At 37.6% G+C, this 72,089-nt stretch overlaps 5 protein-coding genes and 3 pseudogenes across 5 annotated transcripts; all 8 read left to right on the forward strand.

Moving 5' to 3' along the window:
* Nucleotides 1-12,811: 12,811 nt before the first annotated feature.
* LOC129490331 (interferon alpha-14) lies at nt 12,812-13,815 on the forward strand. Its single transcript, XM_055294093.1, has one exon. It carries the CDS (start codon nt 12,881-12,883, stop codon nt 13,448-13,450), a length of 570 nt encoding a protein of 189 aa, XP_055150068.1. The 5' UTR covers nt 12,812-12,880; the 3' UTR covers nt 13,451-13,815.
* Nucleotides 13,816-20,554: 6,739 nt separating this feature from the next.
* LOC129490766 (interferon omega-1-like) lies at nt 20,555-21,580 on the forward strand (annotated as a pseudogene).
* Nucleotides 21,581-24,925: 3,345 nt separating this feature from the next.
* On the forward strand, nt 24,926-25,867 carry LOC129490333 (interferon alpha-17-like). The gene has a single exon (XM_055294094.1). The coding sequence runs from the start codon at nt 24,932-24,934 to the stop codon at nt 25,499-25,501; it is 570 nt and encodes a 189-aa protein (XP_055150069.1). The 5' UTR covers nt 24,926-24,931; the 3' UTR covers nt 25,502-25,867.
* Nucleotides 25,868-26,261: 394 nt separating this feature from the next.
* LOC129490767 (interferon omega-1-like) lies at nt 26,262-29,578 on the forward strand (annotated as a pseudogene).
* An 11,839-nt stretch (nt 29,579-41,417) lies between these two features.
* On the forward strand, nt 41,418-41,987 carry LOC129490337 (interferon alpha-4-like). Its single transcript, XM_055294099.1, has one exon. The coding sequence runs from the start codon at nt 41,418-41,420 to the stop codon at nt 41,985-41,987; it is 570 nt and encodes a 189-aa protein (XP_055150074.1).
* A 7,496-nt stretch (nt 41,988-49,483) lies between these two features.
* On the forward strand, nt 49,484-51,121 carry LOC129490768 (interferon omega-1-like; annotated as a pseudogene).
* Nucleotides 51,122-53,101: 1,980 nt separating this feature from the next.
* Nucleotides 53,102-54,128, forward strand: LOC129490336 (interferon alpha-10-like). Its single transcript, XM_055294098.1, has one exon. It carries the CDS (start codon nt 53,158-53,160, stop codon nt 53,725-53,727), a length of 570 nt encoding a protein of 189 aa, XP_055150073.1. The 5' UTR covers nt 53,102-53,157; the 3' UTR covers nt 53,728-54,128.
* Nucleotides 54,129-58,048: 3,920 nt separating this feature from the next.
* On the forward strand, nt 58,049-59,033 carry LOC129490338 (interferon alpha-10). Its single transcript, XM_055294100.1, has one exon. The coding sequence runs from the start codon at nt 58,098-58,100 to the stop codon at nt 58,665-58,667; it is 570 nt and encodes a 189-aa protein (XP_055150075.1). The 5' UTR covers nt 58,049-58,097; the 3' UTR covers nt 58,668-59,033.
* Nucleotides 59,034-72,089: the final 13,056 nt, after the last annotated feature.

The following is a 72,089-nucleotide window of genomic DNA, read 5'->3' on the forward strand; positions in this document are numbered from 1 at the left end:
TTGATGGACATTCTACAAAACAGCTGATCAATTTTATTTAAAAGCCTCAAGATAATGAAAGACTAGGAAAGACTGAGCATGTGTTATTGATTGGAGGAGACTAAAGAAATAAAACAAATAAATGCAGTGTGGGATCCTGGATTGATTCTTGAAACAGAAAAATAATGTTAATGAAAAAAACGGATGAAATCTAAAGTTTAGATAGTAATATTATATCAATGTTAATTTCTTTGTTTGAATAATCGTACCATGCTTATGTTGTCTATATTACTGGGATGAACAAATTATTTTTCAAATGTATTTGAATTTATAAAGATAAATTCTCAAGGAGACAAAACTAGGATAGAACATGTGTAAGTAAAATAGGGCCCAATATATTCATTATGAAACACATCTGGCATAAGCAAATGGGACTTTACAGTGAAGAAGAAGCATAACAGCTGAAGAGAATGACTTTTTTATTCCTTAGGCAGGACTCTACTGGAAAAGCATTGATCAGTCTAGAAATCACCTCTGGTTCTTTTGACCAAAACATTTCCCAAGAGCATGTAAGAGCTGAGGATTCAGTGTCAGATTTTCTGCATTCCAACGGTGGCTCCACAATTCAATAACTCCTTATACTTTTGTATTTTCTTCTGTAAATGGGAATAATAATATAACTTACCACTGTCTGCTTTGGTCACTGTGCTTACTCACGGTTCCCCAGCAAGACAAAATAAGTATATATGTATATAGATGTAATAAATATATATAATAATTACATATAATAAATATGGAGACCCTGGGATGCTGGTAGTGTGGCTCAGTTCAAGTCTGAAGGCCTCAGAATAAGGGAAGTGGATAATGAAATTCTCAGTCCCAGGCCAAAGTCCTGAGAACCTAAGGGCTTCTGATTTAAGCCCTGGAGTCCAAAGATTGGGGAGCTTGGACTTGTTGTTGAAGCACAGGGGAGAAAGAGTGCGTCATGGTTTCAGCAGATAGATCCACACATCTCTCTTCTATCAGTTTTGTTCTCTCTAGATTCCTAGCAGATCGCATGGTGCCCACCCACATTGAAGGTGGATCTTCTCCACTTAGCCCATTAAGACTCATATGCTAATCTCCTCTGGAAACACCCTGGGATACACCCCAAAATAATGCTTGACCAACATTGCTAGATATTCCTAATGCAATCAAGTTTACACCTAAAATTAACCATCAGAGACATTGATATCTATGGTGACTAAATGGAATTGGCCACTGGTACACATTCAATAAATATGAAAAATGCAGGTATTCCTCATGAGGTGAAATGAGGATTAATTTTAAGTGTTAACAATGTGCGACTGACAATAAATATTTTCTAGAATTTAGCTATTTCATTCTTCTTATTAACACTATTCTCGTTATTTGACTCAAGTTAAACAATGTGGGAGAAGCATTGTTTGAAATCACGTATTTCCTTGCTTTCTGTGACAGCCACAACAAGGAAATTATTGATCTTCTGGATATATTAATCCACCAGGAAAGAAGTTAGTGCAATTAACACTTACCCATTATCCACAGAGAATATTGTACTTTCAAAAATTTACCTTTTTGTATGTAAACTCTTGTGACTTGGTTATGTCCTTCTTAACTCTGAAGCCTAGAATAATCAAATCTGAAAGCCAGCCCCTAGACCAGGAATGATGACTTTTCCTTGAGCCCATGCCCATCTGCTGCTTTTGGTCTACATCCCTTCTCCAATTTTGATTCCCCTCTACCTCATCCTTTAATCACTGCTTGGCTGAGTTGAATTTAGCTAAGTTATATTTTGTCATTGTTTTCCAGGGAATAATGTTGCCCTTGTTACCTATTTTTAAAATTAAGATAAAGTACAGTTAGCAGAAAATTTACCATCTTAACGATTTTTGGTATACAGTTCAGTAGTATTAACTTCATTCACACCATTATGGAACTAATCTCTAGACTTTTCCATCTTGCAAAACTGAAATTCTATGCTCCTTAAATAACATCTCTCCACTCCTTCCAGCTCCTGCCATCCCTAAGCCTCTGGCAACCACTATTCTACAATCTGTTTTTATGAATTTGACTACTCTAGATACTTCATATAGGTGGAATCATACAGTATTTGCTATTTTGTGACTGGCTTATTTCACTTAGCATAATGTACTCAGGGTTCACCCATGTTGCAGCGTGTGTCAGGATAAGATTGAATAACATTTCATTATATGTATATACTACATTTTACTGAATAATATCATGAAAAATAATACTCCATTGTAAAAGGCTGAATAATATTCCATGATATGTTTAATGGAATGCATATAAGGCTGAATAATGTTCCATGATATGTATACACTACATTTTATTTATCTATTCATCCATCCATTGATGAGCACTTGGGTTCCTTCTACCTTTTGGCTACAGTGAAGAAAGCTTTTATAAACATGGCATATAAATATTTCTTCAAACCCTGCTTTTAAAAATTGTTTTGGATATATACCCACAAGTGAAATTTTTGGATTATATAGTAATTCTATTTTTAAGTTTTTGAGGAACATCACACTGTTTTCCATTACAGCTATGCTACATCATTTTATATTCCCACAAACAGGGCACAAGGCTTTCCATTTCTCTACATCATGCCAACTCTTGTTATTTGGGGTGTTTTTTAAAGTACTAACCACCCTGACGGATGTGAAGTGATGTCTCATTGTGATTTTGATTTGTATTCCCTAACAGTTAGTGAGGTTGAGCATCTTTCCATATGTGCCTTAGTCTGTTAGAGCTGCTATAACAAGTACCATCAACTTGGTAATTCACAAATAAGAGAAATATATTTCTCATCATTTTGGAAGCTGGAATGTCCAACATCCAGGCCCCTGAAGATTCTGAGTCCACTGAGGGCTCATTTCTTGGCTCAAATGATGATGTCTTCTTGTGGTATCCTCACATGCTGGAAGGAAAGTTGGCTCTCTGGGGTCCCTTTTATAAGGGCGCTAATCCCATTAATGAGGGATCTGCCCTTATGGCTTAATCTGCTGCCAAAATGCCCACCTTCTAATACCATCACCTCAGTGTTAGGATTTCTGCATAAGAATTTAGGAGGAACATTCAGACCATAGAAATATACTAGTTGAACATTTGTATGTCTTCTTTAAATAAATGCCTGTTCAAATCTTTTCCCTTTTAAAATTAAGTTAAATGCTTTTTGTTGTTGATTATAGAAGTTCCTTATAGATTCTGGCCATTACCCCTTATTAGATACATTATTTGCAAATATTTTCTTCCATTTTTAAGATTGTCCTTTTAACTCTTTTGATCGTATCTTTGAGACACTGAAGTTTTTAATTTTGATGTAGTTTCACTTATCCATGTTCAGAAGATAATTTTTCAAGTTTTAAAAAAGGTTTTGAATGACTTTTAAGTCTACCATTGTATCGGTGTTATAAATACATATTTATACATTTTTAATTTGTGATTATGAGGATGTGGAAAAAAGGGAAATCTCATACACTGTTGATTGGAATTTAAATTAGTACAACCACTATGGGGAACAATTTGAACATTCCTCAGAAAACTAAAAATCGAGCTACCTTATGATCCAGCAATCCCATGGCTGTATATGCACACAAAAGAAAGGATATCAGCATGTCCAAGAGATATCTACACTACTATGTTGCAGCACTGGTTACAACAGCTAAGATTTGGAAACAACCTAAGTGTCCATTAACAGATGAATGGTAAAGGAAATGTAGTTCATACACACAATGCAGTACTACTCAGCCATAAAAAATAATGAGACCCTGTCATCTGAAAAATGCAGATATCCCTCATCAGATGAAATGAGGATTAATTTGTAAGTGTTAACAATGTGTGACTAACAAACACCTTCAATCTTCATTGAATCCCCTGTGACCAGCTCAGCAACTTGAAGCATAAGAAATGTTCAACGGTTTAATGAATTAATCTCAACATAGACATCAACATTTGGCAAAATAAAGTTACTTTTATTCTTTATAACAAGAAGGGAAAAAATTACTGATAATGTGTACTAAGGTATATAAAAATTAGGAGTTTCAGGATGAGCATGATGGTTCATACCTGTAATCCCAGCACTTTGGGAGACTGAGGTGGTCATACCACTCGAGGTCAGAAATTTGAGACCAGCCTGGCAAACATGGTGAAACCCATTCTCTGCTAAAAAAGTACAATAACAACAAAAAATTAGCTGGGTGTGGTGACATACGCCTGTAGTCCCAGCTACTTGGGAGGCTGATGTGGAATAATCACTTGAACCCAGGAGGCAGAGATTGCAGTGAGCCGAGATCGCACCACTGCCCTCCAGCCTGGGTGACAGAGTAAGACTCTATCTCAAAAAAAAAAAAAAAAAAGGATTAGGAGTTTTACATAATTTTGGAACACACACCAATAGCACATTGATAAAGAACAGATTAATGCTTTATTAAAACTGTTGTGCTTTCATTTCAATGCTCAATTTAAATGAACATTGAATAATGCCCCTTTAACTTTAGCCAATATGATTACACACAGAATTTCTTTTCCAAGATTAATATTTCACAAACCTTCCACAACTTGGTTAAACCTTTAGCTTTATCCTATCTAAACTAAAACAATCCTTAAATCCTCTAAACAAGACAATATATTAGCATAATATTCTCCAGTTCCATCCATGTTGCCACGAGTGACAGGATTTTATTTTTTTTATGGCTGAATAGTATGTCATTGTGTATGTATACCACATTTTGTTTATCCAGTCATCTGTTGTTGGAGAACTCAGCTGATTCCGTATCTTGGCTATCGTGAATAATGTTACAATAAATACGGGCATACAGATGTCTCTTAGATATAATAATTCTCTTTCCTTTGGATAAATGCCCACTACGGGGATTGCTGGATCATATGGTTGTTCTATTTCTCGCTTTTTGAGAAACCTCCATACTGTTCTCCACATTGGCTGAGGTAGTTTAGAGTTCTCTTTTCTCTACATCCACACCAGCATTTTTAACGTTGTCTTTTGAATAATGGGCATTCTAACTAAGATGCAATGATAACTCAGTGTGGTTTTGATTTCCATTTCCCTGATGATAGTGATGTTGAGCAGTTTTTCTTGTATTTGTTGGCCATACCTATATCTTTTTTTGAGAAATGTCTGTTCAGATCATTTGTCCATTTTCTAATCATATTATTATTACTTTTTTGCTCTTGAGATGTTTGAGTTCCTTGTATATTCTGTATACTAATTCCCTGTTGGTTGAGTAGTTTCAAATATTCTCTCTCATTTTATAGATTGTTTTCACTCTATTATTTCTTTTGTTGTTAAAAAAAATGGAGAATGGCATGAACCCGGGAGGCGGAGCTTGCAGTGAGCCAAGATCGCACCACTGCACTCCAGCCTGGGCAACAGAGCGAGACTCCGTCTCAAAAAAAAAAAAAAAAAAAAAAAAAAAAAATTTAGTTTGATATAATCCAATTTGTTTATTTTTGTTTTTGTTGCAATTTGTTTAGTTTTGTTTCTGTTTCCTGTACTATTGTGGTCTTATTCATAAAACTTTTTCCCAGACTTCTCTTATGTTTTCTTCTAATACTTTTAAACTTTCAGGTATTGGGCCCAGCACGGTGGCTCATGCCTGTAATCCCAGCACTTTGGCAGGCCGAGGTGGGCGGATCACAAGGTCAGGAGATCAAGACCACCCTGGCTAAAAAGGTGAAACCCCGTCTCTACTAAAAATACAAAAATTAGCCAGGCATGGTGGCGGGCGCCTGTAGTCCCAGCTACTCGGGAGGCTGAGGCAGGAGAATGGCGTGAACCCAGGAGGTGGAGCTTGCAGTGAGCCGAGATTGTGCCACTGCACTCCAGCTTGGCAACAGAGCGAGACTCCGTCTCTAAATAAATAAATAAATAAATAAAGTTTCAGGTATTGGATTTATGTCTCTGTTCTATTTTGAGTTGATTTTTGTATAGGGTGAGAAGCAGGGGCCTAGTTTCATTCTTTTGCATATGGATATCCAGTTTTCCCAGCACCATTTATTGAAAATACCATCTTTTCCCTAATGAATGTTTCTGGCACCTTAGTTAGAAATTAGTTGTTGTAGATGCGTGAATTAATTTATGTTTTCTTGATTCTGTTCCATTGGTTCATGTGTCAGTTCTTAATGCTAGTACCATGCTGCTTTGGTTACTACAGCTTTTTAGTCTATTTTGAGGCCCAGTAGTGTGTGATAGTGTGATAGTTCCAGCTTGGTTTTTTTTTCTTTTTTTTTTTTTGGATTGTTTTGGCTATTTGGGGTCTTTTATGGTTCCATACAAATTTTAGAACTTTTTTTCTGTTTCTGTAAAGATGTCATTGGTATTTGGGTAGGGATTACACTGAATCTGTCGATTGCTTTGTGTAGTATTCTCATTTTAACAATATTAATTATTTCAATCCATGAGCATGGGATGTATTTCTATTTGTTTGTATCCTCTTCTATTTTTTTTTGTTTGTATTTGGTAGTTTTCCTTGTAGAGGTCTTTCACCTCCTTGGTAAATTTATTCCTAGCCATTTTATTACTTTTTTTTTGTAGCTACTGAAAATGGAATGGCTTCTTGATTTCTCTTTCAACTAGTTTTTCATGTGTAGAAACACTACTGATTTTTGTACATTAATTTTATATCTTGCAAACGTACTTAATTTATCAGTTCTAAGGATTCTTTGGTACAATCTTCAGGTTTTGCTATATATAAGATCATGCAGTCTGCAAACAGAGGCAATTTGACTTCCTCCACACCAGGATGAATGCCCTGCACCTGGGCCCTGCGCCTGAAAAACAGCCCCTTGGGCTGCCTCTCTCAGGCTCATCCCCAGGCTGGCAAAGCAGCTTTGTGCCCATGCCCTAGGCCTGAGTTAGTATTTCTAAAGACCTTACAACAGTGGATGATCCACGCTAAGCATGCAATAAAACTAAATGTCATATTTTCAAATCATGATTATTATTACAATCCAGATTAAGTGCAGAATATTTTGGGTGCATCTAATTCCCTCTCTTTTAATTCTGCATTTCCACAAGCAATCTTTGCATTGCCTGAGTAGATTTATTAACTAGGTAGAGTGCTCAGGCAAGACTAATATCCATTATCCTGCCAAAGAGGATTGGTGTTGCAGCAACTGGGGTCTTGTTGCCCATCTCTTAGGAGGTAGTTGGTGTCACTCTTCCCTTTTCTCCTCAGAGCTGATTATATGTGGACACATAGAGGAAAAGAACAAGTTCTAGCATTCAATGGTACAGTATTTAAAGTTAACAACAATGTATTATACATTTCTAAATAGCTAGAAGAGAGGATTTGAAATGTTCCCAACACACAAAAAATGATAAATTCTCAAGGTGATGGATATCCTAAACACCCTGACTTAATCATTGTACATCCTATGCATTATCGTAACAGCACATGTACCCCATATATATGTACAACTATTATGTATCAATAAAAATTTTAAATGTGTACTATAATACAATGCAAGAAATGTTTTTAAATGTGTATTAATTCACAGAAAAGTCAGGTGGCTGGTCTTGCAAAGCTGAGAGCAGTTCATGGCTTCAGAAGTTGCTCTTCTCTGAGCCTCTTGGAGAAGCAGCCATTTCCCTGCCTTTGTGGACCTCAGTATGGGCTTTCATTCCTGCGCTCTACCAGAACCCCAGTCTCCAATTTTGCTGCGTTATATTTTGCTAACTTACACTTGGTGATTGTGTCATTAGAAAGTCACTTCTTCCACTTTCATGACATTGTACTTTTTTGTAAAACACAAACTACTGTCAAGTTTTGCTTTCTAGGAAAGTGGAAATGAGAAAAAACAAAATATGAAATCATGGAAATTATAGAAAAAAAAACAATGTGGCCCCTTTGCCTGACTTTTACTTCTCTTAATTTTTGTCACTATGACATGAATTAGAATGTAATGCAGAAACAGCAAGACAAACCTTGTCCAGAAAATCACTATGTGCAAAGAAGCAAATTTAAAATGAAAAACCACAAACCAATAAAGGAAAGAAGCCTATTTCTTCCTGACAGAATAGTCTGGAGCCTAACTTGCCCTGCACTGTCAGAGTAAGGCGGAGATCCAGGTAAAGAACTCCAAGAAAACCACTAACTGGATGAACAACTGAAAGTCCCAGTTTCTGTCATATTAGTTGCCAAAAAGAGACAACATTATCATCATTATTAACGCCCCTGTGGTCAGCTCAGAAAGGTCAAATCGAGCAAGCGTTCAATAGTTTTAAGTATTGAAGAATGAAAGTAAGAGTTGACCAATAAAATCTATAATTTTCAAAATAAAAATTATTTGCTTACTAAAGTTAAAATTATGGCAATTGAATACTTCCTCCACCTACATAGACAGAACAAACTTTTGCTATATTATTTATATTTATTTACTCTTGCAACTTGTCATATTTCTAATATTTGTGTATTTCCTATAATAGATATTCACTTTTATATTGCATTAAAGTGTGTATTACATGTTCAGCTTTTTATTTGATTAAAAATGTATTATTTAATACATTCTTAGTAAAGAAAACTTTTTGGATTTTTTGTTCTAAAAATAAATTCCAAATTCTGGTTTTCTAAACCCAAATGAAGAATGAATGACAATATTCATTTACTTTTTATTTCATTCCCTTCATATCATATGTAAAAATTTGTCAGCAAAGTGATATATTATGGAATTGCTGTCAGGAAACACAGGTGAATAAAGGTAATACACTTCCTTCTTTGTGGAAACTTGAATTATTACAGAGAAAGAAATATAAAAGCTGTACTAATATTTACTTAATTTCACTTACATGAAATACTACAAAAAGAAGTAAAGGAGAATGATGTTTATATAGCAAAAATTTTAGGTATGAATCATGCTGGAAAAAAATAATAAATTTCCTTTCTAAGGTGCCTGGAAAATATGAAAGTACAGAAATCACATTGACAGTTGGATATGTGGGTCAAGATTTAATGATAAATGCCATGGGTAGGGGTATAAATTGAGATTCTTTATTGCATATCTAGTAATGGGAGCATGGGAATACAGAAAATGTTTGTTTGCTGGAATCACGTGTAGGCTGTCAGACTGTTTGACACCTGGGTCAGGAGGAGAGAAGGTTACATCTCGCTACTTTCTCAGTTAGCTACTTTCTCAGTTCTATTCACACTTGGTAGATATGGGGTAGTGTTTAGGCAATGAGAAGAATGCTGGGGGATCATTTTGGGGACACTTGAAACTACCCAATAAAGGAATATCTTACTGACAGAAGTAACCCATGCCCTACCAAAGGGGGTTGAGTCAGGGAGAGTTGGAGGTCAGGACACATGGCTATACGCATATTAATCAAGCTACACTTTGTCACTTCAGAACAGAGGGTGTCACTAGAGATGTGAAACCTCAGGATTTTGAGGTGAGATGGTACTGTGAAAAGGATGAAGATAATATTGGTTTTGTAATTTAAATTCTCACACCCATTATACCTGAATATAACTAGGATTTGCATTACCAATATTGGCACCAACTGAAAGAGTCATACCTAGTAAGAAAAGAAGACATGTTTTTCAAAAATGTGTCCTTTTGAAAACATGAAAATCTAGATGACCTAGTGTTGGGTGATAACTTTGGATAAAATACCAAAAGCATGATTCATTCAAAAAATGATACATTGGATTTTATTACAATCAAAACTTCTGCTTTGCAAAAGACACTGTCATGAGAATTTGAAAACCCACATACTGGGAGAATATATTTGCAAAGACATCTGATAAATGGCTGTCATCCAAAATATACAAATAATACATACACATGTACAATGGAGTACAGTTGACACATTAAAAAAATGAGATCCTGTCATTTGCAATAACATGGGTGGAACTGGAAGTCATTGTGTTAAGTGAAATAAGCCAGGCATAGAAAGACAAACTTCTCATGTTCTCACTTACTTGTAGGAGCTAAAAATTAAAACAGTTGAACTCATGGAGACAGTGAGTAGAAGGATAGTTACCAGATTCTGAGAAGGGTAGCGGAGGAGGAAAGAGGGAAAGGCTAAGGGATACAAAAATACCATTATATAGAATGAATAAGATCTAGTTTGATAACATAACATTGTGACTATAGTCAACAATAATTTATTGCACATTTAAAAATAACTAAAAGAGTGTAATTGGATTATTTGTAACACAAAGAAAAGATAAAAGCTTCAGGTGATGGGTACTCCATTTACCCTGAAGAAATTATTACTCATTGTATGCCTGTACCAAAATATCTCATGTACCCCTTAATATACATCTACTATATACCCACAAAAAATAAAAATTAAAAAACATACATATATATTCAAAGAATACTTAAAACTCAGCAATAAGAAAACAAACAACCCAATTAGAAATTAGGCAAAACCTCTGAATATACTCATAATCAAATTAGATATAAAGATGGCAAATAACATATGAAAATATGCTCAGCATCATACATTATTAGGGAATTGCACTTTAAAACAATAATGAGATGCCACTACATACATATTAGAATGGCTAAAATCCAAAACATTGATAACACATACGTTATTAAGTTGGGAGAAGTGTCCTTTGAAATTATCAATTCCCTTGTTTCTTCTAAGAGACATGATAAGAAAAACATTGACCTCTTGAGTTCATGTATACATTAAGGGAGAGCTTTGGAAATAACACTTACCTGTTATGTGGAGAATATACTGTAGTCTTTAAAATTTGCCTTTTTTATGTATAAACTCTTGCGGTTGGTGTGTGTCCCATGACTCTCTGTGAAGGCTGGATTCGGCAAAGCAGAAAACACACCCTTGATCAGGCATGATTACTTTTCTTCTAGCCCATGCCCATTTGCTGCCTTCCATCTACACCCGTTCTACTTTCCTGCTTCTGTCCTTCTCCATTCCTTAATCTCCATCTTGGCTAGGCTGAATGTAGGTAAGTTGCTTTTTGTCCTTGTTTTTTTCTCATTAATATGTTGCTTCCTTTTTATATTTTTATCACATTTAGATATACATTTGTTTTGGGGTTTCTTTTGTCCCAGTTCTTTAGGATGCAAAAAGTGACAACCTTTGTTTTCAATGAAAATGAAAACGAAAATGAGAAATAAAGGTTTCTGGTGTCCTGCATGTAAAACAATTGTACAACACATTTATGTTATCACATTTACATCCCATTATGGACATTTAGGCAAAAAGGGTTTCCTTTACTTTGATAAAAATCAACTAGAATTGGAACATCTGCAGGTCCTTTGGAAATTTGAATTTTAGTGCCAAAAATTTGTTTAATCAAATTAATGGCTTTTTCCTAACTACATATACTCATTCAGTATGATATTGCTCCCAAAAGTGTAAAAGTTATTTCTGAGTGTGGTAACAAATCTTACGTATTTCAGTGATTGGTAGCACTCTAAAACTCAACTCTATCTGACAAAACCTTATTCCTTAGTACTTTTTTTTCCATTGGGTTTTCTTGTGTATCACATGAAAAGCACTGACACTGAGTTCATGGAAGATACACACAAGGTATATAAGATCAGCGTTACAAACCTATGTCAAATGGGTGCTGTGATGGGAGAAATTTCTAAGGTTTACTAGATGTCAAAGTCATAACATCTGAGGTGGCCTCTGTATACATATGGGCTGTCATCAGCCATCTTGTGAATGTTGCTTATGTTTAATCCTTAGCATTTCTGACTGTGTTGTGGGCTTTCAGAATTAAATGCAAATACTTTGTATTTTATTACTTAATTCTACTAAAGGTGTTCAATACATCAATAATTACGTCAAGCACTGAAGAGAAAAAATCTAGACAGTATCTGGATGAATATCTAGCAGCTAGTGAAGTTAAACATTTTCTAACGTGACAGAAAATTAAGTTAAATAGACTAAAAGGAAATGTTAAAAAATTAAATTTTAATAGTCTTTAGCAGTTTTGAATGATTTTTAAGTATTTTATGATATTAGGTATTATTATGTGTTTTTATAATTTGTTAATTTGCTGATGTAATTGGACACATTACAATTTATATAGGTAAATAAATCACTTTAAAGACACAAACAAATTGAGTTAAATGTCCATGGGTTTTAAGTTTAACTATTAACTTTTAGCTTAAAAATTTCATTTGGTCTTTTTTTTTTTCTTTCTTTCTTTTTTTTTTCTTTTTTTTTTTTTTGAGATGGAGTCTCGCTCTGTCGCCCAGGCTGGAGTGCATTATTGCAATCTTGGCTCACTGCAACCACTGCCTCCTGGGTTCAAGCAATTCTCCTGCTCCAGCCTCCTGAGTAGCTAGGATTACAGGCATCTGCCACCAAGCCCAACTAATTTTTGTATTTTTAGTAGAGACGGGGGTTTCACCATGTTGGCAAGGCTGGTCTTGAACTCCTGACCTCATGATCCACCTGCCTTGGCCTCCCAAAGTGCTGGAATTAGAAGTGTGAGCCACCGGGCCCAGCCGATTTGGTCATTCTTAACACTATGTTGAATAAAAAGATTAAACTTTACACTCCTTATAAATAGACATGTACAGTACATGAACAAATATATGGTATGTCGGTGTTGTTAAAATTTAATGGGACTTTGAATTAGAAAGAAATCTCTAAAAAGCCTATGGGGCAGGGAAAGATGAGGTAATACTGAAAATAAAAGTGGTTGAGAAACTGCTCTACACCCATGTAAACAGGACATAAAGGAAAGCCAAAACAGAAGTAGAAAGAAACATGAAGATGTTCAGAAAATGGAAGCTAGTATGTTCCTTATTTAAAACCTATGCACAGAGCAAGGTCTTCAGAAAACCTACAGCCCAAGGTTCACGGTTACCCTCATCAACCAGCCCAGCAGCATCTTCAGGATTCCCAATGGCATTGCCCTTTGCTTTAATGATGGCCCTGGTGGTGCTCAGCTGTAAGACAAGCTGCACTCTGGGCTGTAATCTATCTCAAACCCACAGCCTGAATAACAGGAGGACTTTGATGCTCATGGCACAAATGAGGAGAATCTCTCCATTCTCCTGCCTGAAGGACAGACATGACTTTGAATTTCCCCAGGAGGAATTTGATGGCAACAAGTTCCAGAAGGCTCAAGCCATCTCTGTCTTCCACGAGATGATCCAGCAGACCTTCAATCTCTTCAGCACAAAGGACTCATCTGCTGCTTGGGAACAGAGCCTCCTAGAAAAATTTTCCACTGAACTTTACCAGCAATTAAATGACCTGGAAGCCTGTGTGATACAGGAGGTTGGGGTGGAAGAGACTCCCCTGATGAATGAGGACTCCATCCTGGCTGTGAGGAAATACTTCCAAAGAATCACTCTTTATCTCACAGAAAAGAAATACAGCCCTTGTGCCTGGGAGGTTGTCAGAGCAGAAATCATGAGATCCCTCTCTTTTTCAACAAAATTGCAAAAAAGATTAAGGAGGAAGGATTGAAAACTGGTTCAACATGGAAATGATCCTCATTGACTAATACATCATCTCACACTTTCCTGAGTTCTTCCATTTCAAAGACTCACTTCTCCTGTAACCACCACAAGTTGAATCAAAATTTTCAAATGTTTTCAGGAGTGTAAAGAAGCATCGTGTTTAACTGTGCAGGCACTAGTCCTTTACAGATGACCATGCTGATGTCTCTTTTCATCTATTTTTTTAAATATTTATTTATTTAACTATTTTTATGATTTAAATTATTTTTTATGTAATATCATATGTACCTTTACATTGTGGTTAATGTAACAATATATGTTCTTCATATTTAGCCAATATATTAATTTCCTTTTTCATTAAATTTTTACTATACAAAATTTCTTGTTTGTTTATTTTTTAAGATAAAATGTCAAGCCTGAATTCAAAATAGATAATTTAGTTAAGTTACCTATCATAATTTTATTCAAATTATAGAAAAATACATTTTCTGTACCTGGTTATATGTTGCCTTCAGGATGTAGACATGAATATAAAAAATACAGCTCCTGTTCTCTTGTATCTTTGATTTTTGTCAGGAAAGAAATCTAAAAACAATAATAATGCTGAATTAATATCAGTTATGCAAACTGCTGTATGGTAACGAAGTAAAAAAGCAATGAATTCTTCTTAGCACAAGGTAGATTGAGACATGTCTGGAAATAAAAGCAGAGATATACTCTGTAAACTGACTTTCAAACATGTAATTGGAAATGTATATTGCAAGTCAGATATATGAGTTGGCAGTTTCCAAGGAATATGATATCTGGAAGTTCAGAACCGGCAATGGAAAGGCCAAAAATGAAGGCTTTCATGTGGGAAGCAAGTGGAGAGGGAAAAAAAGACTTCAACTGGATTCTGAGGACCTTCCACCATTAAAGTGTGGGAACAGAAGAGACACAAAGGAAACAGAGGTGGAATACCTTAACATTAGAAGGAGAAGAGGGAAAGATGATGAAAGTGTATTTAGAAAATAAATGTGCTTAGAAAATCAGTAGACTTATGGAAAATGTGAATTAAAACTGAGCACTGCAACAAGAAAATAGATGGCAATGCAGAGCTTACTGAGAGCTGGATTGATAGAATTAATCAGCAGAAGCCATATTGGGGTAGGTAGAAGAATCAATGAGAAAAGAAAAATCAAGATAACACACACACAGAAAATTGTGAAAGATCTGCCTTTGCAATGGAGGGAAGTAATAAGCTGGACCCCCCAAAAATGTAGATTGTCTTTTATCTGCATAGTGTTTCCTTTTTCAAAATGTATGTCACTGAATAAATTTCACAAATGTGATGCATTGATAAATCATATTAATACATTTAATATTTTATATATTTAAAGCATAAAATATAAAATTATTTACAATAGTAATTGATCATTATTTTGATTAATACTCTGTTAAATGTCAGTAAAAACTGACACATTTCTTTCATAAAATAAAATTGGAAGCTGGAAAAGAGAATCTCTTTCTCAATACTTTAGGAATGGGGAAAGGATTCCCTATTTAATAAATGGTGCTGGGAAAACTGGATAGCCATATGCAGAAAACTGAAACTGGAGCCCTTCCTTACATCTTATACAAAAATTACCTCAAGATGGATATAAGACTTAAATGTAAAACCCAAAACCATAAAAAACCTAGAAGAAAACATAGGCAATAGTATTCAGGACATAGGCATGGGCAAAGATTTTATGATGAAATTGTCAAAAGCAACTGCATCTAAAGCTAAAATTGACAAATGGCTTCTAATTAAAGAGCTTCTGTACAGCAAAAGAAACTATCAATCATCAGAGTGAAGAGGCAACCTACAGAACGGGAGAAAATTTTTGCAGTCTACCCAAGTGACAGAAGTCTAATATCCAGAATGTACAAAGAACTTAAACAAATTTACAAAAAAAAAAGAACCATCAAAAAGTGGGCAAAACACGAACAGACATTTCTCAAAAGCAGACATTTATGTGGCCAATAAACATGAAAAAAGCTCAACATTACTGATCATTAGAGAAATGCAAATCAAAACCCCAATGAGATACCATCTCATACCCCTCAGAATGGCGATTATTAAAAAGTCAGGAAAAAACAGATGCTGGTGAAGCAGTGGAAAAATAGGAAAGCTTTTACACTGTTGGTGGGAATGTAAATTAGTTCAACCATCGTGGAAGACAGTGTGGCGATTCATCAAGGATCTAGAACCAGAAATACCATTTGACCCAGCAATCCCATTCCTGAGTATATACGCAAAGGAATGTAAGTCATTCTATTATGAAAGTACATGCACATGTATGTTTATTGCAGCACTATTTACAATAGCAAAGACACAAAACCAACCCAAATGCCCATCAATGATAGACCGGATTTTAAAAAATTGTGCTTAAAATCTAGGTGATGAATTGATAGGTGCATCAAACCACCATGGCACACGTATACCTATGTAACAAATCTGCACGTCTGCACATGTATTCTGGAACTTAAAGCAAAATCAAAAAGAAGGAAAGAAAGAAAGAGAAAGAAAGACAGAGAAAGTTGGTCAAAATCAGCTGAAAATACAACATGAACCAAGGAAATTCAGAGAGCAGGAGATGATTGTGTATAATTGAGGAAAAAAGGAGATTAATAATTATTAAGGAAATCCCAGTACAAAATTTACACATCAAGTATAAATAACAATAACTTGTATTGAAATTCCATTCTGGTTGCATATATATTTTTCAGGCAGCCTGAAAAAACAGAATTCTATCATGAATTCTAAAGAGGCTGAAAAATTCTCACCTCATTTCAAATTCAGGAAATGGTGGTTTGTATAAATACCTGACAGAGGAGCAGCATCTAGATTGAAGTGCAGAATACACGTGTTGATGGTTAACTGCTTCTAGCACCTGGCACATTTGTTTCCTGCTCTCAGAATCCCAGAGTACACTTCCATCTGAAGTTACTCTCCTAAACTTAAGTAAAATATACATCTTTGCCGGTTCTGAGAGCTAACACACTTTCCCCTTTCCTCCCTGCTTTTCTGTATCCTGTTTTTCACTCCCATATCACATTAGTTTCCTTCCTCCTCCTCTAGTAACGCGCACTGTGCTCTCTTCTTCACTTATCATTAGCCTGCACTGCCTCTTCATACAGCTGTTTTCAGTTCTCTTGTGGGTTTTACCCATCACTTTCCCCTTAAGAGTACAAAATCACAAATTAAAGCAGAAGTTCAGTGAAAGTTCTAGGCTTTTCAGAAGCTCTTTTATAAAGTACTCTTTTTCCTTTCTTATGATGAATATTTCTGTAAAACACAGAATGTCGTTGTTACAATGACATAACAGTAGCTTAGCAAAAAAGGAAATAAAAGGCAGGTTCTCTTACTTTGAGACTATTACAACATTTACAGGGAAAGAGAGCCCCCACGTGGTCAAAGTGCACCAACACAGCAGCCAAGCCTGTGGAGAGCAGGCTGTTAATGCAGAAGTAGGCCTCCTGGCAGGAGATTTATCTTCATAGCTAAAAAGAGGCTCTTCCCAAGAAAGAACTAGCACGGTACTGGAATTAGCCCATTTCCTTAACTTTTGTATCTTAGAGAAAATACTCCCAGCTTCAGGCATGACATGTGCTCTTGGGGCAATGGACAGCTATGGGGAAAGAGAAAGGGTCAGAATGTGTCCCTTTCCTCCAACTGCCCAGCCTTCTCGGGGCTTCCTAACTTATCCCTTCCTCTATGGATTGTGCTAGACTAGGAATTAGAACAGCCGGCCAATCTGGGTGTAGAACTTCACGGGAATTTCACCTGTGGTCTCTCTATGAAGATTGTGGAGGTCTTCATAGACAATATCCTGAAATGTGTTTTCCAAGTTGTTTGTTTTCTCCCTGTCTCTTTGAAGGATGGAAGTGATTCCTAGATTTGGCTTCTTTACAAAGTCTTCTATTTCGTGGAGGTTTTGTTCATTGCTCTTCATTCTTTTTTCTTTATTTTGGTCTGACTGTCTTATTTCAGAGAGCCAGTCTTCAAGTCCTGAGATTCTTTCCTCAGCTTGGTCTATTCTGCTGTTAATACTTGTGATTGCATTGTGAAATTCTTGTAGTGTGTACATCTACTAGGTCCGTTAGGTTCTTTTTCATACTGGTTATTTTGTCTGTCAGCTCTTCTATCCTTTGATTGTGATTCTTAGTTTCCATGGTTTAGGTTTTACCGTTTTCCTGAATCTCAATGAAATTCCTTTCTAACCATATTCTGGATTATGTTTCTGTCATTTTAGCTAACTCATTTTGTTTAAGAACCCTTGTTGGAGAACTAGCGTGATTATTTGGAGGACGTAAGATGCTCTGTCCATTTGAGTTCCTGTAGTTCTTGCATTCGTTCTTTCTTATCTCTCATTAGGAGTGTAGCTTGAGTTCGATCAATAAATAGACTTATTTTCTGGCTGTGTTCACAGGGCTGTAGCTTTGTGCAGGGTCTTTATTTGCAGCTGACTTGTCTTTGGCTTAATGAGGGTATATTAGTGAGATTTTTTAGTGTTGAAGCTCTGGGCATGATGTAGTAGGTGACTCTTAGGTGCAGTGGTCAGTTGTCAGGCTCTTGCTCAGTCATGTGGCTCCCCTACATTTCCTCACGGTTGCAGCCGTGCTCCGTCTCAACGCTATGAAAGTGTGGGCTCCTCGCCCACTTGAGTGCTGACTGTAGCTTGTATCTTGGCACTCCCAGGCTGCCCACAACAGCTCTGGGGTGATCTCAGGGTTAATGTTTTCTACCCAACTTGGAGGCATCAAAGGAAGGGACCTTAGTAGTAGTTGTAACTGAGGGTCTTTTGCTTGTCTCATGGGGGCTCCACCCCAGAGATGCAGGTGAGCAATCACTCAGTGCAATCAGCGTGGGATGGGGGTGTCTGTGCTGTGGGCCCAAGCCAGGGGTTCCCTGCCTGGTGATGTGAGGAGTGGGTGGTTGACCAATGGGAGACAGACTGGCCTGCTCTCTTGGGTTGACTGCAGCTTGTTGGAGGTATGGATAAGGCACTTGGGGTCTCTGCTCCTTCATTAGTTCCAAGGTAGCTGGGGTAGTACCACTGCAGAGCCAGTGGTAGACAGGCTTTCTCTGCCCCTGGGGTCTCCACCTCCAAGAAATGTGAAGCCATGTTAATGGGAGTGTTTAGCCAGAGGGGTGGGGTGGCTGCACTGCTAGTGTAAGTTTGGGGCTTCACTTTTTGGGAAACAGGAGGTTGCAATCTTACCAGGAGGAGAGACTGTTCTCCTCACCATATGGTAACTGCAGCATGCTGGAAGTTCAGGTGACTGTGGCGTGCTGTAAGCTTGTAAACAAAGAGCTTCAGACTCTTTGTTTCTTCCCCAGACCCAAGGCAGCAGGGATAAAACTGCTGCTGTGGCAGTGGCAGAGGTAGGATGGCTCTGGGAGCCTCTCCCCAGGGAAACTCCAGGAAACTATCAGTGGATGTGCTCAGCCATGGGTAGGGTGACAGTTTTACAGTCATGGGCTGGGGGCCCTGTCTCCTGAAGAACAGGGATGGGGATTCCCAGGGAAGAGGGACTGGACTCCTCTTCGTATGGTGGCTATGATGTGCTGGTGGTGCCATTGTAGTGACTAGGCCCTTTGTTCCTTCCCCAGCCAGAGGGCTGCTGGGGCTGTCCCACTGCAGCAGTAGTGGTGGATGGGTTGTGGGTTGACTGTGGCATTCCTTCCTTGGAGAAATGCTGGACTGCCTGATTGAGGTGATGAGGCGGGGGAAGAGTGCCTGAGCTGGAGTCTCTGGTCAGGTGGCTCTGCCCACTGCAGAGAGGTGACAACCAGGAAATGTATAGAGAACAGTCTGTCCACTCTTCTGTGAGGTAGTTGCTCTGTGTTGGGGATCTGGACCAGCCGCTGTTCCCTACAGAGCCTGCAGAGACTGGAGACAGCAAGGGCAAGAGCTGTGAGACAGCAAAGATGGCAACCCACCCTTCTCACTGGGAGCTCTGTTCCAGGGAGTTGCAGAGCTGCCATTGGCTCAATAGCCCCAGTTGGTGGCTGCAGACCCAGGCCTGGCAAACCCACCCAGTGAGGAGAGAGGGGATCACGGACCCACATAACACACAGTCTGGCCACTTTTCCATAGGGCTGCTGCAATATGCTGGGGGTCCAATCCAGACCAAAGTCACTTCACGTTTTTCAGTACCTGAAGGTATCAACAGTGAAGCCTATGAAACAGTGAAGATGGGGGCCTGCCCCTCCCTCTGGGAGCTCTGTTCCAGGGAGGTACAACCTGTTGCCTCCTGCAATGTACATGTAGGAGGTGGTGGGAGACCCCGGTGGGGATATCCCGCCCACTGAGGGGAAACAGCATCAGGGACTCAGGTGAAAAAACAGTCTGGCCACTTTTTGGTAGAGCAGCTGCGCTGTGCTGAGGGTCTGCTACGACCCCCAGCACAAAAGAATGGCATTTGCAAGAATGGCTAAGGCTGCTAAACAGCAACAATGGCAACCTACCCTTCCCTTTGGAGCGCCATCCCAGGGACATTCGAAACTGTTGTCCACCAGAAAACAGTGGTGGAGGTGACTGGAGACCCCAGTGGAGAGATTCCACCCAGTGAAAAGAAACAGGATTTGGGATCCACGTGAATAAGCAATCTGACTGCTTCTCTGTAGAGCTGCTGGGCTGTGCTGGGTGGCTGCTCCAGTCCCTAGCTGCCTTGGACTCCCTAGAACCCAAAGGCTCCAATAGCTAAGGCTGCGAAACAGCAAAGATGGCAGCCCACACCCTGCCGCTGGGAGCTCCATGTCAGGGAGGTATGAGGCTGCCAGTGGGTCTTACCCTAAGACAGGCCATGGAAGGTGGGCCTGCCACTTGTCACTGCCCAGCCCCCTGGATGGAACCCATTTCCTACGGGTATGTACAGGGGTCTAGCCTCCTGCTTGGCTGGAGTTATAGCTTCTTTTGTGGGGAGGCCTGGGTATCTAAGGCTCCAGGATACCGATGCATGCCTGAGCAGCTGCTCTGCTGAAACCCTACGTAGCCCTGCGTGATCAGACTGAAGGCCCTGGTAGAGTGGGTTCACTAGGAGATCTCCTGACCTGAGGATTGCAAAGATCTGTGGGAGAAGCATGGGACCCCAGGGCTGCTCACTTACCACTTCCCTAGCAGGAGAGGCTCCCCTGGCTCTGTGTCACTCCTGGGTGGGCCGTCGTCCTGCCTTGCTTTGCTCTGTTCTCCATGGGTCAAGTTGTTTTCTTGAGTCCCATTGTGTGTACCAGGATGTTTCAGTTGAAGGTGCTGTATTTACCTGCCCCTTCCATTTCTCTGCATGAGAGTGGCACACACGAGCAGCATGTAAGTGGCCATCTTGGCCAACCCTGAAAACTATTTGTTTCCGACTATAAGCCATGCATAATAAGAATGCCTTGAGAGAACCTGGAATCCAAGGTTCATCCAGACACGAGCTCAGCTAGGCCACCAGCACCCTCGTTTCCCAGTAGTCCTCCTGCTTCTTCTACCGGTGTCCCTGGTGCTTTGCATTTGTGGCCGTGTTGGATCTCTGAGTTGTGACCTGCCTCAGAACCATGGCCTACTTAGCAGGAACACCTTGGCACCTTTGGGCCAAATGCGGAGAATCTCCACTTTCTTGTGTCTCAAGGACAGAAGAGACTTCAGTTTCCCCCTGGAGATGTGGATGGCAGCCATTTGCAGAAGGCCCAGGCTGTGTCTGTCCTCTATGAGATGTTTCAGTAGATCTTCAGCCTCTTCCCCACAGAGTGCTCCTCTGCTGCCTGGAACACGACCCTCCTGGACCAGCTCCACACTGGACTTCATCCGCAGCTAGAATGCCTGGAGTCTTGCTTAGGGCAGGCAAGAGGAGAGGAAGAATCTGTGGGGGTGATTGGGGCCCTACACTGGCCTTGAGGAGGTACTTCCTGGGAATCCATGGGAATCTAGAGAATCTACCTGAAAGAGAAGAAATACAGTGACTGTGCTTGGGAGGTTGTCAGAGTGGAATCATGAAATCCTTCTCTTCATCAACAAACTTTCAAGGACTGAGAAGTAAGGATGAAGACCTGGGGTGTGCTTTAGTCTTTCTTGTTTTCTTCCACTTCCTAGCTATGTGCTTATTTCTTCTTTTTCTAGTTCCTTAACTTGTAGAGTTAGTTCATTGGTTTGAGGTCTTTCTTCTTTTTTTAATATAAGCTTTTATAACTTTCAATTTCCCCTTTAACTCTGTTTTCACTGCATCACATACGTTTTGGTAGGTTGTGTTTTCATTTTCATCTGTCTCAAGATATTTTCTAAGTTCCCCTCTGGTCATTTTTTTTTTTTTTTTTACTATACTTTAAGTTCTAGGGTAAATGTGCTCAATGTGCAAGTTTGTTACATAGGTATACATGTGCCGTGTTGGTTTGCTGCACCCATTAACTTATCGTTTACATTAGGTATTTCTCCCTTACATATTTATCACATTTAGACATACATTTGTTTTCTTTTTGTTCCCACAAATTAAGATGAAAAATCAGACCACTTTTACCTTCTAGGAAAAGTGAAGTGAGAAATATAAATATATTTGCTGTTGTGAATGCCACATAGAACCATGGTATAGTCCATTTAAAAATTACATTTGTATTCTTTCATTGACACCAACCTGAATGTGAAAATGAATGAAATCAAAGTATAGAAAAACAAATTTTCACAGTAAAATACTACATAAAAATGAATATGCAAAAATTCCCAACACAATCTCAAGTGAACAAAGAAAAAATACTCTCTCCCCCAGTGTTTCAAAGACTAAGAATAATAACTTGGGCAAAATTGCCCTGTATTTTCAGGGTCTAATCAAAAGATGAGCCCAAAATTCAATAAAAATGTTTTGACTGGATAAACTAGTAAATCAATGTACAAAATATACATTTCTGAAATGAAGGCTCCTCTATTATGGAAACCGCTGTGCACATTTCACAATGTAGAATATTTTAATTGTTCAATGATACAAAGAATTTAAGCGAGACATTTAAAATAATGAATAATAAAATGTGTTTGGTTATTTTCTAAAATTGATCCGTTTCATAATTTCTACCTTTATATAAACCGTCTCATTTTCTACCAATGTCATCTAAAGATTATCACATGATTTGAAGCTGCAATTTATAAATGATGGAAAAATGATGTCACAAGTATTTACAGTTCACATACACATTCTGGGGATTTGATCCAGGGAACGAAAGCTGTAGGATTATTTGGGGGACAGAGGCTATTATTCCCTACTTTTGGGAAGAGTAAATTGTCTGATTCCTATAAACTGTGTGAATTGGAGAGTTTGGATTTAGATATGTGACTCTGTATTTGACACCAGGCTAGTTATTTTCTATTATAACAAAGTAGAGGGCAGATTAGAGATGAAGTCATAAACAGTTAATATAGTGCTAGGCAAAGGATGACATTATGCTGCTCTTGCAACTTGAATCCCCAGAGCTACATGCACTTTAAAAAACTAGAATCCCAGTGGTTTTAGCAGTAAACTAAGTGGGCATTATTGACTCTCAGTAAAAGCTGGATGGAAAATTCTGTTATTATCTATTATATTCCCAGCAAATATGGCCATGAGGAAGCAAAATAGCTTCATTCTTGAACACTTTCCAGTAGAATAAAAAATGAGAAACTAGTAAAAACTCCACTTACTAAGTAGCTGATTTGCTAAAGCAGACCTCATTCCATTTAAGGACTCACTATCTATAGGGCCTATTTATGAAAAAAATAAAACTTCTTATGCAAAAAAAAAAAGGTAGAGCCAGAGCTGAGGACCACTCTGAAAGTTAATTCTTTGCATAATAATATTCAATATTTATAAATTTATGAATTTAGAACAAAGATGGTCTTTTTTATTTCATAAGAATTGACTTGGATAGGAACTGAAAACCTTTAGGGAATATGAACTTCAATGAAAAATGCCAAAAATTATGTAATTGATAGTATTTTCTAAGTCACATATGTTTATTGGAATGATACTTCTTATAAGAGTACAAAAATTAGTTCTCGTAGTGTAAACAAATCTGACATATTACAATAGTTTGTGACTCTCCAACAACTCTATCCAACAAAATTTCATTGCTTAATATACATCTTTCTCACTGGGTTTTCTTGTGTATGATATGAGAAGCACTGGTATTGAGTTCATGAAGATAAAATATTTGCAAGATCAGTGTTAGAAACCTATGGCAAATAGATGACTGTGATTGGAGGACTTTATGTCTGTTTTTTGCTGGATCTTAAAGTCTTATCACAATATGTGGCTTTAACCTGCATATATTTGGGCTGCCATTGACTATCTTATGGTTATTACTTATGTTTTTTTTTTTTTTTTTTTTTTTTTTGAGACGGAGTCTCGCTCTGTCGCCCAGGCTGGAGTGCAGTGGCGCAATCTCGGCTCACTGCAAGCTCCCCCTCCCGGGTTCACGCCATTCTCCTGCCTCAGCCTCTCCGAGTAGCTGGGACTACAGGCGCCCGCCACCACGCCCGGCTAATTTTTTCTATTTTTTAGTAGAGACGGGGTTTCACCATGGTCTCGATCTCCTGACCTCATGATCCGCCCGCCTCGGCCTCCCAAAGTGCTGGGATTACAAGCGTGAGCCACCGCACCCGGCCGGTTATTACTTATGTTTGATCCTCAATTCTTCAGGATGTTTTGTAGACTTTGAGAATTAAATGCAAATAGCTTATATTATATGATTTATTTCTACTACAGTTATTCAACACATCTATATTTATGTCAAGTGCTGAAAAGAAAAAAGTGTTGGCAATATCTGGATGAATACTGCATCTAGTGAAGTTTACAAATTATTTTCTCATATAAAGCAAAATTCAAAGCTTCATACAATAAGAGAAAATTTTTTTTAAATTATTGATTCACATTTTTAGGAGTTTTGAATGATTAGGTATGTAATTATATTCATATTATTAATGTGTATTTATATAGATTTTTATTTTGCAAATGTACTTTGATACAAAACTTACATGAACAAATTACATTAAGTTATTTCACAAATATACTTATCAAATTAAGTTAAATGTCAATAGCTTTTAAACTTAGATTTTAGTTTAACTTTTCTATCATTCTTTAATTTGAATAAAAAGAGCAAGCGTTATAGTTTTTATCTGTGAAATAGAGGTATACACAGTATACATAAATAGATATGCCAAATCTGTGTTATTAAAATTCCATGAAGATTTCAATTAGAAAAAAATACCACAAAAGGCTTTGAGTGCAGGGGAAAAATAGGCAATGATAAAAAAAATGAAAAACATTTTTAAACACATGTAGAGAGTGCATAAAGAAAGCAAAAACAGAGACAGAAAGTAAAACTAGGGCATTTAGAAAATGGAAATTAGTATGTTCACTATTTAAGACCTATGCACAGAGCAAAGTCTTCAGAAAACCTAGAGGTTCAAGGTTCAAGGTTACCCACCTCAAGTAGCCTAGCAATATTTGCAACATCCCAATGGCCCTGTCCTTTTCTTTACTGATGGCCGTGGTGGTGCTCAGCTACACCTCCATCTGCTCTCTGGGCTGTGATCTGCCTCAGACCCACAGCCTGGGTAATAGGAGGGCCTTGATACTCCTGGCACAAATGAGAAGAATCTCTCCTTTCTCCTGCCTGAAGGACAGACATGACTTTGGATTCCCCCAGGAGGAGTTTGATGATAACCAGTTCCAGAAGGCTCAAGCCATCTCTGTCTTCCACGAGATGATCCAGCAGACCTTCAACCTCTTCAGCACAAAGGACTCATCTGCTGCTTGGGAACAGAGCCTCCTAGAAAAATTTTCCAATGAACTTTACCAGCAATTAAATGACCTGGAAGCCTGTGTGATACAGGAGGTTGGGGTGGAAGAGACTCCCCTGATGAATGAGGACTCCATCCTGGCTGTGAGGAAATACTTCCAAAGAATCACTCTTTATCTCACAGAGAAGAAATACAGCCCTTGTGCCTGGGAGGTTGTCAGAGCAGAAATCATGAGATCCTTCTCTTTTTCAACAAACTTGCAAAAAGGATTAAGGAAGAAGGATTGAAAACTGGTTCAACACGGAAATGATCCTCATTGACTAATACACCATCTCACACTTTCATGAGCTCTTCCATTTCAAAGACTCACTTCTCCTATAACCAGCAGAAGTTGAATCAAAATTTTCAAATGTTTTCAGGAGTGTAAAGAAGCATCATGTTTACCTGTGCAGGCACTAGTCCTTTACAGATGACCATGCTGATGTCTCTTTTCATCTATTTATTTAAATATTTATTTATTTAACTATTTTTAAGTTTTAAATTATTTTTATGTAATATCATGTGTACCTTTACATTGTGGTTAATGTAACCATATATGTTCTTCATATTTAGCCAATATATTAACTTCCTTTTTCATTAAATTTTTACTATACAAAATTTCTTGTGTTTGTTTATTTTTTAAGATTAAATGCCAAGCCTGACTGTATAACCTGACTTGAAAATAGATGATTTAATTAAGTTACCTATCATAATTTTATTCAAGTTATAGAAAAATATATTTTTATATACCAGGTTATGTGTTGCCTTCAGGATATAAACGTGAACATAAAAAATATAGTTCTTGTTCTCTTGTATCTTTGATTTTTGTCAGGAAAGGTTTCTAAAAACAATGATAATGCTGAATTAATATCAGTTATGCTAACTGCTGTAATGTGAGGAATTAAAAAAAAAACAATGAATTCCTCTTAGCACAACATAGATTAAGACATGTCTGGAAATAAAAGCAGAGATATTCTCTATAAACTGACTTTCAACATGTAATTGAAAATGTACATTGAAAGTCAGATATATGAGTTTGCAGTTTCCAAGGAATACGGTATCTGGAAGTTCATAACTGGCAATGGAAAGGCCAAAAATGGAGGCTGTCATGTGAGGAGAAAGTGGAGAGGGAAAAAAAGACTTAATCTGGATTCTGAGGAACTTCCACTATTAAAGTGGGGGAACAGAAGAGACCCAAAGAAAACAAAGGTGGAATACCTTAACATTAGAAGGACGAGAGGGAATGAAGATAAAAGTGTATTTAGAAAATAAATGTGCTTAGAAAAAGAATCAATAGACTTATGGAAAATGTGAATTAAAACTGAGCACTATAGCAAGAAAATAGATGGCAGTGCAGAACTTACTGAGAGCTGGATTGATAGAATTAATCAGCAGAAGCCATACTGGGTTAGGTAGAAGAGTGAATCAGAAAAGAAAAATCAAGATAACACATACAGAAAATTGTGAGAAATCTGCCTTTGCAATGGAGGCAAGTAATAAGGTTGGACCCCCCAAAAATGTGGATTATCTTTTATCTGCATAGTGTTTCCTTTTTCAAATTACATGTCACTGAAAAAATTTCATAAATGTGATGCATTGGTAAATCACATTAATACATTTAATATCTTATATATTTAAAGCATAAAATATAAAATTATTTACAATAGTAATTGATCATTATTTTGATTAATACTCTGTTAAATGTCAGTAAAAACTGACACATTTCTTTCATAAAATAAAATTGGAAACCGGAAAAGAGAATCTCTTTCTCACTACTTTAGGAATAGGGAAAGGATTCCCTATTTAATAAATGGTGCTGGGAAAACTGGATAGCCATGTGCAGAAAACTGAAACTGGACCCCTTCCTTACACCTTATAGAAAAATTAACTCAAGATGGATTAAACACTTAAATGTAAAGCTCAAAACCATAAAAACCCTGGAAGAAAACGTAGGCAATAGCATTCAGGACATTGGCATGGGCAAAGATTTTATGATGAAATTGCCAAAAGCAACTGCAACCCAAGCTAAAATTGACAAATGGCATCTAATTGAAGAGTTTCTGCACAGCAAAAGAAACTATCAATCATCAGGGCGAACAGGCAACTAACAGAACAGGAGAAAATTTTTGCAGTCTACCCAATTGACAGAGGTCTAATATCCAGAATGTACAAAGAACTTAAACAAATTTATAAAAAAAAAAAAGCCCCATCAAAAAGTGGGCCAAGGACATGAACAGACACTTCTCAAAAGCAGACATTTATGCGGCCAATAAACATGAAAAAAGCTCAACGTCACTCATTATTAGAGAAATGCAAATCGAAACCACAATGAGATACCATCTCATGCCACTCAGAATGGTGATTATTAAAAAGTCAGGAAACAACAGATGCTGGTGAAGCTGTGGAGAAATAGGAAAGTTTTTAGACTGTTGGTGGGAATGCAAATTAGTTCAACCATTGTGGAAGACAGTGTGGTGATTCATCAAGGATCTAGAACCAGAAATACCATTTGACCCAGCAATCCCATTCCTGAGTATATACCCAAAGGAATATCAATCATTCTATTTTAAAAATACATGCACACATGCACGTATATGTTTATTGCAGCACTATTTACAATAGCAAAGACAGGAAACCAACCCAAATGCCCATCAATGATAGACTGGATTAAAAAAATTGTGCTTAAAACCTAGGTGACCAGTTGATAGGTGCAGCAAACCATCATGGCACACGTATATTTACGTAACAAATCTGCACATTCTGCACATGTATTCCAGAACTTACAGGAAAATCAAAAAGAAAGAAAAGAAAGAGAGAAAGAAAGAAAGAAAGAGAGAGAGAGAAAGAAAGTTGGTCAAAATCAGCTGAAAATACAACATGAACCAAGGAAATTCAGAGAGCAGGAGATGGTTGTGTATATTTGAGGAAAAAAGGAGATTAATAATTAATGGAAATCCCAATACAAAATTTACACATCAGGTATAAATAGCAATAAGTTATTTTACACTGAAATTCCATTCTGCTTGCATATATTTTTTTAGGCAGCCTAAAACAACAGAATTCTTACCCTGAGACAGGCCATGGAAGGGGGGTCTGCAACTTATCACTGCTCAGTCCCCTGGATGAAACCCCTTTCATAGAGGTATGTTTAGGGATCTAGCCTCCTGCTTGGCTGGAGTTATAGCTTCTTTTGTGGGGAAGCCTGGGTGTCTAAGGCTCCAGGGTCCCCACGCATTCCTGAGCAGCTGTTCTGCTGAAACCCTATGTAGCCCTACATGTCAGACTGAAGGCCCTGGTAGAGTGGGTTCACTAGCAGATCTCCTGACCTGAGGGTTGCAAAGATCCGTGGTAGAAGAGTGGGTACCCAGGGCTGCTCACTTACTCACCACTTCCCTGGGAGGGGGAGGCTCCCCTGGCTCTGTGTCACTCCTGGGTGGGCAGTCGTCCTGCCTTGCTTTGCTCTGGTCTCCATGGGTCAACTTGTTTTCTTGAGTCCCATTGTGTGTACCTGGATGTTTCAGTTGAAGGTGCTGTATTTACTTGCCCGTTCCATTTCTCTGCATGAGACTGGCACACACGAGCAGCTTCTAGGTGGCCATCTTGGCCAACCCTGAAAACTATTTGTTTCCAACTACAAGCCATGCATACAAAGAACGCCTTGAGAGAACCTGGAGTCCAAGGTTCATCCCGACCCCAGCTCAGCTAGGCCAGCAGCACCCTCATTTCCCAAAGGTCCTCCTGCTTCTTCTACTGGTGTCCCTGGTGCTTTGCCACTGTGGCCCTGTTGGATCTCTGGGCTGTGACCTGCCTCAGAACCATGGCCTACTTAGCAGGAACACCTTGGCACTTCTGGGTCAAATGTGGAGAATCTCCACTTTCTTGTGTCTCAAGGACAGAAGAGACTTCAGGTTCCCCCTGGAGATGTGGATGGCAGCCAGTTGCAGAAGGTCCAGGCCCTGTCTGTCTTCCATGAGATGCTTCAGCAGATCTTCAGCCTCTTCCCCACAGAGTGCTCCTCTGCTGCCTGGAACATGACCCTCCTGGACCAGCTCCACACTGGACTTCATCCGCAGCTAGAATGCCTGGAGTCTTGCTTAGGGCAGGCAACAGGAGAGGAAGAATGTGTGGGGGCTGATTGGGGCCCTACACTGGCCTTGAGGAGGTACTTTCAGGGAATGCATGGGAATCTAGAGAATCTACCTGAAAGAGAAGAAATACAGTGACTGTGCTTGGGAGGTTGTCAGAGTGGAATCATGAAATCCTTCTCTTCATCAACAAACTTGCAAGAATTGAGAAGTAAGGATGAAGACCTGGGGTCATCCTGAAATAATTCTCCTTGATTAATCTGCCATATCACACTTGCACATGTGTCTTTGGTCATTTCAATAGGCTCTTATTTCTGCCATTGTCACAGAATTTATTGAATTAAATTCAGCAAATACCTTGTTAACAATATTTAGCAAGTATATGTTACAAACATTCAGCTCTGGTCTTCAGTTCCTACGACATGACTGCCCTGATATGTTTTATTTACTTACTTATTTCCATTCTTTTTGCAGCGGTTTCATTTGTAATATTTAGATATTTTACATATAATAACATGTTCATCTTTACATTGTATTAAAATTTACAAATATATTCACCTTTCCATGCTATTAAATTTGCATGTCTTATTCATTAAATTCTCATTTGTTTTATTCATTAAGGAAAATGTCTTGAAATCCTTTTTTCTAAAAACCAAATCCACACGCAATTTTGAACAAAATTGAAGAAAGGATGATAAAATGTATTTATTCATTTATTCCATTCACATTATATGTATAAGTAACTGGCAGATTGTAGGGTTCTCTTCAAGAAATACAATTGAATGAAGCACTCTCAGTCTTACAGAGAAAGAGATGTAAAAACAGTACTAATGCTTACTTTATTGCAATTCTTTTAAATGCTAGAAAAAGAAGTAAAGGAAAACAATGTTCTCACACCGGAAGCTTTAGGTACAAATGATGTCAGGAAGGGAAAAACAATATTAGATGTGCTTCTTAAGGTACTTGGGGTATATGTACAGTTGACCTTGAACAGCGTCGGTTTGAACTGCATGGCTCCACTTACACATGTTTGTTTGTTTGTTTGTTTGTTTGTTTGTTTTTTCAAAGAGAGTTCACCTTCCATATCTGCACTTCCTGCATGTAAAACTAAACACGGAAAGAAAATACAATATTTGTGGGATGTGAAACTCGCATATATGAAGGGACTGCAGGACGTGAGTTTGCACAGATTTGGGTCACTGCAGGACAGGTGTGGAGTCTTAGAACCAAAATCCCACAGATACCAAGGGAAACAGTATTTCCAGAATCTTATTGGCAGCTGGGAATATGGGTCTAGAATGAACAACAAATGCCACGGGCAAAGGTATTAATTTGGGATTCTTTATTGCATGTCTGGTATTGAGGGCATGAGAATGGATATTAGGGAATCCATCACCTAACATAGTTATAAATAGAGGGAACGATGAGACAGGATCTAAACTTAGTCCTGCAGATCCTCAACAGTCATAGGTAGGGCAGAGAAGGAGTGTCTGTGAAGGGCAAAGAGCACTTACGAGGAGTGGTCAGTGCAGCTGGAAGGAGAAATAGGAAAGAATGAGGGAGAGACAAGCGAGGGGTAGACAGTGGTGTTTTCAGGGAAGATGAAGGCTGACCTGTCCTAACGGACTCAAAAACAGATGCCATCAGTGACCTTGGGTTGATCTGGTTTAGTAAAATGAATGAGACAGAAACTTGATGGGAGTGGGTTGAAGAGGAAATACAATAAGGACATTTGGGTGTTCTATGTATAAAAAATTATCTTGGGAAGCTTGTTTGTGGAGTTGGGAAATAAGATGATACCTGGAGGAGAATGTGGGTTAACATCTTCATATTTCATTCTTTGAAAATGATTTTCAGAAAACACTAACAAAACATGCATATTTTGTTAGTGTTTTCTGAAAATCATTTTCAAAGAATAGATGAATTCAAACAAAATTTTTAAACATTTTTTGTTGATATTTTGTTGAGAAATTAAAATTTATGGATTTAAGGTGTACAACATAGTGTTTTGCTTTAATTATACCTTGTTTAATGATTCTGACAATCAAGTTAATTAACACATCCATCAACTAACATAGTTATAATATTTTATTGTGCATGGTGAGAACATATAATATCTACTCCCTTAGCAAATTTCAAGAATACAACGCACTATTATTAACTATTTTTCCCATGCTGTACTGAACATTTTAAATATTTGATTTATTTAAGCTATTATTTATATATTTGATTTAAAATGTTGCTTATTTATTTGGCTAAAATGGTAATTTATCATTATTCTAATTAATACTACTTGGTAGTAAATTTCAATAGTAACCCATTTACTTGCTGGTTTAAATTCCTTTTACAATCAAGATTTACAATTTTGATTTTATTTTACCTGTTATTTCATTTACTCTAGTTTTGATGTTGGTTGTTTAAATTACTGATTGATAATTTTATAATTCCTAATCATTGTCAAAACATTTCCTATACATTGTAGCCATAATCTTTTGATGCATACTTATTCTTTATTTCATGTGTGCAACAAGCACTAAACAGTTCCTTGTATATTTTTCCAAGCACTGTCTAGAACATAGAATCACATGCCTCCTTAAGTCTTTTGATTTTACATATACTCAGCTTCTTTTCTTGTAAATATGTTTTTACATTTAATTATGTAATATATTAGAATTTTTTCATATGCTGTGAGAATCCAAATTGATTTTTGTTAGAGTGACAATTATTGTAGAAAATTCTATTGTAATTTTATTTTCTTTCTTATTAACAAGAGATGCAGCTCTACCATAAATCTAGTTAATTCTGGTAACACAACGTTTTGAGGTTTTTTCTGTATTAATATGGTTGCTAAACTTACTAGCTACTACACTTACATTACTTCTGATATTTTAAAACTCATTTAATTCTTCTGGTTGAGCTACCTAAGTTCAAGAATTCCTTTATACATTTGGATATTATTGCTTGCATTATTTCCTGGTTAAATTTAGACTTGTTCTAAGAGAGCATGGGCTTCATGAAATCATAAGCATTTGTGAATCCTAAAACAGCTAGTTATACTATATAACCAAGAATGTAAGATAACATAAAAATGAATGAGAGAAACTAGATTAGAGACTTGAGTGTAGGCTGGTATTTAGTGACGTGCTTCTACCATGTAGTTTATAAAAGGCAAAAATAGTAACTTTAGAGGGCAGAAGTCTGGCAAACACCATCTTAACCAAGTGATTAAGTTAACATCAGCAGTAATAAAACATATCAATATCATGTACCTGGGATATTGTGTGATGAGATGATCAAGCAAACTCTGTGGTTTTATTCCTTTAAACACATAACCTCAGCATAATCCTGAGTAAACATCGGACAAATCCAAATTGGTGAACAGTCTATGAAATAACTGAACAATATTCTTCAAAAGTTTCAATGTCATGAAAGCCAAAGAAAGACTGAGCATGTGTTACAGATTGGAGGAGACTGAAAGTATGACAACAAAATGCAATGTGAGATTGTGGATTGATTCTTGAAATAAGATAAGACATCAGTTTTTAAAAATCTGAGGAAATCTTAGTAAAATCTGAATGTTAGTAATATTGCCCCAATGTTCATTTCTTTGTTTTGATTCATTATACCATGGTCATGTATGTTGTTAACATGAGAAGAAACTGGGTTAAGGACATAAGCAAAATCTCTACAGTATCTTTGCAATTCTCTCTAAATCTAAAATTGTTTCAAAGTAAAAAGTTAAAAATGAATAGATTTTCAAGATTCTACACCTTACTGGTTTAAAATTTGTTAATGTATTTAATTGATTCAAATCATTCATTAAATTCCTAATTTTTTTTCAGAAGACAAAATTCTATCTATAATGTAACCGTTTGAAAGATTGTTCCTTATCCATTAAGGTTCCTCCAGTCAGAATGTGCAATCAACCCAGCAGCAAACTCTCTGGCCTACAGCATAAAAGGCATCAACCAGCTGCCAAGCGAGATGATTAAGTCTTCGGTCATCTCAGCCCTTCTCCTCTAATGCACTGGGCTCTCCTCTCTTCCCCAGAAGTGCTTACATTTCCACACCTCTAATTCCTTTAGTGAGCCCCTCTAGATGTGCCTTCCCTGAGCTCTGAGCCTTCATTTGGCTGGTTTAGTTCTAATTTCAGTGCATGCCTATATCCTGGTGATGACACAAAGGTGTGTGGCAAACAGAAATCTAAAGCCTTGGCTGGGCGCGGTGGCTCATGCCTGTAATCCCAGTACTTTGGGAGGCCGAGGCGGAAGGATCACAAGGTCAGGAGATCGAGACCATTCTGAATAACACGGTCAAACCCCATCTCTACTAAAAATACAAAAAGAAATTAGCCGGGCGCGGTGGCAGGCGCCTTTAGTTCCAGCTACTCAGGAGACTGAGGCAGGAGAATGGCGTGAACCCGGGAGGCGCAGCTTGCAGTGAGCTGAGATCGCACCACTGCACTCTAGCCTGGGTGACGGAGGGAGACTCCGTCTCAAAAAAAAAAAAAAAAAAAAAAAAGAAAAGAAAAAAAGAAAAAGAAAAGAAATCTAAAGCCTTGTGGACATTTTCATAAATGGATAGAAATATGTAGGGTTTCAAAGAGTTGCTTATGGATATATTACTGGGGTGAACAAAGTGTTTGGCAAATATATTCAAAGTTTATGAAAATACAGTCTCAGGAAGACAAAACTAGGATATATGTGTAAGTAACATGGGGCCCAATTTGATAACAAAACATGTCTGGCATGAGCAAATGAATCTTCTGGGTGGAGGAGAGGAGTAAGAGCAGAAGAGAAGGACTCTGTCATTATTTAGGTAGGGCTGTGCTAGAAAAAAAAAAATGTGGACCAGAGTCTAGAAATCAGCGCCAGTTCTTATGACATATTACCAGAGCACATCTAAGAGCTGAGTACTCTAAATGGGATTTTCTGGGTTCCAACAGTGGCTCCACAGTTCAATAGCTCCCTGTGCTTTGGTTTCTTCTCATGAAAACTGGGAAAATAGTAGAACTTATCACTGCCTGCTGTAGTCACAGATGTCTCCAGTGACTTAATGGGACAGGGCACATACTAGGTGTTCAACATGTATGCAACATGGGGCCTATTCTTCATTGGGTAAAATGAGGATTGATTCGTAAGTACTAACAATGCCTGACAGTAAATATCTTCTACAATTTAGCTATTTCGTTCTTTTTGTTAAGATTATTTTTGTTATTTAACTCTATTAAGTTGGGGGAAGTATTGTCTCCAATTATCTATTTCCTTACTTCGTTAGACATATGATGAGCAAATTATTTATCTGCTTAATTTATTTATATACTAGGGAAGAATTTAGTGCAATTAACATTTGCCCACTACCCAGAAAAAAAAATACTAGACTCCCCCAAATTTGCCTTTCTTGTGTATAAACTCTTCCGAGTTAGTTGATATGTCTGCCTTGACTCTGTGAACACAGGATTCAGCAAATCTGAAAGCCAAAACCTGGACCTGGGATGCTTGCTTTTCTTCGAACCCATGCCCACATCTGATCAACATCTACCATTTTAACCATTTTTAAGTATACAGTTTAGCAGTATTAAGTAAATTCACATTGCCATGCAACAAATCATCAGTTTTTCATCTTGGAAAACTGAAACTATACTCGTTAAACGACAGCTCCTTATCTCCTCTCCCCGGACCCCCACCCCTGACAACCATTTTACGTTCTGTTTCTATGAATTTATCTACCCTACATAACTCATATGATTGAAATCACATTTGTCTGTTTGTGCCTGGCTTATATTAGGTACTCATGTTGCAGTATATGTCAGAATTAGGCTGAATATATTTCATTATCTCTGTATATCACCTTTTCCTGAATAATATGATAAGGCAGAATAATCATCCATGCTATAAGAGTGAATAATAGTCCATGATATGTTTAATGGAATATATATAAGGCTGAATGATATTCCATTATATGTATATATCACATATAATCCATCTATCAGTGGACATTCGGGTTGATTCCAAATTTTGGCTATTGTTATGAACATAGATGTAAAAATGTATCTTTGAATCCTGCTTTTAAAAAGTATTCTAAATATATATCCAAAAGTGGAATGGCTGGATTATATGGTAATTCTGTTTTTAATTTTTTGAGATACATCATGTTTTCCATTGTGGCTGCGCTGCACCATTTTACATTTCCACCAACAGTGCACAAGGGTTCCAGTTTCTCCACATCTTCACCAACACTTGTTATTTTATTTATTTTGATGGTAGCCACCTTGATAGGTGTGAAGTGAAATCTCATTGTGACTTTGATTTGCATTTCTCTAATAGTGATGTTGAGGATCTTTTCCTATATTCCTTAGTTCATTCAGGCTGCTATAATGAAATATCATCAATTAGGTAGTTTATAAATAACATAAATTTATTTCTCACAGTTCTGAAGGCTGGAAAGCCCAAGAACCAGCAGATTTGGTGTGTGGTTGGGCCCATGTCCTATTTCACAATGAGCCACAATGGAATTAGTCACATCCCAAAAAGGCCCATGTCCTAACACCATCACCCTAAGAGTTAGGGTTTCAACATATGAATTTTGGCAGGGCACAAACATTTGGGCCAGAGAAATATGCTTGTTGGCCATTTGTATATCTTTCTTGAATAAATATCTATTCATATTCCTCACTGAAGTTGTATTTTTTTTGTTGAGATGTGGGAGTTCCTTCTATATTCTGAATGGGCTATTACCCTTTTATCAGATACATGATTTGCAAATATTTTCTGACATTCTGAAGGTTGCCTTTTCACTTTTGATTTTGTCCTTGAATAGACAGAGATTTTTAATCTTTGTATAATCCAATTTACCTATTTTTACTTTCGTTACCTGTGTTTTGGTGTGATGTCCAAGATTTCATTGTCAAACTCATTGTCTGATCCTCTGCTGAAGATTTTCTTCTAAAGTTTTTATAGTTTCAGGTCTTATGTTTAATCTTTGATCTATTTTGAGTTAATTTTAGAATATACTGTAAAGTAAGGGTGCAACTTTATTCCTTTGCATGTGTACATACAGTTTTCACAACCTGATTTTTGAAGAGTTGACCTTTAACCATTGTGTAGCCTTGGCACTTTTGTCAAAGTTTATTTGACCGTATACATGAGAGTTTGCTTCTGGGCTTTCTGTTCTCTCACATTGGCCTATATGTCCATCTTTATGTCAGTATGATACCATTTTTATTACTGTAGGCTTGTAATGTGTTTCAAAATCAGGTAGGGTGAGGCCTCTAGCTTTGCTTGTCTTTCTCAAGATTGATTCTGATCCTTCAAGATTCCATAAGAGTTTTAGGACAGATTTTTCTACTTCTGCCAAAAATGCCTTAGTGATTTTGATAAGGCTTGCATTGTATCTGTGTACTGCTTTGGATAGTTTGAACATCATAACAATGATAGGCTTCCCAATCCATGAACATAAATGTCTTTTCATTTCTCTTCTTTAATTTCTTTCAGCAGTGTCTGCTAGTTTTCAATATATAAATCTTTTTCCACTTTATTTAAGTTTACTCCTGAGTACTTTATTGTTTTGATGCTATTGCAAATGGGGTTATGTTTTAAGTTTCCTTTTCAGATTTGTCCATTGTTAGCATATAAAAATGCTACTCACTTTTGCATCTTCATTTTGTATTCTACAACTTTGCTGAATTCATTTATTAGTTCTAACAGTTTGCATGTGAGTGCGTGTGTGTGTGTAAACTTTAGAGTTTTCTATACATGATCAGGCTATCTGCAAAAAGATAATTTTACTTCTTCCTTTCCAATATGAATGCTTTTTATTTCTTTTTCTTGTTAATTGCTATGGCTAGATCTACAAATGTTATGTTGTATAAAAGTGGTAACAGTGGCATCCTTGCCTTGTTCCTGATCTTAGAGGAAAAGGTTTCAGTTTCTCACCATTGAATATAATGTTAATTGTGGGCTTTTTGTACACAGCCTTTATTATGTGGAGGTAACTTCCTTTTATTCCAAGTTTGTTACATGTTTTTTATCATGAAAGGATATGGCATTTTGTCAGTTTCTTTTTCTGTATCTATAGAGATTATTATGTATATTTTTCATTCATTTTGTTAATGTGATGTATCGCATTGATTAATTTTCATATGTTGAAACATTCTTCCATTCAAGTAATAAATCCCCCTTGGTCGTGATGTATAATCCTTTTATTGTGCTGTTCAATTTGGTTTACAAGTATTTTAGTGAGGATTTTTGTATCAATATTTATCAGAGATATGGATCTGTAGTTTTCTTTTCTTGTAGTGTCCTTGTCTGACTTTGTTATCAGGAAAATGCTAGTCTCATAAAATGAGTTTGAAACTATTCTTTCCTCTGCAATTTTTTGGAAGATTTTGAGAAAGATTGGTGTCAATTCCCTAAATGTTTGATAGAATTATCCCCTGAAGCCATCTGATTATGGTTTTTTATTGTTGTTGTTATTGGGAAGTTTGATGACTCATTCAATCCCCTTACTAGTTATAGGTCTAGTCAGATGTTTTGTTTATTCCTGATTTGGTCTTGGTAAGTTGTTTCTAGGAATTTATATATTTCTTCTAGGTTAATCAATTTGTTCGAGTATAATTGTTCATAGTAGTCTGTTACAATTCTTTTTACTCCGTTGTTGTTGTTGTTGTTGTTGTTGTTGTTGTTGAGACAGAATCTCACTCTGTCGCCCAGGCTGGAGTGCAATGGCGCGATCTCGGCTCAGTGCAAGCTCCGCCTCCCAGGTTCACACCATTCTCCTGCCTCAGCCTCCTGAGTAGATGGGACTAAAGGCGCCCGCCACCGCGCCCGGCTAATTTCTTTTTGTATTTTTAGTAGAGATGGGGTTTCACTGTGTTAGCCAGGATGGTCTCTGTCTCTAGACTTTGTGATCTGCCCACCTCAGCCTCCCAAAGTGCTGGCATGAGCCTCTACGCCCGGCCAATCCTTTTTACTTCTATGCCATCAGTTGTTATGTGTCCTCTGTTATTTCTGATTTTTATTTGATTTTTCTCTACTTACTTCTTAATATAGTTAAGGGTTGTCAATTTTGTTGATCCTTTCAAAAGACTAATGCTTAGTTCCATTGATTTTTTAATTGCTTTTCTATTCTCTATTTTATTAATTTCTGCTTTAGTCTTTCTTATTTTCTTCCTCTTCCTAGCTGTGTGTTTATTTCTTCTTTTTCTAGTTCCTTAACTTGTAAAGTTAGTTCATTGGTTTTAGTCTTTCTTCTTTTTTAATATAAGCTTTTACAACTTTCAATTTCCCCTTTAGCTCTGTTTTCACTGCATCATCTATCTTTTGGTATGTTGTGTTTTCATTTTCATCTGTCTCAAGATATTTTCTAAGTTCCCTCTGGGTCATTCTTTTTTATTTTTATTATTATACTTTAAATTCTAGGGTACATGTGCACATCGCGCAAGTTTGTTAAATAGGTATACATGTGCCATGTTGGTTTGCTGCACCCATTAATGCGTCATTTACATTAGGTATTTCTCCTCTTACATGTTTATCACATTTAGACATACATTTGTTTTCTTTTTGTTCCCATAAATTAAGATGAAAAATCGGACCACTTTTACCTTCTAGGAAAAATGAAGTGAGAAATATAAATATATTTGTTGTTGTGAATGCCATATAGAACCATTGTATAGCCCATTTAAACATTAGATTTATACTCTTTCATTGACACTAACCTGAATGTGAAAATGAAAGAAATCAAAGTATAGAAAAACAAATTTTCACAGTAAAATACGACACAAAAAATGAATATGCAAAAATTCCCAATAAAATCTCAAGTGAACAAAGAAAAAATACTCTCTCCCCCAGTGTTTCAAAGACTAAGAATAATAACTTGGGCAAAATTGCCCTGTATTCTCAGGGTCTGATACAAAGGATTAGCCCAAAATTCAATAAAAATGTGTTGACTGGATAAACTACTAAATTAATGTACAAAATATACATTTCTGAAACGAAAGCTCCTCTATTATGGAAACCGCTGTGCACATTTCACAACGTAGAATATTTTAATTGTTCAATGATACAAAGAATTTAAGTGAATCATTTAAAATAATGAATAATAAAATGTGTTTGGTTATTTTCTAAAATTGATCCGTTTCATAATCTCTACCTTTATATAAACAGGCTGATTTTCTACTAGTGTCATCTAAAGATTATCACGTGATTTGAAGCTGCAATTTATAAATGATGGAAAATGATGTCACAAGTATTTACCGTTCACATACACATTCTGGGGATTTGATCCAGGGAACGAAAGCTGTAGGATTATTTGGGGGATAGAGGCTATTATTCCCTACTTTTGGGAATGGTAAATTGTCTGATTCCTATAAACTGTGTGAATTGGAGAGTTTGGATTTAGATATGTGACTCTGTATTTGACACCAGGCTAGTTATTTTCTATTATAACAAAGTAGAGGGCAGATTAGAGATGAAGTCATAAACAGTTAATATAGTGCTAGGCAAAGGATGATATTATGCTGCTCTTGCAACTTGAATCCCCAGATCTACATGCATCTTAAAAAAACTAGAATCCCAGTGGTTTTAGCAGTAAACTAAATGGGCATTATTGACTCTCAGTAAAAGCTGAATGGAAATTTTTGTCATTGTCTATTATATTCCCAGCAAATATGGCCATGAGGAAGCAAAATAGCTTCATTCTTGAACACTTTCCAGTAGAAGAAAAAATGAGAAACTAGTAAAAACTCCACTTACTAAATAGCTGATTTGCTAAAGCAGACCTCATTCCATTTAAGGACTCACTATCTATAGGGCCGAGGCAAACTAACTTCTTATGGAGTTCAGGACCACTCTGAAAGTTAATTCTTTACATGAGAATATTTTCTAAGTCACATATGTTTATGTGATACTTCTTCTAAGGGTTCTCGTAGTATAAACAAACCTAACATATTACAATAGTTTGTGATTCTCTAACAAATCTATCCAACAAAATTTCATTGCTTAATATACATCTTTCTCATTGGATTTTCTGGTGTATCACATGAGAAGCACTGATATTGAGTTCATGAAGATACACAAAATATTTGCAAGATCAGTGTTACAAACCTATGGCAAATAGGTGACTGTGATTGGAGGACTTTCTCTCCATTTTTGCTTGACCTTAAAGTCTTATCATAATATGTGGCTTTAACCTGCATACCTTTGGGCTGCCATTGACTATCTTATGGTTATCGCTTATGTTTGATCCTCAGTTCTTCAGGATGTTTTGTAGACTTTGAGAATGCAATGCAAATAGCTTATATTATATAATTTATTTCTAGTAAAGTTATTCAACATATCAATATTTATGTCAAGTGCTGAAAAGAAAAATGTGTTGGCAATATCTGGATGAATAATGCAGCTAGTGAAGTTTACATATTATGTTCTCATATTAAGCAAAATTCAAAGCTTCATACACTATGAGAAAAATTTTTAAAAATTATTGATTCATATTTTTAGCAGTTTTGAATGATTAAGTATGCAATTACATTAATATTATTAATGCATATTTATATAGATTTTCATTTTGCATATGTAATTTGATAAAATTTACATGAACGAATTACATTAAAAATTATTTCACAAATATACTTATCAAATTAAGTTATATGTCAGTAGCTTTTAAACTTAGATTTTAGTTTAAGTTTTCTGTCATTCTAAACTTTACATGGAATATAAAGAGCAAACTTTATAGTTTTTATCTGTGAAGTAGCGGTATACATAGTATACATAAATAGATATGCCAAATCTGTGTTATTAAATTACATACAGATTTCAATTAGAAAAAAATAACATAAAAGGCTTTGAGTGCAGGGGAAAAATAGGCAATGATGAAAAAAATGTAAAACATCTGTAAACACATGTAGAGAGTGCATAAAGAAAGCAAAAACAGAGACAGAAAGTAAAACTAGGGCATTTAGAAAATGGAAATTAGTATGTTCACTATTTAAGACCTATGCATAGAGCAAAGTCTTCAGAAAACCTAGAGGCCAAGGTTCAAGGTTACCCACCTCAAGTAGCCTAGCAATATTTGCAACATCCCAATGGCCCTGTCCTTTTCTTTACTGCTGGCCGTGGTGGTGCTCAGCTACAACTCCATCTGCTCTCTGGGCTGTGATCTGCCTCAGACCCACAGCCTGGGTAATAGGAGGGCCTTGATACTTCTGGCACAAATGAGAAGAATCTCTCCTTTCTCCTGCCTGAAGGACAGACATGACTTTGGATTCCCCCAGGAGGAGTTTGACGATAACCAGTTCCAGAAGGCTCAAGCTATCTCTGTCCTCCATGAGATGATCCAGCAGACCTTCAACCTCTTCAGCACAAAGGACTCATCTGCTGCTTGGGAACAGAGCCTCCTAGAAAAAATTTCCACTGAACTTTACCAGCAATTAAATGACCTGGAAGCCTGTGTGATACAGGAGGTTGGGGTGGAAGAGACTCCCCTGATGAATGAGGACTCCATCCTGGCTGTGAGGAAATACTTCCAAAGAATCACTCTTTATCTCACAGAGAAGAAATACAGCCCTTGTGCCTGGGAGGTTGTCAGAGCAGAAATCATGAGATTCCTCTCTTATTCAACAAACTTGCAAAAAGGATTAAGGAAGAAGGATTGAAAACTGGTTCAACACGGAAATGATCCTCATTGACTAATACATCATCTCACACTTTCATGAGTTCTTCCATTTCAAAGACTCACTTCTCCTATAAGCAGCAGAAGTTGAATCAAAATTTTCAAATGTTTTCAGGAGTGTAAAGAAGCATCGTGTTTACCTGTGCAGGAACTAGTCCTTTACAGATGATCGTTCTGATGTCTCTGTTCATCTATTTATTTAAATATTTATTTATTTAACTATTTTTAAGTTTTAAATTATTTTTTATGTAATATCATGTGTACCTTTACATTGTGGTTAATGTAACAATATATGTTCTTCATATTTAGCCAATATATCAACTTCCTTTTTCATTAAATTTTTACTATACAAAATTTCTTGTGTTTGTTTATTTTTTAAGATTAAATGCCAAGCCTGACTGTACAACCTGACTTGAAAATAGATGATTTAATTAAGTTACCTATCATAATTTTATTCAAGTTATAGAAAAATATATTTTTCTATACCAGGTTATGTGTTGCCTTCAGGATGTAAACGTGAACATAAAAAATATAGTTCTTGTTCTCTTGTGTCTTTGATTTCTGTCAGGAAAGGTTTCTAAAAACAATGATAATGCTGAATTAATATCAGTTATGCTAACTGCTGTAATGTGAGGAATTAAAAAAAACAATGAATTCCTCTTAGCAGAACATAGATTAAGACATGTCTTGAAATAAAAGCAGAGATATTCTCTATAAACTGACTTTCAACATGTAATTGAAAATGTACATTGAAAGTCAGATATATGAGTTTGCAGTTTCCAAGGAATACGGTATCTGGAAGTTCATAACTGGCAATGGAAAGGCCAAAAATGGAGGCTGTCATGTGAGGAGCAAGTGGAGAGGGAAAAAAATACTTAATCTGGATTCTGAGGAACTTCCACTATTAAAGTGGGGGAACAGAAGAGACACAAACAAAACAGAGGTGGAATACCTTAACCTTAGAAGGACGAGAGGGAATGATGATAAAAGTGGATTTAGAAAATAAATGTGCTTAGAAAAAGAATCAATAGACTTATGGAAAATGTGAATTAAAACTGAGCACTATAGCAAGAAAATAGATGGCAGTGCAGAACTTACTGAGAGCTGGATTGATAGAATTAATCAGCAGAAGCCATACTGGGTTAGGTAGAAGAGTGAATCAGAAAAGAAAAATCAAGATAACACATACAGAAAATTGTGAGAAATCTGCCTTTGCAATGGAGGCAAGTAATAAGGTTGGACCCCCCAAAAATGTGGATTATCTTTTATCTGCATAGTGTTTCCTTTTTCAAATTACATGTCACTGAAAAAATTTCATAAATGTGATGCATTGGTAAATCACATTAATACATTTAATATCTTATATATTTAAAGCATAAAATGTAAAATTATTTAGAATAGGAATTGATCATTATTTTGATTAATACTCTGTTACATGTCAGTAAAAACTGACACATTTCTTCCATAAAATAAAATCAGAAACTGGAAAACAGAATCTTTTTCTCAATACTTTAGGAACGGGGAAAGGATTCCCTATTTAATAAATGGTGCTGGGAAAACTGTATAGCCATATGCAGAAAATTGAAACTGGAGCCCTTCCTTACACCTTATACAAAAATTAACTCAAGATGGATTAAAGACTTAAATGTAAAACCCAAAACCATAAAAACCCTAGAAGAAAACGTAGGCAATAGCACTCAGGACATAGGCATGGGCAAAGATTTTATGATGAAATTGCCAAAAGCAACTGCAACAAAAGCTAAAATTGACAAATGGCATCTAATTAGAGAACTTCTGCACAGCAAAATAAACTATCCATCATCAGAGCAAACAGGCAATCCACAGAATGGGAGAAAATTTTTGCAGTCTACCCAATTGACAGAGGTCTAATATCCAGAATGTACAAAGAACTTAAACAAATTTACAAAAACAAAAAGCCCCATCAAAAAGTGGGTGAAGGTTATGAACAGACACTTCTCAAAAGTAGACATTTATGCGGCCAATAATCATGAAAAAAGCTCAACATCACTGATCATTAGAGAAATGCAAATCAAAACCACAATGAAATACCAGCTCATGCCACTCAGAATGGCAATTATTAGAGTCAAAATTAACAGATGCTGGTGAAGCTGTGGAAAAATAGGAAAGCTTTTACACTGTTGGTGGGAATGTAAATTAGTTCAACCATTGTGGAAGGCAGTGTGGCGATTCATCAAGAATCTAGAATCAGAAATACCATTTGACCCAGCAATCCCATTCCTGAGTATATACCCAAAGGAATATAAATCATTCTATTATAAAAATACATGCACGTGTATGTTTATTGCAGCACTATTTACAATAGCAAAGACAGGAAACCAACCCAAATGCCCATCAATGATAGACTGGATTTTAAAAAATTGTGCTTAAAACCTAGGTGACGAGTTGATAGGTGAGGCAAACCACCATGGCACACGTATACCTATGTAAAATATCTGCACGTTCTGCACATGTATCCCGGAACTTAAAGCAAAATTTAAAAAGAAAGTTGGTCAAAATCAGCTGAAAACACAACATGAACCAAGGAAATTCAGAGAGCAGGAGATGGTTGTGTATAATTGAGCAAAAAGGAGATTAATAATAATTAAGGAAATCCTAACACAAAATTTACACATCAGGTATAAATAACAATAACTTATTTTACATTGAAATTCCATTCTGCTTGTATATATTGTTTTTAGGCAGCCTAAAACAACAGAATTCTATCATGAATTCTAGAGAGGCTGAAAAATTGTCTCATCTCATTTCAAAGTCCTACTTATATTCAGTCAGGAAATGGTGGCTTGTATAAATACCTGACAGAGGAGCAGCATCTAGATTGAAGTGCAGAATACACGTGTTGATGGTTAACTGATTCTGGCACCTGGCACATTTGTTTCCCGGCTCTCGGAATTCCAGGGTACACTCCCATATGAAGTTAGTCTCCTAAACTTAAGTAAAGTATACATCTTTGTTGGTTCTGAGAGCTGACACACTTTCCCCTTTCCTCCCTGCTTTTCTGTATCCCATTTCTCACTCCCATATCACATTAGTTTCCTTCCTCTCCCTCTAGTAACGCGCACTGTGCTCTCTTCTTCACTCATCATTAGCCTGCACTGCCTCTTCATACAGCTGTTTTCACTTCTCTTGCGGGTTTTACCCATCACTTTCCCCTTAAGAGTACAAAATCACAAATTAAAGCAGAAGTTCAGTGAAAGTTCTAGGTTTTTCAGAAGCTCTTTTATAAAATACTCTTTTTCCTTTCTTATGATGAATATTTCTGTAAAAAGAGGGAATGTCGCTGTTACAATGACATAATATGAGCTTAGCAAAAAAGGAAATAAAAAGCAGGTTCTGAGACTATTACAACATTTACAGGGAAAGAGAGCCCCCAAGTGGTCAAAGTGCACCAAGACAGCAGCCAAGTCTGTGGAGAGCAGGCTGTTAATGCAGAAGTAGGCCTCCTTCCTGGAAGGAGATTTATCTTCATAGCTAAAAAGAGGCTTTTCCCAAGAAAGAACTGACCCTGGTACCAGAATTAGCCCATTTCCTTAACTTTTGTATCTTGGAGAGAGAAAATATTCCCAGCTTCAGGCAGAACATGTCGTCTTGGGGCAAGGGACAGCTATGGGGAAAGAGAAAGGGTCAGGATACGTCCAGCCCAGCCTCCCCAGGGCCTCCTAACTTATCCCTTCCTCTATGAATTGTGCTAAACTAGGAATTAGAAAAGCCGGCCAATCTGGGTGCAGATCTTCAAGGGAATTTGACTTTTGGTCTCTCTATCAAGGTTGTGGTAGTTTTCATAGATGATATCCTGAAATATATTTTCCAAGGTGTTTGCTTTCTCCGTGTCTTTTTTAAGGATGCAAGTGATTCCTAGATTTGGCCTCTTAATACAATCCTCTTTTTCTTGGAGGTTTTGTTCATGGCTCTTCATTCTTTTTTCTTTATTTTTGTCTGACTGTCTTATTTCAGAGAGCCAGTCTTCAAGTCCTGAGATTCTTTCCTCAGCTTGGTCTATTCTGCTGTTAATACTTGTGATTGCATTGTGAAATTCTTGTAGTGTGTACATCTACTAGGTCTGTTAGGTTCTTTTTCATACTGGTTATTTTGTCTGTCAGCTCCTCTATCCTTTGATTGTGATTCTTAGTTTCCTTGGTTTAGGTTTTATCGTTTTCCTGAATCTCAAAGAAATTCCTTTCTATCCTATTCTGAATTATGTTTCTGTCATTTTAGCTAACTCATTTTGGTTAAGAACCCTTGTTGGAGAACTAGTGTGATTATTTGGAGGACATAAGATGCTCTGTCCATTTGAGTTCCTGCAGTTCTTGCATTGGTTCTTTCTCATCTCTACATATGGGAGTGTAGCTTGAGTTCAATCAATAAACAGACTTCGGTTCTGGATGTGTTCACAGGGCTGCAGCTTTGTGCAGGGTCTTTATTTGCAGCTGACTTGTCTTTGGCTTAATGAGGGTATATTAGTGAGATTTTTTAGCGTTGAAGCTCTGGGCATGATGTAGTAGGTGACTCTTAGGTGCAGTGGTCAGTTGTCAGGCTCTTGCTCAGTCATGTGGCTCCCCTACATTTCCTCACTGTTGCAGCCGTGCTCCGTCTCAATGCTATGAAAGTGTGGGCTCCTCGCCCACTTGAGTGCTGACTGTAGCTTGTATCTTGGCACTCCCAGGCTGCCCACAACAGCTCTGGGGTGATCTCAGGGTTAATGTTTTCTACCCAACTTGGAGGCATCAAAGGAAGGGACCTTAGTAGTAGTTGTAACTGAGGGTCTTTTGCTTGTCTCATGGGGGCTCCACCCCAGAGATGCAGGTGAGCAATCACTTAGTGCAATCAGCGTGGGATGGGGGTGTCTGTGCTGTGGGCCCAAGCCAGGGGTTCCCTGCCTGGTGATGTGAGGAGTGGGTGGTTGACCAATGGGAGAAAGACTGGCCTGCTCTCTTGGGTTGACTGCAGCTTGTTGGAGGTATGGATAAGGCACTTGGGGTCTCTGCTCCTTCATTAGTTCCAAGGTAGCTGGGGTAGTACCACTGCAGAGCCAGTGGTAGACAGGCTTTCTGTTGCCCCTGGGGTCTCCACCTCCAAGAAATGCGAAGCCATGTTAATGGGAGTGTTTAGCCAGAGGGGTGGGGTGGCTGCACTGCTGGTGTAAGTTTGGGGCTTCACTTTTTGGGAAACAGGAGGTGGCAATCTTACCAGGAGGAGAGACTGTTCTCCTCACCATATGGTAACTGCAGCGTGCTGGAAGTTCAGGTGACTGTGGCATGCTATAAGCTTGTAAACAAAGAGCTTCAGACTCTTTGTCTCCTCGCCAGATCCAAGGTAGCAGGAATAAAACTGCTGCTGTGGCAGTGGCAGAGGTAGGATGGCTCTGGGAGCCTCTCCCTAGGGAAACTCCAGGCAACTATCAGTGGATGTGCTCAGCCGTTGGTAGGGTGACTGTTTTGCAGTCACGGGCTGGGGCCCTGCCTCCTGAAGAACAGGGATGGGGATTCCCAGGGAAGAGGGGCTGGACTCCTCTTCGTATGGTGGCTATGATGTGCTGGTGGTGCCATTGTAGTGACTAGGCCCTTTGTTTCTTCTCCAGCCAGAGGGCTGCTGGGGCTGTCCCACTGCAGCAGTAGTGGTGGATGGGTTATGGCTTGACTGTAGCATTTCTTCCTTGGAGAAATGCTGGACTGCCTGATTGAGGTGATGAGGTGGGGGAAGGGTGCCTGAGCTGGAGTCTCTGGTTACGTGGCTCTGTAGAGGTGACAACCAGGAACTGCGTGGAGAACAACTACCTCACTCTTCTGTGAGGTAGTTGCTCTGTTTTGGGGATCTGGAGCAGCCGCTGTTCCCTACAGAGTCTCCAGAGACTGGAGACAGCAAGGGCAAGAGCTGTGAGACATCAAAGATGGCAACCCACCCTTCTCACTGGGAGCTCTGTTCCAGGGAGTTGCAGAGCTGCTATTGGCTTGATAATCCCAGCTGGTGGCTGCAGTTCCAGGCCTGGCAGACCCACCCAGTGAGGAGAGAGGGGATCAGGGACACACATAACACACAGTCTGGCCACTTTTCCATACGGCTGCTGCAATATGCTGGGGGTCCAATCCAGACCATAGTCACCTCACATTTTTCAGTACCTGAAGGTATCAACAGTGAAGGCTATGAAACAGTGAAGATGGGGGCCTGCCCCTCCCTCTGGGAGCAGTCTTCCAGAGAGGTATAACCTGTTGCCTCCTGCAACATACATGCAGGAGGTGGCTGGAGACCCCAGTGGGGATATTCCACCCACTGAGGAGAACCAGCATCAGGGACTCAGGTGATAAAACAGTCTGGCCACTTTTTGGTACAGCAGCTGCGCTGTGCTGGGGGTCTGCTACCACCCCTAGCACAAAAGAATGGCATTTGCAAGAATGGCTAAGGCTGCTAAACAGCAACAATGGCAACCTACCCTTCCCTTTGGAGCGCCATCCCAGGGACATTCGAAACTGTTGTCCACCAGAAAACAGTGGTGGAGGTGACTGGAGACCCCAGTGGAGAGATTCCACCCAGTGAAAAGAAACAGGATTTGGGATCCACGTGAATAAGCAATCTGACTGCTTCTCTGTAGAGCTGCTGGGCTGTGCTGGGTGGCTGCTCCAGTCCCTAGCTGCCTTGGACTCCCTAGAACCCAAAGGCTCCGATAGCTAAGGCTGTGAAACAGCAAAGATGGCAGCCCACACCCTGCCGCTGGGAGCTCCATGTCAGGGAGGTATGAGGCTGCTACCAGTGACTGGCTGGATTCCCAAGCCAGTGGGTCTTACCCTAAGACAGGCTGTGGAAGGTGGGCCTGCCACTTGTCACTACCCAGCCCCCTGGATGAAACCCCTTTACTAGGGGTATGTACAGTGGTCTGGCCTCCTGCGTGGCTGGAGTTATAGCTTCTTTTGTGGGGAGGCCTGGGTATCTAAGGCTCCAGGATACCCACGCACGCCTGAGCAGCTGCTCTGCTAAAATCCTACGCAGCCCTGCGTGTCAGACTGAAGGCCCTGATAGAGTGGGTTCACTAGGAGATCTCCTGACCTGAGGATTGCAAAGATCTGTGGGAGAAGCATGGGACCCCAGGGCTGCTCACTTACTCACCACTTCCCTAGCAGGAGAGGCTCCCCTGGCTCTGTGTCACTCCTGGGTGGGCAGTCGTCCTGCCTTGCTTTGCTCTGTTCTCCATGGGTCAAGTTGTTTTCTTGAGTCCCATTGTGTGTACCAGGATGTTTCAGTTGAAGGTGCTGTATTTACTTGCCCCTTCCATTTCTCTGCATGAGAGTGGCACACACGAGCAGCTTCTAGGTGGCCATCTTGGCCAACCCTGAAAACTATTTGTTTCCAACTATAAGCCATGCATAATAAGAATGCCTTTAGAGAACAGGGAGTCCAAGGTTCATCCCGACCCCAGCTCAGCTAGGCCAGCAGCACCCTCATTTCCCAATGGTCCTCCTGCTTCTTCTACTGGTGTCCCTGGTGCTTTGCATTTGTGGCCCTGTTGGATCTCTGAGTTGTGACCTGCCTCAGAACCATGGCCTACTTAGCAGGAACACCTTGGCACTTTTGGGCCAAATGCGGAGAATCTCCACTTTCTTGTGTCTCAAGGACAGAAGAGACTTCAGGTTCCCCCTGGAGATGTGGATGGCAGCTATTTGCAGAAGGCCCAGGCTGTGTCTGTCCTCTATGAGATGTTTCAGCAGATCTTCAGCCTCTTCCCCACAGAGCGCTCCTCTGCTGCCTGGAACATGACCCTCCTGGACCAGCTCCACATTGGACTTCATCCGCAGCTAGAATGCCTGGAGTCTTGCTTAGGGCAGGCAACAGGAGAGGAAGAATCTGTGGGGGTGATTGGGGCCCTACACTGACCTTGAGGAGGGACTTCCAGGGAATCCATGGGAATCCAGAGAATCTACCTGAAAGAGAAGAAATACAGTGACTGTGCTTGGGAGGTTGTCAGAGTGGAATCATGAAATCCTTCTCTTCATCAACAAACTTGCAAGGACTGAGAAGTAAGGATGAAGACCTGGGGTCTGCTTTAGTCTTTCTTGTTTTCTTCCTCTTCCTAGCTATCTGTTTATTCTTTTTCTAGTTCCTTAACTTGTAAAGTTAGTTCATTGGTTTGAGGTCTTTCTTCTTTTTTAATATAAGCTTTTACAACTTTCAATTTCCCCTTTAGCTCCGTTTTCACTGCATCACATACGTTTTGGTAGGTTCTGTTTTCATTTTCATCTGTCTCAAGATATTTTCTAAGTTCCCTTCTGGTCATTCTTTTTTTTTTAACTATAAGTTCTAGGGTACATGTGCACAATGCGCAGTTATGTTACATAGGTATACATGTGCCATATTGGTTTGCTGAACCCATTAACTTGTCATTTACATTAGGTACTTCTCCTCTTACATGTTTATCACATTTAGACATACATTTGTTTTCTTTTTGTTCCCATAAATTAAGATGAAAAATCAGACCACTTTTACCTTCTAGGAAAAGTGAAGTGAGAAATACAAATATATCTGTTGTTGTGAATGCCACACAGAACCATTGTATAGTCCATTTAAAAAATTGTATTTATATTATTTCATTAACACTAACCTGAATATGAAAATGAAAGAAATCAAAGTATAGAAAAACAAATTTTCACAGTAAAATACAACATAAAAAATGAATATGCAAAAATTCCCAATACAATCTCAAGTGAACAAAGAAAAAATACTCTCTCCCCCAGTGTTTCAAAGACTAAGAATAATAACTTGGGCAAAACTGCCCTGTATTCTCAGGGTCTACTAAAAGGATGAGCCAAAATTCAATAAAAATGTGTTGACTGGATAAACTACTAAATCAATATACAAAATATACATTTCTGAAATGAAGGCTGTTCTATTATTGGAACCCCTGTGCACATTTCACAATATAGAATATTTTAATTGTTCAATGATATAAAGGATTTTAGTGAGTCATTTAAAATAGTGAACAATAAAATGTGTTTGGTTATTTTCTAAAATTGATCCATTCAATAATCTCTACCTTTATATAAACAGGCTGATTTTCTACCAGTGTCATCTAAAGATTATCACGTGATTTGAAGCTGAAATTTATAAGTGATGGAAAAATGATGTCACAAGTATTTACCGTTCACATATACATTCTGGGGATTTGATCCAGGGAACGAAAGCTGTGGGATTATTTGGGGGACAGAGGCTATTATTCCCTACTTTTGGGAATGGTAAATTGTCTGATACCTATAAACTGTGTGAATTGGAGAGTTTGAATTTCGATATGTGACTCTGTATTTGACAGCAGGCTAGTTATTTTCTATTATAACAAAGTAGAGGACAGATTAGAGATGAAGTCATAAATAGTTAATATGGTGCCAGGCAAAGGATGATATTATGCTGCTCTTGCAATTTGAATCCCCAGATCTACATGCACCTTAAAAAAACTAGAACCCCAGTGGTTTTATCAGTAAACTAAATGGGCGTTACTGAATTTCAGTAAAAGCTGAATGGAAATTTTTGTCATTGTCTATTACAATCCCAGCAAATATGGCCATGATGAAGCAATATAGCTTCATTCTTGAACACTTTCCAGAAGAAAAAATAAGAAACTAGTAAAAACTCCACTTACTAAATAGCTGATTTGCTAAAGCAGACCTCATTCCATTTAAGGACTCAGCATCCATAGGGCCGAGGCAAACTAACTTCTTATGCAAAAAAAAAAAAAAAAGGTAGAGCCAGAGCTCAGGACCATTCTGAAAGTTAATTCTTTGCATAATAATATTCAATATTTATAAATTTATGAATTTAGAACAAAGATGGTCTTTTTTATTTCATAAGAATTGACTTGGATAGGAACTTCTGAAAATCTTTACGGAATTTGGACTTCAATAAAAAATGCCAAAAATGATTTAATTGATAATATTTTCTAAGTCAATATGTTTATTGGAACGATACTTCTAAGAATACAAAAATTAGTTCTCATAGTATAAACAAATCTGAGATATTACAATAGTTTGTGACTCTCCAACAACTCTATCCAACAAAATTTCACTGCTTAATATACGTCTTTCTCGTTGGGTTCTCTTGTGTATGATATGAGAAACACTGGTATTGAGTTCATGAAGATAAACAAAATATTTGCAAGATCAGTGTTAGAAACCTATGGCAAATAGATGACTGTGATTGGAGGACTTTTTGTCCATTTTTTGCTGGATCTTAAAGTCTTATCACAATATGTGGCTATAACATGCATACCTTTGGGCTGCCATTGACTATCTTATGGTTATTAGTTATGTTTGATCCTCAGTTCTTCAGGATGTTTTGTAGACTTTGAGAATTAAATGCAAATAGCTTATATGATTTATTTCTACTAAAGTTATTCAACACATCTATATTTATGTCAAGTGCTGAAAAGAAAAGTGTTGGCAATACCTGGATGAATACTGCAGCTAGTGAAGTTTACAAATTATTTTCTCATATAAAGCAAAATTCAAAGCTTCATACACTATGAGAAAATTTTTTAAAAAGTATTGATTCATATTTTTAGCAGTTTTGAATGATTATGTAATTACATTCATATTATTAATGTGTATTTATATAGATTTTTATTTTGCATATGTACTTTGATACAAAATTTACATGAACAAATTACATTAAAAGTTATTCCACAAATATCAAATTAAGCCAAATGTCAACAGCTTTTAAACTTAGGTTTTAGTTTAACTTTTCTGTCATTCTTAACTTTACACTGAATAAAAAGAGCGAACTTTATAGTTTTTACCTGTGAAGTAGAGGTATACATAGTATACATAAATAGATATGCCAAATCTGTGTTATTAAAATTCCATGAAGATTTCAATTAGAAAAAAATACCACAAAAGGCTTGAGTGCAGGGGAAAAATAGGCAATAATGAAAAAAAATGAACAACATTTTTAAACACATGTAGAGAGTGCATAAAGAAAGCAAAAACAGAGACAGAAAGTAAAACTAGGGCATTTAGAAAATGGAAATTAGTATGTTCACTATTTAAGACCTATGCACAGAGCAAAGTCTTCAGAAAACCTAGAGGCCAAGGTTCAAGGTTACCCACCTCAAGTAGCCTAGCAATATTTGCAACATCCCGATGGCCCTGTCCTTTTCTTTACTGATGGCCGTGGTGGTGCTCAGCTACAACTCCATCTGCTGTCTGGGCTGTGATCTGCCTCAGACCCACAGCCTGGGTAATAGGAGGGCCTTGATATTCCTGGCACAAATGAGAAGAATCTCTCCTTTCTCCTGCCTGAAGGACAGACATGATTTCAGATTCCCCCAGGAAGAGATTGATGGCAACCAGTTCCAGAAGGCTCAAGCCATCTCTGTCCTCCATGAGATGATCCAGCAGACCTTCAATCTCTTCAGCACAAAGGACTCATCTGCTGCTTGGGAACAGAGCCTCCTAGAAAAATTTTCCACTGAACTTTACCAGCAATTAAATGACCTGGAAGCCTGTGTGATACAGGAGGTTGGGGTGGAAGAGACTCCCCTGATGAATGAGGACTCCATCCTGGCTGTGAGGAAATACTTCCAAAGAATCACTCTTTATCTCACAGAGAAGAAATACAGCCCTTGTGCCTGGGAGGTTGTCAGAGCAGAAATCATGAGATCCTTCTCTTTTTCAACAAACTTGCAAAAAGGATTAAGGAAGAAGGATTGAAAACTGGTTCAACAGGGAAATGATCCTCATTGACTAATACATCATCTCACACTTTCATGAGTTCTTCCATTTCAAAGACTCACTTCTCCTATAACCACGACGACTTGAATCAAAATTTTCAAACGTTTTCAGTAGTGTAAAGAAGCATTGTGTTTACCTGTGCAGGCACTAGTCCTTTACAGATGACCATGCTGATGTCTCTGTTTATTTATTTATTTATTTATTTAACTATTTTTAAGATTTAAATATTTTTTTATGTAGTATCATGTGTACCTTTACATTGTGATTAATGTAATAATATATGTTCTTCATATTTAGCCAATATATTAATTTTTTTCATTAAATTTTTACTATACAAATTTCCTTGTGTTTGTTTATTCTTTAAGATAAAATGCCAAGCCTGACTGTACAAACCAACTTAAAAATTGATGATTTAATTAAGTTACCTATCATAATTTTATTCAAGTTATGAAAAAATACATTTTTCTGCACCTGTTTATATGTTGCCTTCAGGATATAAACGTGAACATAAAAAATACAGTCCCTGTTCTCTTGTATCTTTGAGTTTTGTCAGGAGAGAAATCTAAAAACAATAATAATGCTGAATTAATATCAGTTATGCTAACTTCTATAATGTGAGGAAGTAAAAAAACAATGAATTCCTCTTAGCAGAAGGTAGATTGAGACATATCTGGAAATAAAAGCAGAGGTGTTCTCTGTAAACTGACTTTCAACGTGTAATTGAAAATGCACATTGCAAGTCAGATATATGAGTTGGCAGTTTCCAAGGAATACGGTATCGGGAAGTTCAGAACTGGCAATGCAAAGGCCTAAAATGAAGGCTGTCATGTGGGGAGCAAGCGGAGAGGGAAAAAAAAGACTTAAACTGGATTCTGAGGACCTTCCACCATTAAAGTTGGGGAACAGAAGAGACAGAAAGAAAACAGAGGTGGAATACCTTAACATTAGAAGGACAAGAGGGAATGGTGAGAAAAGTGTATTTAGAAAATAAATGTGCTTAGAAAAAGAATCAATAGACTTATGGAAAATGTGAATTAAAACTGAGCACTACAACAAGAAAATAGATGACAATGCAGAACTTACTGAGAGCTGGATTGATAGAATTAATCAGCAAAAGCCATACTGCGGTAAGTAGAAGAGTGAATCAGAAAAGAAAAATCAAGATAACACATATAGAAAATTGTGTGAGATCTGCCTTTGCAATGGAGGCAAGTAATAAGGTTGGACCCCCCAAAAATGTGGATTATCTTTTATCTGCATAGTGTTTCCTTTTTCAAAATACATGTCAATGAATAAATTTCATAAATGTGATACATTGGTAAATCATATTAATACATTTAATATTTTATGTATTTAAAGCATAAAATATAAAATTATTTACAATAGTAATTGATCATTATTTTGATTAATACTCTGTTACATGTCAGTAAAAACTGACATATTTCTTTCATAAAATAAAATCGGAAACTGGAAAAGAGATCTCTTTCTCAATACTTTAGGAACGGGGAATGGATTCCCTATTTAATAAATGGTGCTGGGAAAACTGGATGGCCATATGCAGAAAACTGAAACTGGACCCCTTCCTTACACCTTATACAAAAATTAACTCAAGTTGGATTAACCACTTAAATGTAAAACCCAAAACCACAAAAACGCTAGAGGAATACATAGGCAATAGTATTCAGGACATCGGCATGGGCAAAGATTTTATGATGAAATTGCCAAAAGCAACTGCAACCAAAGCTAAAATTGAAAAATGGCATCTAACGGAAGAGCTTCTGCACAGCAAAAGAAACTATCAATCATCAGGGCGAACAGGCAACATTAAGAATAGGAGAAAATTTTCGCAGTCTACCCAACTGACAGAGGTCTAATATCCAGAATGTACAAAGAACTTAAACAAATTTACAAAAAAAAAAGCCCCATCAAAAAGTGGTCAAAGGACATGAACAGACACTTCTCAAAAGCAGACATTTATGTGGCCAATAAACATGAAAAAAGCTCAACATCACTGATCATTAGAGAAATGAAAATCAAAACCACAATGAGATACCATCTCATGTCACTCAGAATGGCGATTACTAAAAAGTCAGGAAACAACAGATGCTGGTGAAGCTGTGTAAAAATAAGCTTTTACACTGTTGGTGGGAATGTAAATTAGTTCAACCATTGTGGAAGACAGTGTGGCGATTCATCAAGGATCTAGAACCAGAAATACCATTTGACCCAGCAATCCCATTCCTGAGTATATACCCAAAGGAATATAAATCATTCTATTATGAAAATACATGCACGTGGATGTTTATTGCAACAATATTTACAATAGCAAAGACAGGAAACCAACCCAAATGCCCATCAATGATAGACTGGATTTAAAAAACTGTGCTTCAATTTTTTTAATCCTACAGAAGCTGTAGGATTATTTGGGGGACAGAGGCTATTATTCCCTACTTTTGGGAATAGTAAATTGTCTGTTTCCATAAACTGTGTGAATTGGAGAGTTTGAATTTAGATATGTGACTCTGTATTTGACACCAGGCTGGTTATTTTCTATTATAACAAAGTAGAGGGCACATTAGAAATGAAGTCATAAATAGTTAATATAGTGCTAGGCAAAGGATGATATTATGCTGCTGTTGCAACTTGAATCCCCAGATCTACATGCACCTTAAAAAAACTAGAACCCCAGCAGTTTTAGCAGTAAACTAAATGGGCGTTACTGATTTTCAGTAAAAGCTGAATGGAAATTTTTGTGATTGTCTATTACAATCCCAAATATAGCCATGATGAAGAAAAATAGATTAATTCTTGAACACTTTCCAGTAGAAGAAAAAATGAGAAACTAGTAAAACCTCCACTTACTAAATAGCTGATTTGCTAAAGCAGACCTCATTCCATTTAAGGACTCAGTATCTATAGGGCTGAGGCAAACTAACTGCCAGAGTTCAGGAACACTCTGAAAGTTAATTCTTTACATAATAATATTCAATATTTATGAATTTATGAATTTAGAACAAAGATGGTCTTCTTTATTTGGTAAGTATTGACTTGGATAGGAACTTCTGAAAACCTTTAGGGAATTTGAACTTCAACGAAAAATGCCAAAAATGATTTAATTGATAATATTTTCTAAGTCACATATGTTTATTGGAATGATACTTCTAAGGGTACAAAAATTAGTTCTCATAGTATAAACAAATCTGACATATTACAATTGTTTGTGACTCTCCAACAACTCTATCCAACAAAATTTCATTGCTTAATATACATCTTTCTCACTGGGTTCTCCTGTGTATGATATGAGAAACACTGGTATTGAGTTCATGAAGATAAACAAAATATTTGCAAGATCAATGTGACAAACCTATGGCAAATAGATGACTGTGATTGGAGGACTTTTTGTCCATTTTTTGCTGGATCTTAAAGTCTTACCACAATATGTGGCTTTAACCTGCATACCTTTGGGCTGCCATTGACTATCTTATGGTTATTAGTTATGTTTGATCCTCAGTTCTTCAGGATGTTTTGTAGACTTTGAGAATTAAATGCAAATAGCTTACATTATATGATTTATTTCTACTACAGTTATTCAATACATCAGTACTTATGTCAAGTGCTGAAAAGAAAAAAGTGTTGGCAATATCTGGATGAATACTGCAGCTAGTGAAGTTTACAAATTATTTTCTCATATAAAGCAAAATTCAAAGCTTCATACACTATGAGAAAAATTTTAAAAAATTATTGATTCATATTTTTGGCAGTTTTGAATGATTAGGTATGTAATTACATTCATATTATTAATGTGTATTATACAGATTTTTCTTTTGCATATGTACTTTGATACAACAAAATTTACATGAACAAATTAAATTAATAGTTATTCCACAAATATACTTATCGAATTAAGTTAAATGTCAATAGCTTTTAAACTTAGGTTTTAGTTTAACTTTTCTGTCATTCTTAACTTTACTTTGAATAAAAAGAGCAAACTTTATAGTTTTTATCTGTGAAGTAGAGGTATACATAGTATACATAAATAGATACGCCAAATCTGTGTTATTAAAATTCCATGAAGATTTCAATTGGAAAAAAAATACCATAAAAGGCTTTGAGTGCAGGGGAAAAATAGGCAATGATGAAAAAAAAATGAAAAACATTTTAAACACATATAGAGAGTGCATAAAGAAAGCAAAAACAGAGATAGAAAGTAAAACTAGGGCATTTAGAAAATGGAAATTAGTATGTTCACTATTTAAGACCTATGCACAGAGCAAAGTCTTCAGAAAACCTAAAGGCCAAGGTTCAAGGTTACCCACCTCAAGTAGCCTAGCAATATTTGCAACATCCCAATGGCCCTGTCCTTTTCTTTACTGATGGCCATGGTGGTGCTCAGCTACAAATCCATCTGCTGTCTGGGCTGTGATCTGCCTCAGACCCACAGCCTGGGTAATAGGAGGGCCTTGATACTCCTGGCACAAATGGGAAGAATCTCTCCTTTCTCCTGCCTGAAGGACAGACATGATTTCAGATTCCCCCAGGAGGAGTTTGATGGCAACCAGTTCCAGAAGGCTCAAGCCATCTCTGTCCTCCATGAGATGATCCAGCAGACCTTCAACCTCTTCAGCACAAAGGACTCATCTGCTGCTTGGGAACAGAGTCTCCTAGAAAAATTTTTCACTGAACTTTACCAGCAACTGAATGACCTGGAAGCCTGTGTGATACAGGAGGTTGGGGTGGAAGAGACTCCCCTGATGAATGAGGACTCCATCCTTGCTGTTAGGAAATACTTCCAAAGAATCACTCTTTATCTCACAGAGAAGAAATACAGCCCTTGTGCCTGGGAGGTTGTCAGAGCAGAAATCATGAGATCCTTCTCTTTTTCAACAAACTTGCAAAAAAGATTAAGGAGGAAGGATTGAAAACTGGTTCAAAATGGGAATGAACCTCATTGACTATTGTATTATCTCACACTTTCATGAGTTCTTCCATTTCAAAGACTCATTTCTCATATAACCACCATGAGTTGAATCAAAATTTTCAAATGTTTTCAGTAGTGTAAAGAAGCATCGTGTTTACCTGTGCAGGCACTAGTTCTTTACAGATGACCATGCTGATGTCTCTGTTCATCTATTTATTTAAATATTTATTTATTTAATTATTTTTAAGATTTAAATTATTTTTATGTAAGACCATGTGTACCTTCACATTGTGGTTAATGTAACAATATGTGTTCTTCATATTTAGCCAATATATTAATTTCCTTTTTCATTAAATTTTTACCACACAAAATTTCTTGTGTTTGTTTATTCTTTAAGATAGAATGCCAAGCCTGACTGTACAACCTGACTTAAAAATAGATGATTTAATTAAGTTACTTGTCATAATTTTATTCAAGTTATAAAAAATACATTTTTCTCTACCTGATTATATGTTGCCTTCAGGATATAAACGTGAACATAAAAAATACAGTCCCTGTTCTCTTATATCTTTGATTTTTGACAGGAAAGAAATCTAAAAACAATAATAATGCTGAATTAATATCAGTTATGCTAACTGCTATAATATGAGGAAGTAAAAAAACAACGAATTCCTCTTAGCAGAAGGTAGATTGAGACATATCTGGAAATAAAAGCAGAGATATTCTCTGTAAACTGACTTTCAACATGTAATTGAAAATATACATTGCCAGTCAGATATATAAGTTTGCAGTTTCCAAGGAATACGATATCTGGAAGTTCAGAACTGGCAATGGAAAGGCCAAAAATGAAGGCTGTCATGTGGGGAGCAAGTGGAGAGGGAAAAAAAGACTTCAACTGGATTCTGAGGACCTTCCACTATTAAAGTGGGGGAACAGAAGAGACCCAAAGAAAACAGAGGTGGAATACCTTAACTTTAGAAGGATGAGAGGGAATAGTGATAAAAGTGGATTTAGAAAATAAATGTGCTTAGAAAAAGAATCAATAGACTTATGGAAAATGTGAATTAAAGCTGAACACAACAGCAAGAAAATAGATGGCAATGCAGAGCTTAATGAGAGCTGGATTGATAGAATTAATCAGCAGAAGCCATATTGGGGTAAGTAGAAGAGTGAATTAGAAAAGAAAAATCAAGATAACACATATAGAAAATTGTGAGAGATCTGCCGTTGCAATGCAGGCAAGTAATAAGGTTGGACCCCCCAAAAATGTGGATTATCTTTTATCAGCATAGTGTTTCCTTTTTCAAAATGTATGTCACTGAATAAATTTCATAAATGTGATACATTGGTAAATCATATTAATACATTTAATATTTTATATATTTAAAGCATAAAATATAAAATTATTTACAATAGTAATTGATCATTATTTTGATTAATACTCTGTTACATGTCAGTAAAAACTGACACATTTCTTTCATAAAATAAAATCAGAAACAAGAAAAGAGAATCTCTTTCTCAGTACTTTAGGAATGGGGAAAGGATTCCCTATTTAATAAATGGTGCTGGGAATACTGGATAGCCATATGCCGAAAACTGAAACTGAACCCCTTCCTTATATCTTATACAAAAATTAACTCAAGGTGGATTAAACACTTAAATGTGAAACCCAAAACCATAAAAACTCTAGAAGAAAACGTAGGCAATAGCATTCAGGACATCGGCATGGGCAAAGATTTTATGATGAAATTGCCAAAAGCAACTGCAACAAAAGGTAAAGTGCTTCTGCACAGCAAAAGAAACTATCAATCATCAGGCGAACGGGCAACATTAAGAATGGCAGAAAATTTTTGCAGTCTACCCAACTGACAGAGGTCTAATATCCAGAATGTACAAAGAACTTAAACAAATTTACAAAAAAAAAAAAATGCCCCATCAAAAAGTGGGCAAAGGACATGAACAGACACTTCTCAAAAGCAGACATTTATGTGGCCAATAAACATGAAAAAAGCTCAACATCACTGATCATTAGAGAAATGAAAATCAAAACCACAATGAGATACCATCTCATGTCACTCAGAATGGCGATTACTAAAAAGTCAGGAAACAACAGATGCTGGTGAAGCTGTGTAAAAATAAGCTTTTACACTGTTGGTGGGAATGTAAATTAGTTCAACCATTGTGGAAGACAGTGTGGCGATTCATCAAGGATCTAGAACGAGAAATACTATTTGACCCAGCAATCCCATTCCTGAGTATATACCCAAAGGAATATAAATCATTCTATTATAAAAATACATGCACGTGTATGTTTATTGCAACATTATTTACAATAGCAAAGACAGGAAACCAACCCAAATGCCCATCAATGATAGACTGGATTAAAAAAAAAAACACTGTGCTTCAAAGCTAGGTGACGAGTTGATAGGTGCAGCAAACCACCATGGCACACATATAACTATGTAACAAATCAGCATGTTCTGCCCATGTATTGCGGAACTGAAAGTAAAATCAAAAAACAAAGAAAGAAAGATGGAAGGAAGGAAGGAAGGAAGGAAGGAAGGAGAAAGAAAGAGAAAGAAAGGAAGAAAGAAAGAAAGAAAAGAAGGAAAGAAAGAAAGAGAAAGAAAGAAAGAAGGAAGGAAGGAAAGAAAGAAAAGAAAGAAAGAAAAAGAGAGAGAGACGGAGGAAGGAGTTGGTCAAAATCAGCTGAAAATACAACACGAACCAAGGAAATTCAGAGAGCAGGAGATGGTTGTGTATAATTGAGGAAAAAAGGAGATTAATAATTATTAAGGAAATCCTAACACAAAATTTACACATCAGGTATAAATAATAACTTATTTTACATTGAAATTCCATTCTGCTTGTATATATTGTTTTTAGGCAGCCTAAAACAACAGAATTCTGTCATGAATTCTAGAGAGGCTGAAAAATTGTCTCACCTCATCTCAAAGTCCTGCTTATATTCAGTCCGGAAATGGTTGCTTGTATAAATACCTGACAGAGGAGAAGCATCTAGATTGAAGTGCAGAATACACGTGTTTATGGTTAACTGATTCTGGCACTTGGCACATTTGTTTCCTGGCTCTGAGAATCCCAGAGTATACTCCCATATGAAGTTACTCTCCTAAACTTAAGTAAAGTATACATCTTTGCTGGTTCTGAGAGCTGACACACTTTCCCCTTTCCTCCCTGCTTTTCTGTATCCCATTTTTCACTCCCATATCACATTAGTTTCCTTCCTCTTCTTCTAGCAATGCGCACTGTGCTCTCTTCTTCACTCATCATTAGCCTGCACTGCCTCTTCATACAGCTGTTTTCAGTTCTCTTGTGGGTTTTACCCATCACTTTCCCCTTAAGAGTACAAAATCACAAATTAAAGCAGAAGTTCAGTGAAAGTTCTAGGTTTTTCAGAAGCTCTTTTATAAAAGATTTGCAAATGGAGCAGCTTTCAGAGCAGAACATGTTCGGAGAAACTTTGAGGCTGCCCCATGATTGGATTACATTTATCAACAGAAAAAGGAAAGTGATACATAGAAAAAAAGAAGTGAGGTACATAAAGAGCTAGATTGGTTATAGCTCGGCATTAGCCTTATTTGAACGTGGTTTGAATAAGCAATCACCTGTGATTGACTGAAGCATAAGTGTGATGATTGGCTGGGACTCAGCTATTCATTACAGAAGTATACTCCAAATTAGGCTTTCAGATTATTTAGGTACTAAGTTGCATTACAATTCATTACGTAAGAACTACATGAGTACAGAAGCTTACTCAGGCTAAATTTAGTTTAACAAACTTTTCTTTGTGGTCAGCCTCTCAATTTTGAGAAATTGACCATAACTTTGGGTGTTGTTGCCACTCTCTGTTATCATTCTAAATGGACGTCTTTGGTCTCAGTATGAAATTCACAAGTCTCAACAACACATTAGTTGAAAAATTATTTATGTTCTTGCTGATCTAGTTAAAGTAAAATTATTAAATGCTCAATGGATGGCTGCATACAAAACACTTAGGACTGGAGAGGATACAGTGCACCACGGGGAATATTATGATGACTATTAAGAGGATAATTTGAAAAACCTAAAGGGTACTCCTTAACAAAAGTCCTTGTGAAATAAACTGAACCAAATCAAACAAGTCAAAGTGCAGGCAATCTAGGCAGTTAAGCGTATTTGAGTCTAAGTGTTCATAGTCTGTCTTAAGGGTGTGATGGTGATTAAGAACTATAATTCACCGTAAATAGGCCTGATTTAAAGAAGTATCCACTTTTGTTGATAGTCTGGTAACACAAGTCATAATAACCTGAAGACTCACTAAAAGAAATAGAAAGATTAGAAAACCTTGGAAAACCCAACCTTGCCATCCCCTATTTAGGTTGCCTGCAAACCAACTGTTAGTTGCTCCCAGAAAAACATTATGTGGGCCACGTGTGGTGGCTTTTATCCGTAATTCCAGCACTTTGGAAGGCCAAGGTGGGAGGATTGCTTGAAACCCAGAGTTCAAGTTCAGCTTGAGAAACAAAGTGAGATCATATTCCTATGTTTAAAAAATACAAAAAAAAAGTTAGCCATGCAGGGTGACATGCACATCTAGTCCCAGCTGCTTGGGAGGCTGAGGCATGAGAATTCCTCAAGCCCAGGAGTTTGAGGCTCCAGTGTACTATGATCATGCCACTGCACTCCAGTGTGGACAGCAGAGCAAGACCCTATCTCAAAACATATACAAATACATTATGTGTTTCTTTCTCTTGAGAAATTTTCTTACTGTGTTTGGTGGCAAAATCTGAGAAAACAGCAGTATTAGTCACCTTCTTAATCTTTCTATAGTAACAAACTCAGGGGAAAGATAGGTACAGTATTCAGTTTTTTTCAATACCAAACATAAGCCTCCAACTTGGGCAAAATGATCTAAAGCTATATGATGTTTCACTAAGTGTTTTAGTTGAAGATATATGTTCTTATCTATCCTTCAATGAGTGGCTTATACCCATCTGAAACCCTGGAAGGTTTGATTGTTTACAAAATTCAAGATTTTTCCCAAATTAAAGATTAGCTTCCAATTTTACATAATCAGTAACCAACTACCACCAAGCGCAAGACCCCAGGAGTCCCACTAGGGAAACTAGCTTGTCTTTGTCTATTTGAAGGTTAGTTAATTAATTCTGGTTATTGACTATTTTGGCCTCTGATCATACAAGCTATTATGGGGACATTCAGGGAAAGTTAATCCAAAGACAGGAGTGAGCCAAGCCAAATAGAATGATCCAAACTAGTGAGGAGGCAGAATGGAATAAGCAGATTCTCCACAGACCCAGTCCTCAGTGGTTGGGAAAAGGAAAACCTAGTTGTGCTTGAGCAAGGATCAGTTAAATTTGTTTACCCGTAAATCTTCATAGCTACTGAACAAAGCCCAGTGAAAACTTGCTTTTTTTTGTGGTTTATTTATAGCATGCTATAAGGGTATATAACCACATTTGCTGAAAAAGGACTTTATTTGATTTAATCTGGTGACATTATACAAGCAATTACTTTTACCAACATGGGTAATTCCTAAGTCTCAAACGTGCATTACCTGGAAGCAAAATATACTTTTGTTCAGGCAACACTTGAATATGTTTTCTATATTTGACAATGATCAGATTATTAATTGGAAAGGTTAGAGTACTGTTTCTACTGAGTGTAAAAAATCAAGTAACAGTGATGTTCAGAGCTTCAAGATTAGCTTTTCACTCTTCCTTCGAAGTGTCAGTGTGACTCTCATTGAGAACACAGACATTGGCATTAGTAGATTTGTTTTCTGACTTTTTTTGGTAGTAGCCCACAAACCCAACAATTGCTCTGGTTTTGTGTTAGAGCATAAGCTTAAGCAAAAGCTTGCACCGATTATGGTCCCGTGGACATTCCTGTACAACAAAAATGAGAAATGATTGGACAGCAGGAAATTAGGTATGCAGTTCCAAGAATCTGAAGGAGTTTTTTTGAGCTGTGAGATGTGGACCAAAGGTTTGAGGCTTTGAAGTTTTACTGCAGTGTAGGTGATAAGAAGAACTTGGTATGGTCCCTTAAAATGGAGTTCAAAGTCAATATTCCTCTGATGTCATTTCTAAAAGACACAAACTCTAGGTTCTAGGTCATGAAGAATATGATTGTCCTAAGTTGGGGGATCATGAAAAACTTCTGAAAGACAGAGAGAGAGCCAAGATGGCCAACTAGATACAGCCAGGAAGAACTTCTCTCACCAAGAAAGACCAGATCATCAAGTAGACTGGCACATTTTAAACAGATCTTTGGAAAGAAGGCATGAAGAGTGGATGGAGGGATGATGCAGACCCCAGGCTGAAAGGGGAGGAAGTTGGGAACCCTGCATGAGGTTGCCAAGCTCCAGGACTCATTCCTGACTTGGAGCAGCTTCTGGGGAAGGGGTGAGTAAAATAGGCATAGAGTGAGCCACTCTTGTCATAGGCCTCTGGAACCCTAGCTTCAGGAGACCCCATAACCCCCACAGACATTTGAGCTGGCAGGGATAGCTACCTGGAGAGTTGAAAAAGACAGAACTCTAGCCTGAATGGAGCCGAGGGTTTGTGTAGGAAGAGGTGCAATGGAGCACAGCTCATTCCCCAAGGCTCACATGCTCCTCTAGGTGGCTTTAGCCCTTTTTGGCTGCTGGACCTGGACAGAACAGAGCTATCTTTCCCATGGGATGGGCCAGTCCAATATGAGCACCCCACAATCTGCCAGCCTATCCCAGGGACACTGCCTGTCTACACCCACTTTCAGCATGGCCCCTGCTGCCAAGCCGAGGCACTTGCCAGTGGGCACTGCCTTAGTTCTTTCACCAACAGACCCTACCTAATAGAGAACTGCAAATGGGCCCCTGCTGGCAAGCACCTACCCACAGCCCTCCCCCACCAGGGCTCACTCACTGTAGACTTTCCCTGCTGCTTTTCCAGCATGTCGTACATGGGGGCCCCTGCTGCCCACCACCTCCCCACTGAAGTATTTTTGGCAGCACCCCTCATTGCTTTTGCCAGCCTACAAGGAACACCTTGGCCCCTCCAGTGTAGCAGATGCTTAACCTTGAGGGACCAGAGAAAAAAAAGCCATAGTCCTGATCCCAGTACCCCCACACCCCAGCATTAAAACATGAAGTTCAGGAGTGCTGAGCTGAAACTTGTACCCCTGAAATCATCCAGAAATGAAACCAATCAACTAAACCCAAATTATACCATAGTCAAACTCTCAAGGGCATCAAAGAATGTAAAATTTTAAAACCCCACCCAAAGGACAGCAACTTCAAAGATTAAAGGAATATCAACCTATACAGATGAGAAAGAATCAGCAGAAGGACTCTGGCAATTCTAGAAACCAGAGTGTCTTCTTACCTCCAAATGACCACACTAGCTTCCCAGCAGTGGCTCTTAATTGATGGCTAGAATGACAGACATAGAATTCAGAATCTGTATGGAAATGAAGACCATTGATATTCAAGAGAAAGTTGAAATCATATCCAAGGAATATAAAGAATCCAATAAAACAATACAGGAGCTGAAAGATGAAATAGCTATTTCGAGAAAGAAGCAGCCAATCTTCTAGAGCTGAAAAACTCTTACAAGAATTATATAACACAATCAGAAGTATTAACAGCAGAATAGACCAAGCTGAGGAAGGAATCTTAGAGCTTGAAGAATCAGAGCTTCCCCAACCTTTCTAAAGAAGTTGACATACAAATTCAGGAAACTCAGAGAACCCCAGCAAGAAACTATACAAAATGAACAAACCAAAGACACATAGTCATCAGATTCTTCGACATTAACATGAAAGAAAAAATATTGAAGAAAGCTAGAGAGAAGGGGCAGGTCACCTATAAAGGGAACACCATCAGGCTAACAACACACCTTTCAGCAGAAACCTTACAAGCCAGAAGAGACTGGGGACCTATATTCAGCATCCTTAAAGAAAAGAAATTCCCACCAAGAATTTTATATCCAGCCAAACTAAGCTTCCTAAGCAAAGGAGAAATAAAATCCTTTTCAGATAAACAAATGCTAAAGAAATTTGTTACCACCAGGCCTTCCTTACAAGAGGTCCTTAAGGAAGTGTTTAACATTGAAATGAAAGACTATTACCAGCCACCACAAAAACAAACTTAAGTACCCAGCCCACTGACACAATAAACCAACTGTAGCCCAACTCTACATAACAGCAGGCTAACAACACAATGACAGGATCAAATCCTCACGTGTCAATATTAACCTTGAATGTAAATGGGTTAAATGCCCCCATTTAAAAGACCGAGTAGCAAGATGGATAAAGAAGCAATATCCAAATGTATGCTGTCATCAAGAAACCCATCTTACATGCAATGATATCCACAGACTCAAAGTAAAGAGATGGAGAAAGATCTATCAAACAAACAGAAAAAAAAAAAGAGAGTAGGGGTTACTATTCTTATTTCAAATAAAACAGATATTAAACCAGTATAATCAACAAGAACAAAAAATGGCATTACATAAAGAGCTCAATTCAACAAGAAGACTTACTACCCTAAATATATATGCACCCAAAACTAGAGTGCCCAGATTCATAAGTTTTTAGAGACCTACAAAGAGACTTAGATAACCACACAAAAATAGCAAAAGACTTCCAAACCCCACTGACAGTGTTAGACAGATCAACAAGGCAGAAAACTAACAAATATATTTGAGACCTAAATGCAACACTTGATCAAATGTACCTAACAGATATCTACAGAACACTCCACCCAACAACAGCAGAATACACATTCTTGTCTGCATATAGCGCATACTCTAAAGTCAACCACATGCTTGTCCATAAAGCAATTCTCAACAAAATAAAAAAAAATCATACCAAGCACACTCCTGGACCATGGTGCAATAATAACTGAAACTAATACCAAGAAGTTCTCTCAAAACCATGTAACTACATGGAAATGAGACAGCCTATTCCTGGATGACTTTCAGGTAAACAAAGAAATTAAGGCAAAAATCAAGAAATTCTTGGAAACTAATGAAAACAAAGATATAACCTTTCAGAATCTCTGGGGCACAACTAAATCAGTATTAGGAGGAAAATTAATAGCATTAAATGGCTATATCAAAAAGTCAGAAAGATCCCTAATTAGCAAGCTAACATCACACCAAGAAGAATGAGGAAAACAAGAGTAAAACAACTCCAAAGCTTGCAGAAGAAAAGAAATAACCAAAATCAGAGTTCCAACTCAAAGAAATTGAGATGTGAAAATCTATACAAAAAAGAAACAAAAACAAAGGTTTGATTTTTGAAAGAAAAAAAAGATTGATATACTGCTAGCTAAACTAATGAAGAGAAAAAGAGGATCCAAATAAACACAGATACGACGAAACTGATGTTACACCAACCTCACAGAAATATAAAAAAACTTCAGAGACTGTTTTGAACACTTCTGTGAACACAAACTAGAAAACCTAGAATAAAATGATACATTTCTGGAAACATTTAATCTCCAAAGATTGAATCAGGAAGGAATTGAATACTCGAACATACCAATAATGAGTTCTGAAATTGAATCAATAAAAAAAAAAAAAAATACCAACAATAAAAAGCCCTGGATCAGATGGATTCACAGCCAAATTCTACTGGACAAAAAAAGAAGAATGGATACCAATCCTATTGAAACTATTCCAAAAAATGCCTTGATCATTTTATCCATTAATGGTGATTATTATTTTATTTTACTTTGTTTTAGAGATAGGGTCTCACTCTGTCACCCAGGTTGGAATGCAGTGGCAGGATCATAGCTCACTATAATTTCCAGCTTCCGGGCTCAAGCGATCCTCCCACTTCAGCCTTCTGAGTAGCTGGAACTACAGGTGCATGCCACAATGCCCAGCCAATTATTTTTGTACGTACAATGTCGTGCTATGTTGCTCAGGCTGGTCTTGAACTCCTGCCTTGGCCTCCCAAAGTACTGAGATTATAGGGAAGAGCCACCATGTCCAGCCAATGGTGATTTTGATGACAAGTTTCTTTCAATCCTGTCATTGTATTTTAGGATTTTTTAAATATGATGAGGTTAGAAAAATAAAGACATCTATACTAAGTACTGTGGTGGAGTTTGGGGTTAAAACAAGATTATCCCTGGTAAGTATCCCTTCACTGCGTCTATATAGAAAGTACATATAGTCTGCCCTCTGGCTCATACAATAGGTCTTTTTGGCACTGGACATTCAACCATTGTCTGGTAAGATTAGGAGAAGAAATTCCTAATTCGAATCTATCAGACAAAATAAAGTCTGGCCTGGAAGTGAGCTGTCCCTTTCCAGAATAAAAACAGCAGGTTGGGCCGGGCGCGGTGGCTCACGCTTGTAATCCCAGCACTTTGGGAGGCCGAGGCGGGCGGATCACGAGGTCAGGAGATCGAGACCATGGTGAAACCCCGTCTCTACTAAAAATACAAAAAAAATTAGCCAGGCGTGGTGGCGGGTGCCTGTAGTCCCAGCTACTTGGAGAGGCTGTGGCAGGAGAATGGCATGAACCTGGGAGGCAGAGCTTGCAGTGAGCCGAGATTGCGCCACTGCACTCCAGCCTGGGCGACAGAGTGAGACTCCATCTCAAAAAAAAAAACAAAAAAAAAAACAAAAAAAAAAAACAGCAGGTTGACCTGAAGGAAGTGTCCTGGGGAATCAATGACATCCTCAGGGAGAAACTCAGAGCCCATATGGCTGGGCTATTGTTAGACTAAAAATTGTTAGGTGCTTTCTGTTTATTCTTAAAATGATGAAAGAAAACCTCAAGAGTCAAATATAAAAAGGCTTCTAAGTGTCTGCAGCTGATGAGTCAATAAAGGTTTTACTGTATTTCAGTGAATAAATTACTCATTAAATCTTAGCCCTTTTTTACAATTGGCAGAAAAATCTACTCACTTTTAACTATTTAAAAGGTCTACTTTTACTTAGGACTTAAAATTAGTTCAATTTACTCACAACACACCCCCGTTGCTCTGTCTACAAAGTAATAGATGGCAACACATTGGCATGTGACATGGAACTCTTAATCCCTAGTCATCTCACCTGTCCTGCTCACCTGACTTCATGCCCTGGCCTCTCCTTGGTTTATAAATTCTCTACTCATATCCACCCACCACTTCCATTGATACAGTCTTCCAGATAAGCCACTATATTGTCTCCCCCTAAAGGTTTGACCTTAAATCATTGGTGTTTTCGGAATAGCTCATCTCTCCATATATACATTTCTCTCCAGAAAATTGTATAAATGAGTGGAATCTAAATATGGTTATTGAAAAGATTGAGTTAATATTTTCAAATATCTTAGAACAGAGGCTAGTCTTAGTCAACACGCAACAAATTCCAATGTTATTATTTTTAGTATCATCGTCATCATCATTATCCAGATAAAGAGCAGAATCTTTGGGATTATCCAGTTCTCTTTATTTTTTACCCTGAGTTTCTCAAAGCACTCTTTTCATTGCCTAGGTGGATTTATTAACTTGGTAGAGTGCTCAGGCAAGGCTAATATCTATTATTCTGCCAGAGGAGGCTGCTTGTTCTAGTAACTGGGGACTGGTTGACAATCTCTTGTGAGCTGGTTGGCGTGACGCCTCCCTTCCCTCCTCAGAACTGATCCTATGTATATTAAATGAAGAAAGAGCAAGTGTTTGGTCTTGCAAAGCTAAGAGCAATTCATTGACCCAGGACTTGGCCTTCTCTGAGCCTCTGGCAGAAACAGCCATTTCCCTGCCTTTGTGTACCTCAACATTGGGCTCATTCTTCCCCTCTGCCAGAACCCCTAGTCATCGATTTTGCTGCATTTTATTTTGCTAACTTATACTTGGCCATTTTATGAGCAGAAAGCCGCTTTCCTTCTTTCACTTTCATGACATTCAGACTTATATTTTCTGTTTTCTTTCTTGCCCCAAAACAACTATCAAGTTTTGCTTTCTAAGAAAGTTGAAATGAAAAAGAAAAAAATCTGAAGTCATGTAAATTATAGATAAAAATAGCATGGTTCCTTTGCCTTTCTTTTACTTCCTTTAATTTGTGTTATTTTATCATGAACTAGAATGTAATGCAGAAGCAGCAAGACAAACCTTGCCCAGTAAACCACTATGAAAAAATAAGGTACAAAATTTTAAAATAAAAAAATCACAAGTAAGTAAAGTAAGGAAGGCTCTTTCTCCCTGGCAGAAAAGCACAGGTCTAACTTCCCTGCACTGTCAGAGTGAGTCAGAGATAGAGGAGGAAAGAACCCTTAGATAGAATTGCAATGACTGGATGAGCAGTTGAAGACCACTAGTTTCTGTAATATAAGCTTCTTTTTTTATTATTATTATACTTTAAGTTTTAGAGTACATGTGCACAACGTGCAGGTTTGTTACATATGTATACATGTGCCACGTTGGTGTGCTGCACCCGTTAACTCGTCATTTAACATTAGGTACATCTAATGTTAATAGGATAGGATAATGTTGTTGTTGTTGTTAGAGATGAGGTCCCACTATGTTGTTCAGGCTGGTCTCAGACTCCTGGCCTGAAGCTGAGTGACCTCTGATCATGCCACCACACTCCAACCTGGGTGACAGATTAAGACCCCTCTCTAAAAAACAAACAAACAAACAAACAACAGCAAAATGCTGTTCTTGGTTCTAAAGAGCTTGTTTGCTGCAGATGATCTGGTAAACCTGAAGCAAATATAGAAACCCATTGGGCCTGACTTCCTACATAAAGTAAGGAGGGTAAAAATGGAGGCTAGAATAAGGGTTAAAATTTTGTTTCTAGAACAGAGAAAATGATTTTTTTCATATATACATGAATAGATACCATATATACACATAATAGATAGGATAATGCTATCCCTCCCCGCTTCCCCCACCCCACAACAGGCCCTGGTGTGCTTCCTTACACCTTATACTAAAATTAATTCAAGATGGATTAAAGACTTAAATGTTAGACTTAAAACCATAAAAACCCTAGAAGAAAACCTAGGCAATACCATTCAGGACATAGGCGTGGGCAAGGACTTCATGTCTAAAACACCAAAAGCAATGGCAACAAAAGCCAAAATTGACAAGTGGGATCTAATTAAACTAAAGAGCTTCTGCACAGCAAAAGAAACTACCATCAGAGCGAACAGGCAATCTACAGAATGGGAGAAAATTTTTGCAATCTACTCATCTGACAAAGGGCTACTATACAGAATCTACAATGAACTCAAACAAATTTACAAGAAAAAAACAAACAACCTCATCAAAAAGTGGGCAAAGGATATGAACAGACGCTTCTCAAAAGAAGACATTTATGCAGCCAAAAGACACATGAAAAAATGCTCATCATCATTGGCCATCAGAGAAATGCAAATCAAAACCACAATGAGACACCATCTCACACCAGTTAGAATGGCGATC

The sequence above is a fragment of the Symphalangus syndactylus genome, chromosome 9 (assembly GCF_028878055.3).
Source record: "Symphalangus syndactylus isolate Jambi chromosome 9, NHGRI_mSymSyn1-v2.1_pri, whole genome shotgun sequence".
NCBI lineage: Eukaryota > Metazoa > Chordata > Mammalia > Primates > Hylobatidae > Symphalangus > Symphalangus syndactylus.

Coding starts and splice junctions, on each gene's coding strand:
- LOC129490336 (XM_055294098.1), top strand. CDS start 53,158: ATGGCCCTGTCCTTTTCTTTACTGATGGCCGTGGTGGTGCTCAGCTAC.
- LOC129490338 (XM_055294100.1), top strand. CDS start 58,098: ATGGCCCTGTCCTTTTCTTTACTGATGGCCATGGTGGTGCTCAGCTAC.
- LOC129490331 (XM_055294093.1), top strand. CDS start 12,881: ATGGCATTGCCCTTTGCTTTAATGATGGCCCTGGTGGTGCTCAGCTGT.
- LOC129490333 (XM_055294094.1), top strand. CDS start 24,932: ATGGCCCTGTCCTTTTCTTTACTGATGGCCGTGGTGGTGCTCAGCTAC.
- LOC129490337 (XM_055294099.1), top strand. CDS start 41,418: ATGGCCCTGTCCTTTTCTTTACTGCTGGCCGTGGTGGTGCTCAGCTAC.